The following is a 72,089-nucleotide window of genomic DNA, read 5'->3' as shown; positions in this document are numbered from 1 at the left end:
TGTTGATTCATCAGCAGAGGAGTAATCAACAGATTTCCTTTCCCAGAGTTGAGCTGGTGCCTTGAACCTATGGGGTCCAGAATCAAGTTGAGGACTCCAGCAGTCATTCCTTCCTGACTGTGTGCCAGTAGTGAGGCAGGGTATAATCAAAAGCATTTATGAGCATGACTGTGTCAGGTTGTGCTTGACAAGACTTGTAAGGTACCTTGCCAATTTTGGTACAAGTACCCCGTGATAGTGTAAAAGTGGACGGGTTGGGTCTGCATTTCTGTTCAGTTTCTGTCAATCCCATGTGGTCAAATTACTTTTATAATTTATTTGTAGCAGCTTGATAAAACTGAATTTCACCAGTACTGATACTAACATTTTATTCGAGGCTCAATAATTAATTGAATTGAAATTTCTCAGTTAATGTAATGGAATTTAAACTCTATACTGCATCAAGACTTAATGCTTTTGGATTACTAATCCAAATTAACTGTACTGTTAGATATTGATTTTTTTTTCAATCTTATTACAGACAGGAAAAAATGGCAGACTGAATTCTTTTATTTGCCTCATTTTCTATCTTTAAGCAAAGTGGTTTAATTTAGCATAGGCTGTAGTGCGTTTTCCAAACTCTGATTGTGAAATCAATTAACAATTGACTCATAGCAAAGTTATTTGAGGTTTAAATCACGTGTATTATTTACTTATACATTCAAGAAAAATCAAAAAAAGTTTTACAATTAAGAATAACTTAAAAATAAAAGTGTTGATCTTGATTTGTATAAATGTCAGAGTCCAATGAGGTTCCTTCACTCAGGAGTTAAGTGCGTCCAGATGCCTGAAGGCAGGATTTGCAGTATTCCTTAAAAGTTAGCAATGATTCACAAGACGATATTGGTATACAGGGAATTGGTCTGAATCACAGACAAATACAAAGATTTTCCAGAACCAGATTGCAGAGATTTGACCTTGAGGCAAATTTCACTATCAGTCTGACATTCCTGTTTCTATTGACGATATTGTAAGATGTCTGAACGTTAAAGACAAACTGAGACAAGGGTTCAGAAATGTGGAATTACATCTCTTCAAAGAGGAGTTTTGTTCATGTGATGCATTAATAGATGAAGCAGCTAAGTAAATGAGTCAAAATCCATTGTTCTTTTATCAGACAGTGATTGTTAGCACTTTTGCAATCATAATGAATTGTGATGGGTTTTCCTTTTGTTATCTGACCAGACTTGGAGATGAAAGATCCCTGTGTCTCGCTATGTCCAAAGTATCCTTGCAATTAAAAAACAGGTGAGAAATTCCACCAGGGTATAACTAATGTTGGAAGTGTCTCGACTATGGACAATTTATGGGATCTACAGGACATTTTAAATACAATAGCCTATTTTCTTAAATTAAAAAACATAGTTTTTCAAACAAATTAGCACATACTTTGTGCTGTAAACATGACAACTTTTGAAATTGACATAATTAAGATGGAAAGCACCTTAGGAATGTTTGGTAGCCCATCAGAAGCAAAGGATTATCACTATTCACAGCACAGCAACATTCTATGGAGAGATCAGCATGTGCATAAGAGAGATGTATATCATTCATCCTATATATAACTAATTCCTATTCTGAAGAAGGGTCACTGTACCAGAAATGTTAACTCTGCTTTCTCTCCATAGACGCTGCCAGACTTGCTGAGCTTTTCCAGGAATTTCTGTTTTCATTTCTAATTTCCAATTGTACACTATCCTTTTACATAGAGGTAAGATTGTGTTTTCTTCATATGTGTCATGTCCACTGCAAAACTACAAGGCAAAATTGTCAAAACTGAGTTGAGGCCACAAATTCCAACCCAGTCACTGGTCTTCTGAATTTCCTCTATACTGTTGTGGTTCTGCTCGCCGAGCTGGAAGTTTTTGCTGCAAACGTTTCGTTCCCTGGCTAGGGAACATCATCAGTGCTGTTGGAGCCTCGTGTGAAGCGCTGCTTTGATGTTTCTTCCGGTATTTATATTGGTTTGTTCTTGCCGCTTCCGGGTGTCAGTTTCAGCTGCAGTGATTTGTATGTGGGGTCCAGGTCGATGTGTCTGTTGATGGATGTTCTTGCCGTTTCCAGGTGTCAGTTTCAGCTGTAGTGGTTTGTATATGGTGTCCAGGTCAATGTGTCTGTTGATGGAGTTTGGGGATGAATGCCATGCTTCTAGGAATTCTCTGGCTGTTCTCTGTCTGGCTTGTCCTATGATAGTGGTGTTTTCCCAGTCAAATTCATGTTGCTGGTTGTCTGAGTGTATGGCTACTAGAGATAGCTGGTCGTGTCGTTTTGTGGCTAGCTGATGTTCATGGATGCGGATTGTTAGCTGTCTTCCTGTTTGTCCTATATAGTGTTTTGTGCAGTCCTTGCATGGTATTTTGTAAACTACGTTAGTTTGGCTCATGCTGGGTATTGGGTCCTTTGTTCTAGTGAGTTGTTGTCTGAGCGTGGATGTTGGCTTATGTGCTGTTATGAGTCCTAAGGGTCGCAGTAGTCTGGCTGTCAGTTCTGAGACGCTCCTGACGTATGGTAGAGTGGCTAGTCCTTTTGGTTGTGTCATGTCCTCGTTCCTCGGTCTATCTCTTAGGCATCTGGTGATAAAGTTGCGTGGGTATCCGTATTTGGCGAATACCTTGTATAGATGTTCCTCTTCCTCTTTTCGCAGTTCTGGTGTACTGCAGTGTGTTGTGGCCCTTTTGAATAGTGTCCTGATGCAGATACATTCTATTTTGTTCAAAAAGTGCACAATCTGTAGACAGTCTATGTGGCATTTCATAAATTCTTACTTTGGAAATAAAACCAGTCTGACTCCAGGATGAGATACAAGCAGACTTGAAACATGGTCTCACATCTAAAATGTATTGTTTAACTTAAAATGTCACCCTTATTCTGATAAAATGTGAAGTTATCTTGAGACAGAGATTTACATAGTAATCGATTGAAACCTGAACCCCCATTCTAACTGTTTAAAGACTTTATAGCCATCTAGGTTTGTTCAATACATTCGCATAAGCTGTATGACCCTTTGATCTTTTACTATAAATTCTGTGTCAATGTATTCTCTCTCACTAGCTGCCTGAGGAAGGAGTAGGATCCGAAACTTTGCAGTTTCAAATAATCCTGTTGGGCTAAAACCTGATGTTGTGTGATTTTTAACTTAGAGCACATTGTGGATGAACACGAGGCTTAAATTAATATAAAGAAAACATAAAATATTGGAAATTTAAATCAGAACAGCATCTGCAGAGAAAGAAGCAGAAATGTTTCAGCTAAGAGCTGGGAACAGTTTGAAATGTAATCAGTTTGACGTGAGTATAAGGGTGTGAAAATAGCAAAAGGGGACATGATGGAAAAAAGAAAAGTTTAAGTGATGAAAGTGTTGGTGATGCAAGACCCAAGAGAGTGGCAATGGGAAAAGTAAAGAAACAGTGTGTTTAGGGTTAGTGTGCATGGCAGAATAATGAACTGCTGCTCTTTGAAAACAAACACCTGGCCGAAGTGAAGCTGAACTGAAACCAACAAAGAAAACGGGAACAAAATGTTGCAAAGTTTATGGTCTGAAATTGTTGAACTAAATATTGGGTTTCATGTGTTAATAACTTGATGCTAGTGGAATACAGAATTTTTTCTTCACGATCTTTGAGTTGTCCGTGTGTTCAACTTTAATGTCGCATTGGGTTCGGAAGGATACATAACACCCACTTGATAGATGAATACTTTCCATGAAATTAGTAAAAATCACACAACACCAGGTTATAGTCTAACAGGTTTATTTGGAAGCACTAGCTTTCAGAATACTGCTGCTTCATCAGGTGGTTGGCAACCACCTGATGAAGGAGCAGTGCTCTGAAAGCAAATGCTTCCAAATCAACCTGTTGGACTATAACTTGGTGCTGTGTGATTTTTACTTTGTACATAGAACATAGAACATTACAGTGCAGTACAGGCCCTTCGGCCCTCGATGTTGCGCCGACCTGTCATACCAATCTGAAGCCCATCTAACCTACACTATTCCATGTACGTCCATATGATTGTCCAATGATGACTTAAAGTTGGCAAATCTACTACTGTTGCAGGCAAACCATTCCATACCCTTACTACTCTCTGAGTAAAGAAACTACCTCTGACATCTGTCTGATATCTATCACCCCTCAATTTAAAGCTATGCCCTCTCGTGCTCACCGTCACCGCACTTGGAAAAAGGCTCTCCCTGTCCACCCTATCTAACCCTCTGATTATCTGATATGTCTCTATTAAGTCACCTCTCAACTTTCTCTCTAATGAAAACAGCCTCAAGTCCCTCAGCCTTTCTTCGTAAGACCTTCCCTCCATACAAGGCAACATCCTAGTAAATCTCCTCTGAATCCTTTCCAAAGCTTCCACATCCTTCTTATAATGCGGTGGCCAGAACTGCACACAATACTCCAAGTGGGGCCGCACCAGAGTTTTGTACAGCTGTAGCATAACCTCATGGTTCGGGAACTCGATCCCTCTATTAATAAAGGCTAAAATATTGTATGTCTTCTTAACAACCCTGTCAACCTGGGTGCCAACTTTCAAGGATCTGTGTATCTGGACACCGAGATCTCTCTTCTCATCTGCACTACCAAGAATCTTACCATGAGCCCAGTATTTTGCATTCCGGTTACTCTGACCAAAGTGAATCACCTCACACTTGTCCGCATTAAACTGCATTTGCCACTTCTCAGCCCAGCTCTGCAGCTTATCTATGTCTCTCTGTAACCTACAACATTCTTCGTCACTATCCACAACTCCACCTACCTTAGTGTCGTCTGCAATTTTACTAACCCATCCTTCTACGCCCTCATCCAGGTCATTTATAAAAATGACGAACAGCAGAGGACCCAACACCGACCCTTGCGGTACACCACTGGTAACTGGACTCCAGGATGAATATTTCCCATCAACCACCACCCTCTGAGCTCTTTCAGCAAGCCAATTACTGATCCAAACTGCTATATCTCCCACAATCCCATTCTTCTGCATTTTGTACAATAGCCTACTGTGGGGAACCTTATCGAACGCCTTGCTGAAATCCATATACACCACATCAACCGGTTTACTCTCATCTACCTGTTTGGTCACCTTCTCAAAGAACTCAATAAGGTTTGTGAGGCATGACCTACCCTTCCCAAAACTGTGCTGACTATCCCTAATCAAATTATTATTTTCTAATTGATCTCTTATCTCTTATAAGCTTTTCCAACACTTTACCAACAACTGAAGTAAGGCTCATTGGTCTATAATTACCAGGGTTGTCTCTACTCTCCTTCTTGAACAGGGGAGCCACATTTGCTATCCTCCAGTCTTCTGGCACTATTCCTGTAGACAATGACGATTTAAAGATCAATGCCAAAGGCTTGGCAATCTCCTCCCTGGCTTCCCAGAGGATCCTAGGATAAATCCCATCCGGCCCAGGGGACTTATCTATTTTCACACTCTGCAGGATTTCTAATACCTCTTCCTTGTGAACCTCAATCACACTTAGTCTAGTATCCTGTATCTCAGTATTCTCCTCAACAATATTGTTGCTTTCTAGAGTGAATACTGTCGAAAAATATTCATTAAGTGCTTCCCCTATCTCCTCTGACTCCACACACAACTTCCCACTACTATCCTTGATTGGCCCTAATCTTACTCTCGTCATTCTTTTATTCCTTGAAAACCTATAGAAAGCCTTAGGGTTTACCCTGATCCTATCCGCCAACAACTTCTCAAGTCTCTTCCTGGCTCTTCTGAGCTCTCTCTTTAGGTCTTTCCTGGCTACCTTGTAAACTTCAAGCGCCCTAACTGAGCCTTCACATCTCATCCTAACATAAGCCTTCTTCTTCCTCTTGATTAGAGATTCCACTTCCTTCATAAACCACGGCTCCCGCGCTCTACCACTTCCTCCCTGCCTGACAGGTATATACTTATCTAGGACACACAGGTGCTATTCCTTGAATAAGCTCCACATTTCTAATGTGCCCATTCTCTGCAGTTTCCTTCTCCATCCTATGCTTACTAAATCTTGCTAATCGCATCGTAATTGCCTTTCCCCCAGCTGTAACTCTTGCCCAGTTGTACACCCCAGTCCAATACCGGCACCTCCAAATTATGACTTCCATGAAGTTAGGTTGTGCTCCATTTCAACATCACCAGAGACCAAAGGTAAAGGTAAGCATGAGTATAAGGTAGAATTTTAAAATGACAGGGTCAGCATTGTGGACTGATTATTCCACATTACCCGCTTCCTTTGCATCATCAACTATTTTGCCATTTAATCTCTCCTGTCTTTCACCTATCAAAGACTTACCTGTTTGATAATCCTTCCCGCGTCCCTTACACTTGCTTAAATCTAAAGTGCTTCTAATTTTTTTTTCCCAGTTTTGACAAAGTTTCATAGTAATAGAGTCATACAGCACTGACCAGACATCTTAATCTGATCTAGTCCCATTTGCAAGCATTTGGCCCATATCTGTCTGTCATCATTCAGAAACATTAACACTGATTATCTCTCCTGACCTGCCAATAGCTTCTAGCGTTTCTCATTTTTAATTTTCAGATTTCCAGCTTTGGCATTATTCTATTTTTCTGTCAGTATTTAATCAGTTCTGCACTGTTCACAACTTTTGAATTGTGGGAATTTAAAGTGACAATATGGAAATTTAAGGTAAACAATCACATTTGCTATATGTAAAATCATCTCCCCCTGCTTTTGCAAACACTGTGATGCAATACATCTACCTAATTTAGCTCAGATGCACCTTTGGTGCATGAACCTCAGCACACAAAGTCAATTTTGTCCTAAAAAGCTATAGCTAATGTCAGAAGTCACATGACACGACTTTAACTGCCAAAAAAGCAGCACTCCTAAAGCTTGTTATTTCAAATAAACGTTGTTGAACTATAACCTGGTGTTGTGTGATTTCTGAGCTTACTCACCCCAGTCCAACACCCGCACCTCGACATTAGAGCTATAGTTGACAGGGAAAGCATCACAACATAAAACCTCGGCAACTGAACCGATCTCAGGGTTAAATGCACCTATTCAAATATAAAGTTTACCATACAGTTTGCATGTTTGATAGCGAGTCTCCATTGTTCTTGCAGAGCTCAGCTAGGTGACCAACTGCCAACTTAGAGTGCAAGGGGGTCAGAGTGGAACATGGAAGATGGTGAAGCAGTTAAAAAGAACTTTGTATGAATACCACTAATCTGTGTGGGAAATACAAAGATAACTTGCTTGAAAAAAAACATGGCCATCAGCATCAAGGAAGATTAATGTAAGTGGAATCTGAAAGATTACCAACCTTTTAGAAAGAACAAATAAAGGAGAGAGGGATGCTTACAAGAACAGATAAAAAGTCATTCGTCCCTCTCTGATTTCTCTCTTTCTAAAATCAATCAGTAATCAGTCCTGCCTCCTTTCTATAAAAGCATTTTTGCTCCGCAGTTTCCAGTTCTACTGTCTGTTGCGTATTTCAAGCAATGTCTTTCAAAATCAGATAGTTTTTTCTCTAGTTGTACAGTGGAGCCTGTGACTGGAAACTGCTCTTTCATTTGTTTTGATGGGGGAAGGGTGGGTCAGGTGTTGTGTCAGATTTCCTTTTATGTTCTGAATTGCTGTGGGTGAGGTGTATGTGGCTTTTCAGGTTTTTCGTAATACTTTGTTCTCAAGTTAAATAGGCAAAGATGAATTAGACACCATAGTTTAAAGTAAGCAAAATAAATCAACCAAAAAGCAAATCAAACACAGTAAAAGCTGTAGATCTTAAAGCTGAAAATGTTGGAAAGTCACCAAGTTACCAGCCACTGTCAGCCTTTCATTGAAACAGAAGAACAGCTTTTAAAAATGAACAGAAGGAACACACAGTTGATCTAATTTTAAGACTGAAGCCACACCTAAAAAGCATTATGTTATCCACCAATCAAACTTCGAATTCTTACTGCTTGCTGAACTAGACCCACACTTTTTTATAAATAAACTCAGTGACCAAATTAACAAATCACCCAAGATAAAAACTGCCCAATAAGGGTTCTGTATGACAAAAAAATAGCAAAAGGGGAAAACAAAGGAGTGGACTAAATCAAAGCAGTATTGGAGAGGGAGATATGTACTCCAGCCACCCACCTCCCTCCCCTCCACCCAACAATGCCAATTCATCCCTAAGGGATTCAAGGCCACTGCCTAGCCCACCATAGGCTCCCTGTCTGAGGGTACCCAGACATGGACCTAACTCCGGAAGAGTAGCAGCAAGTTGGGAACCACAAAACTCTCTGCAGTCCACTGTCTAGACCTGTTGAGGCTACTGAGTGTATTTAAAACAGAGGTAGATAGGTATAAAAACAGAAATTGCTGGGAAAACTCAACAGGTCTAGCAGCACCTGTGGAGAAAAAGCAGAGTTAACATTTTGAGTTCAGTGACCTTTAAAGTCTGGTTGAAGATTTGTAGCTCGGGTGTCCGTTGTTGTGGTTCTGTTCGCTGAGCTGGAAGTTTTTGCTGCAAACGTTTCGTTCCCTGGCTAGGGAACATCATCAGTGCTAGACCTGTGCCTCACCACACACTTTACATTCAACAATCAGATATACGAACAAATCAACGGAACACCCATGGGATCACCAATCTCGGGACTCATAGCAGAGGCAGTTATGCAAAGGTTAGAACATACAGCCCTACCACAAATCCAACCCAAACTCTGGATCAGATACGTCGATGACACCTTTGTAATCATCAAAAACACAGAAATAGAAAAAACACACCGAATCATCAATGCCACACTCACAGGAATACGATTCACGAGAGAAGAGGAAAAGGATAGCCAACTCCCATTCCTAGACGTGTTAGTAGAGAGAACACCCAACGGAGAATTCACCACAAGGGTACACAGGAAACCAACACACACAGACCAAGTCCTTAACTATGAAAGTAACCACCCCAACACACACAAACGAAGCTGCATCAGGACACTATTCAAAAGAGCCACAACACACTGCAGTACACCAGAACTGCGAAAAGAGGAAGAGGAACACCTATACAAGGTATTCGCCAAAAATGGATACCCACGCAACTTTATCACCAGATGCCTAAGAGATAGACCACGGAACGAGGACATGCCACAACCAAAAGGACTAGCCACACTACCATACGTCAGGAGCATCTCAGAACTGACAGCCAGACTACTGCGACCCTTAGGACTCATAACAGCACACAAGCCAACTTCCACACTCAGACAACAACTCACTAGAACAAAGGACCCAATAGCCAGCACGAGCCAAACTAACGTAGTTTACAAAATACCATGCAAGGACTGCACAAAACACTATATAGGACAAACAGGAAGACAGCTAACAATCCGCATCCATGAACATCAGCTAGCCACAAAACGACACGACCAGCTATCCCTAGTAGCCATACACTCAGACAACCAGCAACATGAATTTGACTGGGAAAACACTACCATCATAGGACAAGCCAGACAGAGAACAGCCAGGGAATTCCTAGAGGCATGGCATTCATCCACAAACTCCATCAACAGACACATCGACCTGGACCCCACATACAAACTACTACAGCTGAAACTGACACCCGGAAGTGGCAAGAACAAACCACTATAAATACCGGAAGAAACATCAAAGCAGCGCTTCACAGGAGGCTCCAATAGCACTGATGATGTTCCCTAGCCAGGGAACGAAACGTTTGCAGCAAAAACTTCCAGCTCGGCGAACAGAACCACAACAACGGACACCCGAGCTACAAATCTTCAACCAGACTTTAAATGCTAAACACCTTCTTAAGCATGCTGTCTACCTATGATGTAAATTTCAAAGAACTATGTACCTGAACCCTTAGGTCTCTTTGTTCTACAGTATTATCCAGAGCCCTGCTATTAATTGTATAAATCATCTCCTTGTTTGTGTTAGCAAAATACAATACTTCACATTTATCCAAATTAAACTCCATCTGCCACTCCTCAGCCCATTGACATAATTGATCAACATCTCTTTGTAATCCAAGATAACCGTCTTCACTATTCATTATACCGCCAATATCAGTGTCATCTGCAAACTTATTAACCATGCCTCCTATAATTCTCATCCAAATTATTTATATAAATGACAAACAAAAGTAGACGCAGCACCAATTCCTGATGAACATGACTGGTCACAGGCCTCCAATCCAAAAAACAATCCTCCACCACCTCTCCATGTCTCCTACCAGAAAGCTAATTTTGCATCCAATTGGCAAGCTCACCTTGAATCCCATGTGTCTAACTTTACCATTAACCTACCATGTGGAACCTTGTCAAAGGTTTTACTACAGCCCAAGTATATAATACCTACTGCTCGGCCCTTATCAATCGTTTTGGGTACTTTATGAAAAAACTCAGTCAAGTTTGTGAGACACTATTTTCCTTGCATAAAACTGTGCTGATTATGCCTAATAAATCCTTGCCTCTCCAAATGTATGTAAATCCTACCTTTCAGAGCCACTTCCAAATTGAGAATGGGAGTTGGGAGGTCATGTTGTGGCTGTACAGGACATTAGTTGGACCACTTTTGGAATATGGTGTGCAATTCTGGTCTTACTCCTCTCGGAAAGATGTTGAGAATCTTGAAAGGGTTCAGAAAAGATTTAGAAGGATGTTGCCAGAGTTGGAGGGTTTGAGCTATAGACAGAGGCTCAATAGACTGGGGCTGTCTTCCCTGGAACTTTGGAGGCTGAAGGGTGACTTAATAGTGGTTTATAAAATCATGAGGTGCATGGATATGGTAAATAGACAAGGTCTTTTTCCTGGGGTGGCAGAATCTAGAACTAGAGAGCTTAGGTTTAGAGTGAGAGGGGAAAGATATAATAGGGATCTAAAGGACAACTTTTTCATGCAAAGGGTGGTGCAGGTATGGAATGAGCTGTCAGAAGAAGTGGTGGTGATACAATTACAACAATTAAAAGGCATCTGGATGGGTATATGAATAGGAAGGGTTTAGAGGGATATGGGTCAAGTGCTGGCAAATGGGACGAGATTAATTTAGGATATCTGGTTGGCAGGCAGAGTTGGCCCGAAAGGTCTGTTTCCGTGCGGTACATCTCTATAACTTACCCTCTACCAATGTCAGACTCACAGATCTATAGTTCCCAGGCTTCTCCTTTCAGATATTCTTAAATAATGGCACAACATTAGCCACCCACCAGACCTACGGTACTTCATGCATGTTTATAGGTGATATAAACATTTCTGCCAGGGGCCCTCTAATTTCCTCCTTAACTTCCCACAACGTCGTGGGATACATTTGATCAGGCCTGGAGATTTATAAATCGTTATGTTTTCTAAGAGCTCCAGTACTTCCTTTTCTGTGATGTGAACTGTTTTCAAAACATCAATATTTATTTTCCTGAGTTATCTAGTTACCGTTAAAATCAAAACTACATATTCATTGACTATCATAGAATCGCCACAATGTAGAAACAGGCCATTTGGCCCAACAAACCCACAACAACCCTCCGAAGAGTAACCCACCCAGACCCATTTCCGTACTCTAGTTCTCCCTGACTAATCCACCTTACCTACACATCCCTGAACACTGTGGGCAATTTAACATAGCTAATTCACCTAATTTGCACATCTTTGGACTGTGGGAGGAAACCGGTGCACCTGGAGGAAACTCACACAGATACAGGGAGAATGTGAAAACTTCACACAGATTGAGGCTGAAATCGAACCCAGGTACCTGATGCTGTGAAGCAGCAGCGCGTAAAAAATGGGCCACCATGCCGGGCCAACATCTCTCCCATCAGCTGAGATTCAATACAAAGATGACCTCATTGATCTTTAAAGGGTCCTACTCTCTCTGGTTGCTCCCTTGCTCTTAATGTACTGGTAGATTTTTTTTAATTATCTTTAACCTTACCTGCCAAAGCTATTTCATATTCCCTTATTGCCTTCCTGATTTCCTTCTTAAGAATGCCCCTACACTCTTTATACTCTTCAAGATATTCAGTTGATCTCAGTTGTCTATTTCTAATGTGATTCTTTTTTATTCTTGACTAGAACCTTTGTTCTAGACCTTTGTTCCTCCATTGTTCCCTAATCTTACCAGCAGTACCTTTCACTCTAACAGGAAGTTAACTCCTCTGAACTCTCACTGTCACGCTTTTGAAGGTCTCCCACTTCTCAATCAGCCCTTTTAACGTGCGAACAGTCCACTCCAATCAACTTTTGAAAGTTCTTGTTCCATACCCTTAAAATTTGCTTTACTCCAATTCAGAACTTTAATTTTTATGGAACTTATCCTTTTCTAACTATTTTAAAACTAATAGCATTTTAATCACTAGTGCCCAAGTGTTCCCCTTAAGATATAATTGCAATATAATGATAAATAAAATTGCAATCACAGAGACATAGCTGTAACCAAGGGTGGGAACTGAATATCCCAAGGTATTCAATATTTAGAAAGAGAAAAAGGAAAGGGAGCTTAGGTAACACTGTTAGTAAAGGTTGGAATTGCTGCAGAAGTGAGAAAGGATAATGGCTCTGAAAAACGAAATATGGAATCAGTCGATGTGGAGCTAAGAAGCAATGAAAGCTTGAAAATATTACTGGGTGTTGTCTATAGGTCTCCAAACAAATAACGGTAAGTTAGGAGTTGGCAGTAAACAGGAAATTAGCAAAGCATGTAACAAGGGTCTGACAATAAATATTGGTGACCTTAATCTACATAGAAAGTCAGCTACAATATGGTGTATGATGCAGTCTTAGAGTGTATACAAGTTATTATTTTACACCAACGAGGGAACAGCTATCTTAGATTTTGTTTTGTGCAAGAGAAGAGAATGCAATGAATAATCTTGTTGTGCGAGATCCTTTACGGAAGAGTGATCATAACATTCATTGAGATAGAAAGTGAAGTGGTCCAATCCTAATCTGGGGTCCTAAATTTAAATAAAGCAGAAAGATTTGAATGAGCTGCAATAGACTTAAACCTCGTTAAAAAGCATGTCAGTGGATAGACAATGGCTAATATTTAAGGAATATACATGCATTGCAAATTTATATATTCATTGTTGGTGTAAAAATAATAGGAAAAGTGGCCCAACTATATCTAAAAAAAATCAAAAGAGGAGTCATAGAGTTGTTATATAAAAAAACAGCATATCTAAGGATTGGAAGCAGTTTAGAATTCAACAAAGCAGAACCGAGATATTGATTAAGAGGGAAAAGTGAAAGTATGAGAAATATAGAGTATGATAGCTTATAAAATAATACAATACAATATAATGCAACACAGCACAGGAACAGGCCCTTGAGCCTACCAAGCCTGTGCCAATTCCTAATCCTTATTTAGATCCGCTATTTATTGCTCATACATGGTTTCTATCCTTCTGTTCACCTTACATTCATGTGTCTATCAAAATATGCCTTGAACATTGCTAATGTGCCTGCTTCCACTACCTCCACTGGCAGTGCATTACAAGCAGCCATCACCCTCTGTGTGAATACTTTTTCCCACACTTCTCTCGTAGATGTTTCCCTTCTCAACTTGAACTTGTGTCCTCTTGTAGTTGACCTTTCCAACCTGAGAACAAGCCTCTGACTATCCACACTATCTGTGCCTCTCATAATGCTGTAGACCTCTGAGAAGTCACCCCCCCTCAGCCTCTGTCTTTCCAGTGAAAACAATTCGAGTTTATCCAACCTCTCCTTCTGACTAAAACCCTTCAGGTCCAGCAACATCCTGGTAAACCTTCTTTGCACCCTCTCCAAAGTATCCACATCCTTCTGATGGTGCAGCAGCCAGAAATGAACACAATATTGCAAATGTGGCCTAACTAAAGTTTTACAACTGTAACATGGCATTTATATTCGATGCTCTCGCTGATAAAGGCAAGTGTGTTGTACGCCTTCTTGACCACCTTATCCACCTGTGTTGCCACTTTCAGGGATCTTTAGAATTGTACACCCATACCCCTCTGTATTTTAATACTCCTAAGTGTTGTGCCATTTAATGTATAATTCACACCTAAATTCAATTTTCCAAAATGAATCATCCCTCATTTGTCTAGATTAAATGCCATCTGCGATTTTTCTGCCCAAATCTGCAACCTATCTACATCCTGCTGTATCCTTTGACAATCCTCTTCACTATATGCAACTCCAATTGGGTTGGACAAATATGGGTTCTATATGAAAAGGGAGAGTTGAGAATGGGGAAGAACAAATAATATACATCCCAGGGCCTGATAATCTACATCCAAGAGTATTGAAAGAGGTGGCCATGGACATAATGAAAGACTTAGTTGTCATCCTCCAAACTTCTGCAGACTCTAGACCAGACCCAGCAGATTGGAGGATGACAATTTTCATCCCATTATTTTAAAAGAAGGAGGGAGAGAGAAAAGAAGGAATTATAGACCAGCTCGTCTATTATCAACAGATAAAAAGTCAGACTTTATAATAAAGGATGTGATAACAGATCATTTAGAAAATATCAACAGGAATAGTCAAAGTCAACAAGGATTTATGAAAGGGAAATGATATTGAATAAACCTACTGGAGCTTTTGAGGATTTAATGAGTATAACAGATAAGGGAGAGCTAAGGATATTACGTTTTTGGATTTTCAGATAACTTTTGATAATGACTTGCCTAAAAGCAGATTCTGCAATTTAAAGCACATCAGAGTGAAGACAATATACTGGCATGAATCAATTAATAGACAGAAAACAAAGAGTAGGAATGAAAGTTGAAGATGGTGATTAGAGCAGTACCGCAGTGGGGGTGGACAAAGTCAGAAGTTACACGACACCAGATTATAGTCCAACAAGTTTATTTGAAATCACAAGCTTTTGAGCTGCAGCAGCACTCCAAAAGCTTGTGATTCCAAATAAATCTGTTGAACTATAACTTGGTGTCATGTGACTTCTGGTATTAGATTGGACATGGAGGAATCGCAGCTTAATGTCCATGTTGGTAGTCTTGAATGCTCATATGTTGTAGAGCTGCTGGATGACTGATGCTGCTTTGCTGATTCTTGTATGGATCTTGATATCTACATCACACTCTCTGGAAACATTTCTTCCTAGACAAAGTGACCAATGTCCTTGATGTATTGTAGCCCAATGGTGAGGCAAAGCGACCCTTTTGCCACCCAGTCATCACTGTCTTGCATTCACAGAGCTGATGTGTAGACCAACTATTTCCAAGACTAATAGTCATGTTTTGGAGTGCATGTGATGCTTCAGCCAGAAGGGCAAAGTCCTTTCTGAAATCCAGTTCTGTCCACTCGTGGAGCTGCCGTGGAATTCCAAAGTCTGCAGCTTTCTTCACTTCCTTCACAATGAAATCATTAACCACGTGGAAAAGGAATAGGAACAGTATGTAGTCTTGCTATATTTCTGTTGAAGGAATTTGTGGCTTTTCTGCTGATCTTGAAACAGTGACTGAAATCACAGTACAAGAGTTTGAAGAGGTTAATATGCCAACCATAATCGCAAACTAAACTAGTCCTACCTGCTGCACTGGTCCATATCCCTCCAAATTTTTCTTATTTGTGTACTTATCTAAATGTCTTCTAAATGTTGTAAATGTACCCACGTCCATCATTTCCTCTGGAAGCTCATTCCACATACAAACCACTCTGTATAAAAAGAAATGCCCCTCCTATCCTTTTTTTAAAATCTTTCTCCTCTGACCTTAAAAATATGCTCCCTGGTCATGAGATTCCCCCATCGTAGGGAAAAGATAGTTGCTATTCATCTTAGCTATACTCTTCATTTCATAAACTTCTATAAGGCCAAATGGAAACATAATTTTATGAAGATAACAGAGATTTGGCTAAAAAAAATAGAATTGGAGACTAAATATCCCTAGATAAAAGGTATTCATACAAGACAGGGAGGGAGAAGAGGAGTTAGGTAGCATTGTCAATTAGGGAAAATTTTACAGGATTGGAAAGAAAGAATATATTACAGTACTCAAGAACAGAATCTATTTAGTTTGAGCTAAGAAACAAATTGTATGTGTATTGTTGTGGTCCAGACAGAACCCCTCAAAATATTTTAAGAAGTTAGCCCAGACACTAGCTTTTTCTTATTTTAAAGGCAATTGCAAGCGTGTTCCAAATGCAATTCGAGTGATCATACTACCAGTCTTGAAGCAAAACACACTTTATTCATACTCTATAGTTAAAATACAACAAAAGAAATAAATGGAGTAACTTAATTCTATTGGAAAACTTAACAGAATAACTAACTTATTTAACTACTAAACAATGACTGTTCCAATATAGTAACATTCCATAAACACACCATTGGCAAAGATTCAGTAAAATAGATTATTTCACATGCAATTCTCCAGTCCAGGAGAAAAAAAACACATAAAGAGAAAACACTGAGACAGAAATGTAGCAAGGAGAGATGCACTGCAGCTTCCAAATGCAGCTTCAAAACCTCAGCAACTGTTACTGAAAAAAGGGTCACTGGACACGAAAGGTTAACTCCACTTTCTCTCCACAGATGCTGCCAGATCTGTTGAGTTTTCTCAGCAATATCTCAGAGTCATAGATCATAGAGATGTACAGCACGGAAAGAAACCCTTCAGTCCAATTTATCCATGCCAGCCAGATCTCCTGGCCCAATCTAGTCCCACCTGCCAGCACCTGGCCCATATCCCTCCAAAACCTTCCTATTCATATACCATCCACATGCCTTTTAAATGTTGCAATTGTACCAGCCCCCACCACTTCCTCTGGCAGTTCATTCCATACATGTACCACTCTCTGTGTGAAAAAGTTGCCCCTTAGGTGTTTTTTATATCTTTCCCCTCTTACCCTAAACCTATGACCTCTAGTTCTGGACTCCACGACCCCAGGGAAAAGACTATCCATGCCCCTCATAATTTTGGAAACCTCTATGAGGTCACCCTTCAGCCTCCGATGCTTCAAGAAAACAGCCCCAGCCTGTTCAGCCTCGCCCTAAAGCTCAAATCCTCCAACCCTGGCAACATCCTTGTAAATCTTTTCTGAATCCTTTCAAGTTTCACAACATCTTTCCGATAGGAAGGAGACCGGAATTGCACGCAATATTCCAACAGTGCTCTAACCAATGTCCTGTACAGCCGCAACATGACCTCCCAACTCCTGTACTCAATACTCTTGACTAATAAAGGAAAGCATACCAAACGCCTTCTTCACCATCCTATCTATCTGCGACTCCACTTTCAAGGAGCTATGAACCTGCACTCCAAGGTCTCTTTGTTCAGCAACACTCCCTAGAACTTTACCATTAAGTGTATAAGTCCTGCTAAGACTTGCTTTCCCAAAATGCAGCACCTCGCATTTATCTGAATTATACTCTATCTGCCACTTCTCAGCCCATTGGCCCATCTGGTCAAGATCCTGTTGTAATCTAAGGTAACCCTCTTTGCTGTCCACTACACCTCCAATTTTGGTGTCATCTGCAAACTTACTAACTGTACCTCTTATGCTTGCATCCAACTCATTTATGTAAATGACAAAAAGTAGAGGACCCAGCACCGATCCTTGTGGCAGTCCACTGGTCACAGGCCTCCAGTCTGAGAAACAACCCTCCACCACCATCCTCTGTTTTCTACCTTTGAGCCAGTTCTGCATCCAAATGGCTAGTTCTCCTTGTATTCCATGAGATCTAACCTTGCTAATCAGTCTCCCATGGGGAACCTTGTCAAATGCCTTACTGAAGTCCATATAGATCACATCTACAATTCTGCCCTCATCAATCCTCTTTGTTACTTCTTCAAAAAACTCAATCAAGTTTGAGAGACATGATTTCCCACGCACAAAACCATGTTGACTATCCCTAATCTGTCCTTGCCTTTGCAAATGCATGTACATCCTGTCCCTCAGGATTCCCTCCAACAACTTGCCCACCACCGAGGTCTATAGTTCCCTGGCTTGTCCTTACCACCCTTCTTAAACAGTGGCACCACGTTAGTCAACCTCCAGTCTTCCTGTACCTCACCTGTGACCATCGATGATACAAATATCTCAGCAAGAGGCCCAGCAATTACTTCTCTAACTTCCCACAGTGTTCTAGGGTACACCTGATCAGGTCCTGGGGATTTTTCACTTTTATGCGTTTCAAGACATCCAGCACTTCCTCCTCTGTAATATAGACATTTTGCAAGATGTTACCATCTATTTCCCTACAGTCTATATCTTCCATTTTTTTTCCACAGTAAATATTGATGCAAAATACTCATTTAGTATCTCCCCCTTTTTCTGCGGCTCTACACAAAGGCCACCTTGCTGAGCTTTGAGGGGCCCTATTCTCTCATTAGTTACTCTTTTGACCTTAACGTATTTGTAAAAACTCTTCGGTTTCTCCTTAATTCTATTTGCCAAAGCTATCTCAGTCCCCTTTTTGCCCTCCTGATTTCCCTCTTAAGTATACTCCTACTTCCTTTATATTCTTCTAAGGATTCACTTGATCTATCCTGTCTATACCTTACATATGATTCCTTCTTTTTCTTAACCAAACCCTCAATTTCTTTAGTCATCCAGCATTCCCTATACTTACCAGCCTTTTCTTTCACACTAACAGGAATATACTTTCTCTGGATTCTCGTTAACTCATTTCTGAAGGCTTCCCATTTTCCAGCCATCCTTTTACCTGCGAACATCTGCCCCCAATCAGCTTTCAAAAGTGCTGTGCTCTTCCAGCACCACTAATCCAGAATCTGGTGTCCAGCATCTGCAGTCATTGTTTTTACCCTTTCAAAAGTTCTTGCCTAATACCATCAAAATTGGCCTTTCTCCAATTTAGAACTTCAACTTTTAGATCTGGTCTATCCTTTTCCATTATTATTTTAAATCTAATAGAATTATGGTCGCTGGCCCCAAAGTGCTCCCCCACTGACACCTTAGTCACTTGCCCTGCTTTATTTCCCAAGAGTAAGTCAAGTTTTGCACCTTCTCTAATAGGTATATCCACATACTGAATCAGAAAATTGTGTTGTACACACTTAACAAACTCCTCTCCATCTAAGCCCTATGTTTGGAAAGTTAAAATCCCCTACCATAACCACCCTAATTTTCTTACAGATAGCTGAGATCTCCTTACAAGTTTGTTTCTCAATTTCCTTCTGACTATTAGGGGGTCTTTAATACAATCTCAGTAAGGTTATCATCTCTTTCTTATTTCTCAGTTCCACCCAAATAACTTCCCTGGATGTATTTCCGGGAATATCCTCCCTCAACACAGCTGTAATGCTATCCCTTATCAAAAATGCCACTCCCCCTCCTCTCTTGCCTCCCTTTCTATCCTTCCTGTAGCATTTGTCCTGGAACATTAAACTGCCAGTCCTGCCCATCCCTGAACTATGTTTCCGTAATTGCTATGATATCCCAGTCCCATGTTCCTAACCATGCCCTGAGTTCATCTGCCTTCCCTGTTAGGCCCCTTGCATTGAAATAAATGCAGTTTAATTTATTAGTCCTACCTTATCCCTGCCTGCCCTGTTTGACTCGCTTCTGTTCTCAACCGTACCAGTCTCAGATTGATCTCTTTTCTCACCACCTCCCAGGATCCCACCACTCCCCCCCAGCCTTACTAATTTAAATCCTCCCGAGCAGCTCTTGCAAATTTCCCTGCTAGTATATTAGTCCCCTTCCAATTTAGGTGCAATCCGTCCTTTCTTCCCCAAAAGAGATTCCAATGATCCAAAAATGTGAATCCTTCTCCCATACACCAGCTCCTCAGCCATGCATTCATCTGGATCAGTGGTGCTGGAAGAGCACAGCAGTTCAGGCAGCATCCAACGAGGAATTTATTCCTGATGAAGGGCTTTTGCCCGAAACGTCAATTTCGCTGCTCGTTGGATGCTGCCTGAACTGCTGTGCTCTTCCAGCACCACTGATCCAGAATCTGGTTTCCAGCATCTGCAGTCATTGTTTTTACCATGCATTCATCTGCTCTATCCTCCTATTCCTGCCCTCACTAGTTCGTAGCATTGGGAGTAATCCAGACATTACTACACTCGAGGACCTCCTTTTTAAATTTCTGCCTAACTCTCCCTTCAGAATCTCAACCTTTTCCTTTCCTATGTCTTTGGTTCCAATGTGGACAATGACCTCTTGCTGGCCCCTCTCCCCTGTAAGAACATTCTCCACCCTCTCCGAGACATCCTTGATCCTGGCACCAGGGAAGCAACACACCATTCTGCTTTTTCGCTGCTGGCCACAGAAACCTCTGTCTGTACCTCTGATTACAGAATCCCCTAACACAATTGACCTCTTGAAAGTCGACATACGCCTAATTGCATGAGAGCCGATCTCAATTCTAGAAACTTGGCTGTTCGTGCTATGTTCCCCTGAGAATCCATCACCCCCTACATTTTCCAAAACAGCACATCTGTTTGAAATGGGTATATCCACAAAAGACTCCTGCACTAGCTGCCTACCTCTCTTACCTTTCCTGGAGTTGACCCATCTATGTGACTGTATCTGAGACTTTCCTCACTTCCTATAACTGCCAGTTATCACATACTGTTGCTGTTGCAAATTCCTCATTGCTTCTAACTGTCTCTCCAACCAATACATTCGATCTAATAAGATTCGCAGCCAGCAGCATTTATGGCAGATATAATTCGCAGTAACCTTTAAACTCCCACATCTGACAAGAAGTACATATCACTCTATTAAAGGCCATTTTTACTCCTTCATAATCTACAGACCCAGAAAATAACACCGTCTTATTCCTCTACAAACACTGCCCCAGGTTAAATTAATATTTATGGCTTATATTTTAAGTTTAATCAAGAGACATATCTCCAAAAACATATAATAAAGAAAGAACCTACTCTACTCACTACTGCAGATTCTCTGTAGGCCACACTTAAAACAATGATTAACTTATCTGAGTCTGTGCTGTGAACTTCGCCCAATAGTTCCTCTAAGATCAGTTGTGAATTTCACTGTTTGACAATTTTCCCAGATGCACTCCGATGTCCAGCGATACATGAATTCAAACATCAAAGGCAGTAACTGTGCAGGCGTGCGCGCGCACACGCGCGCTTGCTCGCTCTCTCTCTCTCTCTCTCTCTCTCCCTCCTGCAATGACCTCACCATGTGCTTCCTTTGTCTGTTCTTCTCCCTTTTAAAACTACTGCTGTTTTGACATTTTTTTCCAAACTTCCAAAACAATGCAACAGCATATAAAACAGTAATTGCTGCTCCTGGAATTCAAGGAAATCACCTCCAGCACCTAAAATACCTCAAAAAGGAGCAACTGTTACAGCTATAAATTTTTCCTGTCCTCCATCTTGAACTACCCAGAATCCTCATATCTGTTTTTGTTTCTGATTTCCAGCATCCAGTTCTTTGGGTATTTTTAAATGATAATCAAAGCTTGACAGGTTAAACTATAACTGAACAATGGTGCTGTCTTTGAAGAGGAGTTAATTCAGGTTCAGCCAAAATCTATTCCCACGTGGGAGAAATATAGGGTAAACAAATCCAGCATTCTTAGGATTAGGTAATGAGTAAGACAAAGCAAAAAATATATGCATCTGACACGTCAGATGGATCATATAATTCAGAACCAGAATGAACATAGATAGTTCAGACAGGAAGTGAGAAACAAAAAAAAACCAAATAAATAATGTATGAAAAGCTAACATAAAGGAATCCAAAAAGTCTTCAAACTGCATATAAATAGTTGAAAGATGATCAAGAGAAGAGTATGCCTAATTATGTACCTAAAAAGGGATTTATACACGGAAACAACAGTCATAGCTGAAGTGCTACTAAAATAGTGCTTTACCAAGAAAGATATTACTGTCCAAATCACAGTGAAAGAGGAAGTATTTCAGACAGTTGATGGGCTAGAGATGGATGGAGGAGATATTAGATAGGCTGACTGTACTTAGAAGTTAATAAATCACTTGGAGCTGATTGGATTCATCCAAGGAAACTGAGGGAAGTGAAAGTACAAATTGTGGGGGCAATTTTTCAATTCTCCTTCAATGCAGATGTGGTGTCAGATATTGAGGAATTGGAAATGGTACACTTGTTCAAGTAAATGTGTAAGGATAAGCCCTACAACTGCAGGCTAATCAGGTTAACCTCAGCAGAGAGAAAGTTTTTGGAAATGATCATTCATGACAGCAATGGCTTGGCCAAATGCAGGTTAATTAAGAAAAGCCAACACATAATTCTTAAAAATAAATTGCTGAAATTTGTTGATGAGATAATAGACGATTGAGGAGGAGTAATGCAATTGACGTAACATAAAGTGCTTCCAAAAGCCATTTCATAAAGTGCCACATATTAGGTTTCTCAGCAAAGGAGAGGCATTCTTTTTTCCCAGGGATGGCAACAGAAAGCAATTTTAACTGATCAAGCCACATGCACAGACGTAGCAGGGATGTCAGAAGCCATGGACAGAACGGAAGAATGTTGCTTTGGAGTGACAACAGGGTAAGTGATCTGCTCTGCTCTGCTATGGTACCTGGTCTACTTGATGCAAACGTCTCATTCATAGTGGTATGAAGCATTATAAGATTGTAACTGCAAAGACCTGTCACACATCAGTGTGATACGGAATTTGTTGAAATTTGTTGTGAACAATGGAGGAGTGGAACTAGATAAAGAAATAGTGAACACCTCCAAGCTTTGTTGTAACATCATTCTCTTCCCATAGCACAATATCTCACTTTTTTTACTTCCAGGGAGTTTAAGTATGACTCAATGAAATCAAAATTTTGAGGCTCAATTTCTTTAATGAATACTACAAGGCTGAATAATAGCAGGACTAGTACTGAGATTTAACAAACTACTGTATGAAGGTTACCAATATAATACCATATGCTGATAACCTCTGGGAAATTTTCAGCAAATGCAAGTAAAAAAACTGATATTATTTAATATTGTGTATTTTGAAAGCCATTCTAAGTGCTGTTTTCTTTTATTTCTTTATGTTAGAATTCAGGAAAAACTACCTGAATGATGAAAAATTGAAACAAAAATATAGGTTTTGCAAGTACTACAGTAAAATTCATGTTTGAAGAAAGTTTCTGAATTTAAACTCCTAAAATTAAATATGGTTATTTTAGCAAAACATTTTAGTAACTCACTGTTTCAGGGATACTTTCTAAAGAAAAACAGCAAACAAGAGTTTTCTTACAAACATTTTGATCAGGAATACTTTCTGAAATGAGCTTTTTCTTTCAAATGTTTTGATCAATGTAGTAAAAACATCATCCTAAAAGGATGATTGTGAAGCTGGAGCAATGCAACCCCAGATTAATTGCAGAGTTTTATGCATGTAACTGCAGCATCAAAAAACATTTATTTTATTGTCATTGAAGAAATTGTTTACAAATCATATCAATGAAATGCACGTCTCTTTCTCACCTCAATCCTATCTAATACCTAGTATCATTTTTTTTCCAGTCTGATGCAAGGTTACAGTTGAAGTATTGTCTTTTTTTTCCAGATTTAACACCCTACTGATAATTTCCAGCAATGTCTGTTTTCTGCTTAGAGACAAACCAGACTCTTTCTTCCTAGAGTATTATTGTGGAATAAATTCTGAGAAATACTTTCTGAAATTGATACAGTATTAAAATAGTGGACAGTAAATAATCATTCTTTACCACAGTGAATTATATTTTCTTTAATTATTGTGTTAATTTTGACACCTGATGTGTCATTTCTGATAATTAAGATGTCAATGGTTCAGCAGTAGCACACTTAACTCTGGGTCAGATAGAACGGCTTCAAACCATCAGCAATTTGCACATAAAATCTAGGAGATGCTGCAACATTGGTTCTACTAACATTCAAAAGCATTAAGCCAAGGTTTCACTGGCCCTCTCAGGTAATATATCATACTTTGGCACTAGTACAAAGAAGTGTTGGAGACCTTTCCCTAATGTACCAACCAATATATACCCTCAACCAAAGTAATTAAAAGAAATTACTATTAAACATTACACAAATGAATATTTAAGTATTAATATTGAAATTAGTAATATTCATATCAGCAAAGTGCCAGACAATGACTATCTTTCATATGAAACTTTCAATAACTGAATAGCTGAATACCCCACTGTCAACATTCTGGGGATTACCATTGGCCAGAAATGTAACTGGACTAACCATATGGATTAGATTAGATGAGATTCCTTACAATGTGGAAACAGGCCCTTTGGCCCAACAAGTCCACATCAATCCTCCGAAGAGCAACCCACCCAGACCCATTCCCCTATACTTAACACTAAGGGCAATTTAGCATGGCCAATTCACCTGACCTGCACATCTTTGGACTGTGGGAGGAAACCGGAGCACCTGAGGAAACCCACACAGACACGGGGAGAATGTGCAAACGCCACACAGTTGCCCAAGGCAGGAATTGAACCTGGGTCCCTGGCATTGTGAGGCAGCAGTGCAAGCCACTGAGCCACCCAATAGAATGTTCACAAGGTCAGGTCAGAAACTGGAAATTCTACAGCGAGTAAGTACCTCCTGATGTCCCCGAGCTATCATTATCTGCAGACACTAGCTTATGTAAAACTTGTTTGAATAAAAGTTGACTGAAAATTGTTGCGAATGTTTCAGCCTTTTCTTTTGCACTGATGTGCTGAGCCCTTCCATCATGGGGCATGAGGGAAGTATTGTGGAGCCTTCTCCTCCAGTGAATTATTTGATTATACACCATAATTCACAACTGGATGTGGCAAGACTGTCGAGGTTAGATTTGGTCTATTGTTATGGAATGGGGATTGTTGAAGTACAATTCTGCTGTTTGTTAAAGGCCCACAGCTCTTCATGGATGCCCAGTCTTGAGTTGCTAGATCTGTTCAAAATTTGTCTCGATTAGCATGATGATACTGCCACACAACACAGTGTAATGCATTATCAGCGTGAAGACAGGACTTCATCTCCACAAGGACTGTGCAATAGTCACTCATACTGCACTATCATGAACAGATGCATCTATTGCAGGCAGATTGGTGAGACTGAGACCAAGTATGTTTTTCCTTTTTGTTGGTTCCCTCCCACCTGCTGCAGATCCAGTTCAGCAGTAATGACCTCAGGATCCAACCAGTAGTGCTGCTGCCGGACCACTCTGACCCAGTGTACATTCTGCACCCTTGCCACTCTTTGTGCTTCCTTCAAGTGTTCTAAGAGTCAAAAGTCATCAGAAAGGAAGATATATGGTAATCAGCAGGAGGTTTCCTTGTCCATATTTGACCTGATGCCATGGAGTCTGAAATCAATGTTGAGGACCAATATTGTATTCCACTGTGGCAGTGGGACAGGACACTGTTTGTAGGGTACAACTGAGTATGACTATGTCAGCCTGTTGCTTGACTAGTCTGTGAAACAATTCTCCCAATTTAAGCACTACTCCCATTTTTTTGTAAGGAGGACTTTGCAGGGTGAACACAACTATTGCAATTGACATTTCTGTGTGCCTAGATTGATGCCAGGTGGTCCATCTGGTTGCATTTATTTTGTGAGACTTCATATTAATTGATATTGCTGAGTAAAGAATCAGTCACATTGCTAGTGGTCTAGAGTCACATGTAGACCAAACCAGGTAAGGATGGCAGATTTCCTTTCCTGAAGAACACTAGTTCAAAACAAGATGTTTTTTTCTCGACAACAGCAGTGGTTTCATGATCATTGTTAGACTTTTAATTTCAGATGTATGTTAAATTCAAATTCTACCATCCACCATGGCAGAACTTAAACATGGGCGCCTGAAACCTTACCTAAGTTTCTGGATTAAAAGTCCTGTGATTATACCACTAGGCCATCACTTCCCCTTAGTAGATAAACAGTTTTAGTCCTCACATGTTGATCAATCAGGGTGACAATTTATGATTTTTGTTACGGATAGCAGAATGGAGTTGTCATAGTAGACAATCAGAAGAAAAAATTAGCTATTTTAACCCATATATGGTGTGGCAATAAGATACATTATAAGTGTGCTTATGATTTTATTTGCAAGAACCACAAACCAGAAGTGATACAAAAGAGCCCTAACTGTAAACAGTCAAGAAATACTTGTTGGACAAAATTAATTGAGTTGTTAGAAGCTTTAAAGTGACTGCAAAAAAAATCTTATATTTAAAATACCTTGATCTGGAGTCACTGTAGCTTCAACAATACCATTGTTTTATTATCCAAAATCCCTTTCTTCACATTACTGTTGACAGATAAAAGCTTGTCTAGATGCTCAACAGACCTACATTCAAATAAAATTGTGACTATAGTTCAGTTTCTTCTTTAAGAACCTATGCAGTCTAATTACAGAATTGCAGAATTGTGACAGCGCAGAAGGTCACTCAGCCCATCATGTCTGCTCCAGCTCATCTAATGCCAATTACCTGCCTTTTCTCCATCCCTGTGCCATTACTATCAAAACTATCATCCAATGCCCTCTTGAATCTCAATTGAATCTATCTCAACCACATTTCCAGGCCATATATATTCCAAAGAGGAGAAAATGAGGACTGCAGATGCTGGAAATAAGAGTTGAAAATGTGTTGCTCGAAAAGCGCAGCAGGTCAGGCAGCATCCAAGGATCAGGGGAATCGACGTTTCGGGCATGAGCCCTTTTTCAGGAATGAGGAAAGTTTGTCCAGCAGCCTAAGATAAAAGGTAAAAACGAGGGACTTGGGGGAGGGGCGTTGAAAATGAGATAAGTGGAAGGAGGTTAAGGTGAGGGTGATAGGCCAGAGTGGGGGTGGGGGCGGAGAGGTCAGGAAGAAGATTGCAGGTTAGGAAGGCGGTGCTGAGTTCAAGGGATTTGACTGAGACAAGGTGGGGAGAGGGGAAATGAGGAAACTGGAGAAATCTGAGTTCATCCCTTGTGGTTGGAGGGTTCCTAGGCGGAAGACGAGGCGCTCTTCCTCCAGCCGTCGTGTTCCCATGGTCTGGCGATGGAGGAGGCCAAGGACCTGCACATCCTTGGTGGAGTGGGAGGGGGAGTTAAAGTGTTGAACCACGGGGTGGTTGGGTTGGTTGGTCTGGGTGTCCCAGAGGTGTTCTCTGAAACGTTCCGCAAGTAGGCGGCCTGTCTCCCCAAGATGGAGGAGGCCACATCGGGTGCACGGATGCAGTAAATGATGTGTGTGGAGGTGCAGGTGAATTTGTGGCGGATATGGAAGGATCCCTTGGGGCCTTGGAGGGAAGCAAGGAGGGAGGTGTGGGCGCAAGTTTTGCATTTCTTGCGGTTGCAGGGGAAGGTGCTGGGAGTGGAGGTTGAGTTGGTGGGGGCTGTGGACCTGACAAGGGAATCACGGAGGGAGTGGTCTTTTCGGAACGCTGATAGGGGAGGGGAGGGAAATATATCCTTGGTGGTGGGGTCCGTTTGGAGGTGGCGGAAATGACGACGGATGATACGATGTATATGGAGGTTGGTGGGGTGACAGGTGAGGACCAGTGGGGTTCTGTCCTGGTGGCAATTGTAGGGGCGGCGCTCAAGGGCAGAGGAGTGGGAAGTGGAGGAGATGCAGTGGAGGGTATCGTCGATCACGTCTGGGGGGAAATTGCGGTCTTTGTAGAAGGAGGCCATCTGGGTTGTTCAGTCTTGGAACTGGTCCTCCTGGGAATAGATGCGGTGGAGACGAAGGAATTGGGAATATGGGATGGTGTTTTAACAGGGGGCAGGGTGGGAGGAGGTGTAGTCTAGGTAGCTGTGGGAGTCGGTCGGTTTATAGTAAATGTCCGTGTTGATTCGGTCACCCAAGATAGAAATGGAAAGGTCTAGGAAGAGGAGGGAGGAGTCTGAGACGGTCCAGGTAAATTAGAGGTCAGGATGGAAGATGTTGGTAAAGTGGATGAACTGTTCAACCTCCACGAGGCAGCGCCGATACAGTCATCGATGTAGCGGAGGAAAAGGTGGGGGGTGGTGCCAGTGTAGTTGCGGAAGATGGACTGTTCCACATATCCTACGAAGAGGCAGGCATAGCTGGGGCCCATGCGGGTGCCCATGGCTACTCCTTTGGTTTGGAGGAAGTGGGAGGATTGGAAAGAGAAGTTGTTCAGGGTGAGGACCAGTTCAGTCAGTCGAAGGAGGGTGTCAGTGGAAAGGTACTGGTTGGTACGACGGGAAAGGAGGAAACAGAGGGCTTTGAGTCCTTCGTGATGGGGGATGGAGGTGTACAGGGACTGGATGTCCATGGTGAAGATAAGGCGTTAGGGACCGGGGAAGCGAAAATCATGGAGGAGGTGGAGGGCGTGGGTGGTGTCCCGAATGTAGATGGGGAGTTCTTGGACTAAGGGGGACAGGACTGTGTCGAGGTATGTAGAGATGAGTTTGGTGGGGCAGGAGCAGGCTGAGACAATGGGTCGGCCAGGGCAGTCAGGTTTGTGGATTTTGAGCAGGAGGTAGAAACGGGCAGTGCGGGGTTGTGGGACTATGAAGTTGGAAGCGGTGGATGAGAGATCCCCTGAGGTGATGAGGTTATGGATAGTCTGGGAAATGATGGTTTGGTGGTAGGAGGTGGGGTCATGGTCAAGGGGGCAGTAGGAGGAGGTGTCCGCAAGTTGGCGTTTAGCCTTGCGGTGTAAAGGTCGGTGTGCCAAACTACTACCGCGCCTCCCTTGTCTGCCGGTTTGATACTGAGGTTGGGGTTGGAACGGAGGGAGTGGAGGGCTGCACATTCCAAGGATGAGAGGTTGGAATGGGTGAGAGGGGTGGAGAGGTGGAGGCAGTTAATGTTGTGGCGGCAGTTGGCTATGAAGAGATTGAGGGTAGGTAAGAGGCCAGCACAGGGTGTCCAGGTGGATGGGGTGTGTTGGAGGCGGGAGAAGGGGTCGTCAGAGGGTGGGCGAGAATCCTAGTTGAAGAAGTAGGCGAAGGCGGCGGAAGAATTGTTCGATGTCTCGCCGCGTGTTGAACTCGTTAATCCGAGAACGTAGGGGAATGAAGATGAGGCCTCTGCTGAGGACTGATCTTTCATCCTCAGAGAGGGGTAGTTCTGGAGGGATGGTGAAAACTCGGCAGGGCTGGGAGCTAGGACCTGGTGTGGGGTTAGAGCTGGGAGTCAGGGCGGGATTGGACGTGGCGGCAGGGACGGAGACTGGCGTGGGGTGGGGTTAGGCGTGCGAACGGAGATCAGTGCAGGGCTCGGGTTAGGCATGCGAACGGAGATTGGCATGGGGGCGGAGTTAGGCATGGTGACGGAAATCGGCGTGGGGACGGACACGCATGCGGTGTGGTGGTTGTGCAGATTAGTGATGTCACTGGGGGCGGAAGTGGCTGTGGCGACGGCAATCCAGGGGGCGGAAGTGGCTGTGGCGACGACAGAAACAGTATTATTCCCCATAGCCGTGGACCCCGCGGAGGCCGCGTATCTGTCGGCGATGGTCTTCCTGGAGATCGTGGAGGTGATTGTCTGGGCAGCGATCGCGGAGGTTGCGAGGTCGGTGGGGGCGGAAATGATGTCATGGTTCACGGCGGCGGCTGCTGCCGCGGGCGCTGTAGCAGCCACGTGGTTAATGGTGCCTGAGTGATTTTGGAGGCCGATGGAAAATTCTGGAACAGTTGAGGAACCCAGAGTGTGGGGGTAAGTACATGAAAGTTTTTGGTACTTACTGTCTTTAATTTCCAATATGGCTAGGAAGAACTGTTTGTTTAGTGTATGGATTCTTCTGTGGATGAAGAACAGTAGAGGTCCTTTGCAGGTCTGTGAGAGTGTTGTCCTGAGCTGGGGTTGATCTAATTGCAGGGAATGTAGGTAGCGACGCATGGCTGCAAGCGTGGAGCGAAGAATCCGGAGGGAGGACTGTTGCTGGAGGCTTCGGATTTGTTATAGGTACTGATTGTCCTAGTTGGGTCCAAATTTTGTTGTTCTGAATGTAGTCCGGAGTCCGTGCGGTGTCAGTCAGTTCCGTAGGCAGGTGCTGAGGAAGGAGATGTGGCTGTGGTAGCGAGTCTGTTTGAGAACGTGGCTGAAGAGCTTCTGGGCAGAGGAGATGACCTGGGGTGTGCAGTGAGAGAGGGACTCACTGAAATCCTTGTAGAGGGAGGAAGAGAGCTTCTTCAAGGAAGGCACCCTTGCAAGAGGATTCGCAGTAGGTTAAAATCTTCGAGGAGGAAGTGAGGACTGCAGATGCTGGAGATCAGAGCTGAAAATGTGTTGCTGGAAAAGCACAGCAAGTCAGGCAGCATCCAAGGAGCATATATTCCAAACCCAAACAACCAGGGTCGGTGATGACCTCATGGTATTATGACTGGATTATTAATCTAATGAGCAGGAGATAGTGAGGACTGCAGATGCTGGTGAAGTTAAGAGTCAATAAAGTGTGGCGTTAAATTAAAAAAATACAGCAGGTCAGGCAGCATCTGAGGAGCAAGACATTTCAGGCTTAAACCTTAATTAGAACTCTCTTGCTCCTCAGAAGCTGCTGTACTTTTTCCAGTGCCACATTTTATCAACTATTAACCTAGAGACCCAGGTAATGTACTGGAGACCTGGGTTTGAACTTCCCATGGCAGACAATGAAGTTTGAATTCCATAAAATCTGGAAAGAAGAGTTTAATGATAACAATGAAACTGCTGTTGGTTCACTAACGTCATTTAGGGGAAGAAACTTCCATCCTTACTCAGTCTGGTCTACATGACTTGGAATGTCCTACAGGTAATAAATACTGGCCTAGCCAGTGATGCCCTCATCCTGTGAATGAATAAAAAAAGTTCAACATACAAAATCATTTTTCTCACTTCACCCTTGCTTCATTTACACATCACTTTAAATTTATGTGTTCTCATTTTTGTTTCTTTTGCAAGGGGAAACAGCTTCACCCAAACTACTCTGTCCATACTGATCATGATTTTGAAAACCCCAGTCAGATTTCTATTCAGCCTTCTTTTCTCCAGGGAGTACAGTCCCAATTTCTTCAATCTATCCTCATAGCCCAGGTTTCTGATACCTGGAACCATTCTAGAAAATTGCTCCTGCATTCTCTCTAATACATTTTCTACAATGTGGTGCCCACAACTGTACACAATCCTCTAGCTGAGGTCAAACAAGTGTTTTGTTCAAGTTCAACATCATTTCCTTGTTCTTTTATTCTATGCACTAATAATAGAGCTGAGAACGGTGTGGTTTAATTACTGCTCTCACCACATGTACTGCTATATTTGATAATCAGTGCACATATATAATCAGGACCCTCTGCTACTGCACCCCTTTAGAATTACACCTACTATTTTATCTTGTTTTTCAGTGTTCTTTCAAACAAAGTGCACCAGCTCACTTTCATGCATTGAACATCATCTGCCACCTATTTAACTACTCCACCAGCTTGTCAATGTACCTTTGGAGTTTCACACTGTCCTCCTCACAGATTAAAATTCTTCCACACTTAGTATCATCTGCAAACTTGGAAACTATCCACTGAACACTTAAATCCAGATCATTAACATATATCAGGAAAAGCAAGGATCTAATACCTGTCCCTGAAAAACTCCCACTATAAATTTTTCCTCCACCTCAAAAAATATCTATTGACTATTACTCAGTTTTCTATCACTCAGCCAATTTGTATCCACACTGTTTTATTGTGCTAATCAACCTGATCATTATTATTCCATACCTCAGGAGCAAGTTGGACTGTCCCTACATTAACATCATTGTGCAGTTAAAACTAACATCCACATTCTCAGAGCTTGTCCTAAATCCACAGGCTTATGATGGTTTCAGTATCAATTCTTCTACAAACTGGAATGGCTACAAGTTTTCCTTTGAACATTACAAGCTTTTCCGCACAAACAGTCCAGTTTTACCCAGTACATTCTTTAGTGACAATCAATTTTATTTCTGGCACAAATCAGACAAAAGAAAATTGTTCCCAGGTTGCAGTACACAAAGAAGCCAGGTTCTGTGTCAACCAGTGCATCAGACACAGCTGTGTGCTGGGCATGCATTCTGCAGGCTGTTTAATAGCAGGCTTCACCACATGCCAAAATCAGCTATTTGGAATGCCAGGAATCAAAAAATGGATCATTCTAACTGCTTTCCAGTGACCATAAAAGGTTGTTATGAGCATCCTTGAAGAGGAAAACAATGAGCACACAAAGAATAACTTTATCTCATGTGGTGATATTTTATCATTCCAAAGCTCGATCACTTAACAGCTCTAATGTTTGAATCCTCTCAGCTTAGTGAGTCTCTTCTGCCACCCAGTGGGTGTAGGTGATTCTTCAAGCAATGGAGCAAAACACCTTTTAACTTTTATTATTAACCTATTTTTCCTAATCAACCTGTTCAGAGATGTTATTATACACCCCTAGAGTAGGTGGGACTTGAACCCAAGTCTCTTGGTTCAGTGATAGGGATACTACCACTAAACTACAAGACAGTCCCATTAAAACATTTTTCAATGCTGTGTATTTGACAAGTGTGCATTAGAGAATTAGGCTTCACAGCTATGCAATTTTCATTATGTTTCTTGAATGTGTTGTCTGTTACCGGAGAAATTTCTTGAGCATCTTAGCTCTTAGAACCCTCAAAAATGTAGCCCATACGTGAACCCCAAACAATAAGTGATAAGAAAATGCCCCTATATAAAGAAGTGGGTGAATAATCCTGAAAGTGTAATGGACATGAATCAGTGACTTTGGAATTCAAATAAGGCGTATAATTCATTTGCCTGTGAACAACTCAATTAAGCAACAATTTATGAAGGTCTGGAATCGATCGTGAAATGGTTGAACTAGCAAATTATAATTTTTTATTTCATTCTTTTAATTTATCCCTTCATTGTGTCTGTCTGTTGGTATGTTAGTCAGGGTTTTGGTTAAAGAATATTGGGCTGACATCATTGATATTAAGTAGATAATTGTGTTGTTTCTTCAAGTTCTGACACAGTTACATTATTATTAATTGCTCATTTTTCTTTACGTTATAAATTTGGTGTCTGATATGTGTTATTCCAAGCGACTGGTAAGGAACAACTGGGCAATTTTGAGGCTAATTGAACGTATTAATTTCATTGTGTTGCAAATCCAGTGTTAGCAAGTCTGATTTGGACAGGCTTGCCAACCCCGTGTCATAACAAGGGAATTAAAGATGCACTTCTCCAGAATCTCGCAGCATCCCTTGCTCGTTATATGTTTTCAAAAGTCAAACATTAACAGCTTTGGGAACAGAAATTTTGTGTGATGCCTTCTCTCCAGCCAAACACAAAATCAAATAATAAATGAAAAGATAAATTCTCCAAATATAGGATTACACAAAGAGTTTGTGCTATAGTCTCAAAATCATATTGTTGAACTAAATAAATGAGATAGCTTTGGCAAATAGAATTAAGGAGAATCCAAAGGGTTTTTACAAATATATTAAGGACAAAAGGGTAACTAGGGACGAATCGGGCCCCTCAAAGATCAGCAAGGCAGCCTTTGTGTGGAGCCACAGAAAATGGGTGAGATGCTAAAAGAATATTTTGCATCAGTATTTACTGTGGAAAAGGATATGGAAATATGGAAGATATAGATATAGGGAAATAGATGGTGACATCTTGCAAAATGTCCAGATTACAGAGGAGGAAGTGCTGGATGTCTTGAAACGGTTAAAGGTGGATAAATCCCCAGGACCTGATCAGGTGTACCCAAGAACTCTGTGTGAAGCTACAGAAGTGATTGCTGGGCCTCTTGCTGAGATATTTGTATCATTGATAGTCACAGGTGAGGTGCAGGAAGACTGGAGGTTGGCAAACGAAGTACTACTATTTAAGAAGGGCGGTAAAGACAAGCCAGGGAATTATAGACGAGTGAGCCTGACCTCAGTGGTAGGCAAGTTGTTGGAGGAATCCTGTACATGTATTTGGAAAGGCAAGGACTGATTAGGGATAGTCATCATGGCTTTGTGCGTGGGAAATCATTTCTCACAAACTTGATTGAGTTTTTTGAAGAATGAACAAAGACAATTGATGAGTGCACAGCAGTAGATCTGATCTATATAGACTTCAGTAAGGCGTTCGACAGGGTTCCCAATGCAAGACTGATTAGCAAGATTAGATCTCACAGAATACAGGGAGAACTAGCCATTTGGATGCAGAACTGCATCAAAGGTAGAAGACAGAGGGTGTGGTGGAGGGTTGTTTTTCAGACTGGAGGCCTGTGACCAGTAGAGTGCCACAAGAATCGGTGCTGGGTCCTCTACTTTTACATAAATGATTTGGATGCAGATGACACCAAAATTGGAGGTGTAGTGGACAGCGAAGAGGGTTACCTCAGATTACAACGGAATCTGGACCAGATGGACCAATGGGCTGAGAAGTGGCAGATGGAGTTTAATTCAGATAAATGCAAGGTGCTGCATTTTGAGAAAGCAAAGCTTAGCAGGACTTATACACTTAATGGTAAGGTCCTAACGAGTGTTGTTGAACAAAGAGACCTTGGAGTGCAGGTTCATAGCTCCTTGAAAGTGGAGTCACATGTAGATAGGATAGTGAAGAAAGCGTTTGATATGCTTTCCTTAATTGGTCAGAGTATTGAGTACAGGAGTTGGGAGGTCATGTTGCGGCTGTACAGGACATTGGTTAGGCCACTGTTGGAATATTGCGTGCAATTCTGGTCTCCTTCCTACTGGAAAGATTTGTAAAACTTGAAAGGGTTCAGAAAAGATTTACAAGGATGTTGCTAGGGTTGGAGGATTTGAGCTACAGGGAGAGGCTGAACAGGCTGGGGCTGTTTTCCCTGGAGCGTCGGAGGCTAAGGGTGGCCTTATAGAGGCTTACAAAATTATGAGGGGCATGGATAGGATAAATAGACAAAGTCTTTTCCTTGGGGTCGGGAGTCCAGAACTGGAGGGCATAGGTTTAGGGTGAGAGGGGAAAGATATAAAAGAGACCTAAGGGGCAACGTTTTCACGCAGAGAGTGGTACGTGTATGGAATGAGCTGCCAGAGGATGTGGTGGAGGCTGGTACAACTGCAACATTTAAAAGGCATTTGGATGGGTATATGAATAGGAAGGGTTTGGAAGGATATGGGCCAGGTGCTGGCAGGTGGGACTAGATTGTGTTGGGATATCTGGTCGGCATGGACAGGTTGGATCAATGGGTCTGTTTCCATGCTGTACATCACTATGGCTCTATGACTCTAATAAATAAAGGTGATCTGTTGATCATTGCGAATTCAGCATCTGCTTATAATAGCAATGAGTAATATACAATCAAAAAGAACATTTGTATACATCCTTGAAATTAGGAACATTGATCAGGTAATTGCTAGGAAGGATTTCCGGTAAAATGTATCCTGTGGAAAATGTGGCTGTATCTATATGTGGGCTTTCACCTGACCAGACAAACCAATTATCGGGTATGTCTGTGAGTACTGTAAACATTTTTGTGAGTGATCTTAATTGGGATGAAGACACCTTATTCTAGATTAGAGTGGTGCTAGAAAAGCACAGCAGTTCAGGCAGCATCCGAGGAGCAAGAAAATCAACGTTTCGGGCAAAAGCCCTATCTGCAGTCCTTGTTTTTACCTAGTTGATTTTAACCCTTCTGCTAATCTTCTTGCAAGGATGCCTGCCTTAAAGAAGTTTTCCACCTCCTTTTGCCCGAAACGTCGATTTTCCTGCTCCTCGGATGCTGCCTGAACTGTTGTGCTTTTCCAGCACCACTCTAATCTAGAACCTGGTTTCCAGCATCTGCAGTCCTTGTTTTTACCTGTGAAGACACCTTAGTATGTCCATTCCAACGTGGTATTTTGAATCCTCTTGATTTGGAGAAATACATTTTACATTGTAAACGTATGGCGTACTATAGTCATGTGACCTCTATTACATCTTACTTTCACTTTAAAAGTCATTGCCTTACATGAAACACATTATATGACAGATGACTTCAGAAGTCAAAGAGACTGTGCAAAAACATTAAGGACAGAAGAGTAAATATAAAGAGAATAGGGTCTCTAATGAGGCCACCTATGTGTGGAACCACAGGAGATGGGTGAGATACTAAATGAATATTTTGCATCAGTACTCACTGTGGAGAAGGACATGAAAACTAGGGAACTTGGAGAAAAAAAGGGATGTCTTGAAAAGTAAAAAAAACTACAGAAGAGGAAGTGCTGGAGTCTTAAAATGCATAAAAGTAGATACAACTGATCAGGTATGTATCCCAGAACTTTGCGGGAAGGTAGGGAAGAAATTGCTGGGAAACTTGCTGAGATATCTGGATCATTGACTGCCATGGGTGAGGCACCAGAAGACTGGAGAACGGCTAATGTAATGTCATCATTTAAGAAAGCTGGTAAGGAAAAGCCAGGGAACAATAGACCATTAAGCCTAAAGTCAGTGATGGGTCAGTTATTGGATGGAATTCTGAAGGACAGAATTTATGTGCATTTGGACAGGCAAGGACTGATTAGGGATAGTCAACATGGCTTTGTGCATGAGAAATTGTGTCTAATAAACTTGATCGAGTTTTTTAAACAGGTGGCAAAGAAAACTGATTAAGGCAGAGCAGTAGACATTGTCTATATGGACTTCAGCAAGGTGTTCAACAAAGTTCTACATGGGAGAATGGTTAGCAATGTTAGATCACACAGAATCCAGAGAGAGCTAGCCAATTGGATACAGTGGGTGGTGGTAGAGAGTTGGTTTTCAGACTAGAGGCCAGTGACCAGCGGTGCGCCACAGGGATCGGTACAGGGTCCACTTCTTTTCATCATTTATATAAATCATTTGGATGTGAATATAGGAGGTATGGTTGGTAAGTTTGCAGATGACACCAAAATTAGTGGTGTAATGGACAGTGAAGAAGATTATCTCAGAGTACAACAGAACGTTTAACAGGTAGGTCAATGTGCTAAGAAGTGGCAGATGGAGTTTAATTTAAATAAATGTGAGATTTTGCATTTTGATAAGGTAAACCAGGACAGGATGTATAAAGAGTCGCTTGAAAAGCACTGCACGTTAGACAGCATCCAAGGAGCAGGAGAATCGGCATTTCAGGCATAAGCCCTTCATCAGGAAGGGGATGAAAGGCTTATGCCCAAAACGTTGATTCTCCTGCTCCTCAGATGCTGCCTGACTGGCTGTGCTTTTCCAGCACCACATTCTCGACTCTGATCTCCAGCATCTGCAGTCCTCACTTTCTCCCATGACGTAAACAGCTAATGGTAGAGCTTTGGGGAGTGCTGCTGAACAAAGAGACCTCGTGGAGCAGGTGCATAGTTGACTTTTCTTGCAAGTGGGGTCACAGGTAGACCGGGCGGAGAATAGGCATTTGGCTTGCTTGCCTTCGTTGGTCAGTGCACTGCGTATAGGATGTCATATTGCAGCTATACAGGACATTGGTGAGGCCACTTTTAGAATACTGCATTCAATTCTGGTCTTGCTGCTACAGGAAAGATGTTGTTAAACTTGAAAGGATTCAAAAAAGATTTACAAGGTGTTGCCGGGATTGGAGAGTTTGAGCTATAGACTCATTGAGTCACACAGCAAAGAAACGGACAAGGAGAGGCTAGATTGGCTGGGGCATTTTCCTCTAGAACATCGGAAGCTGAGAGGTGACCTTATAGAGGTTTACAAAATTATGAAGGCCATGGATAGGTGAATAACCAAGGTCACTGTCCCAGGGTAGGGGAGTTCAAAACTGGAGGGCATATGTTTAAGGTGAAAGGGGAAAAATTTAAAGAAAACCTGAGAGACAATCTTTTTATGCAAGGATTGTTGCGTGTATGGAACAAGCTGCCAGAGGAGGTGGTAGAGGCGGATGCATTTAAAAGGCATCTGGATAGGTACATGAATAGGCAGGGTTTAGAGGAATATGAGCCGAATGCTGGCAAAAGGGACTGAATTAGTTCAGGATATAGAACATAGAACAGTACAGCACAGAACAGGCCCTTCAGCCCACGATGTTGTGCCCACCACTGATCCTCATGTATGTTCCCTCAAATATCTGTGACCATATGCATGTCCAGTAGTCTCTTAAATGTCTCCAATGACCTCACTTCCACAACTACTGCTGGCAATGCATTCCATGCTCTCACAACTCTCTGTACAAAGAACCCGCCTCTGACATCCCCTCTATACTTTCCTCCAACCAGCTTAAAACTCTGACCCCTCGCGTTAGTCATTTCTGCCCTGGGAAATAGTCTCTGGCTATCGACTCTATCTATGCCTCTCATTTTCTTGTATACCTCAATTAGGTCCCCTCTCCTCCTCCTTCTGTTTCTATTTGGGTATAACTCTATGATTCTAAAAGGCCAGCAAAAATTGAATGCATTTTCAGAGCAATAAGACAACTACCATCTGTAAAAAAACAACTAGGATGAATTAAAACAGCAGTTTGCAACTTTAAATTGCTCAGAATGACTGAATTTTCCAGAGCTTGGTTTATTAGAAATGCAAAGCAATATGAATCAGAATTGGAGTTACTCAGTAGCAAACCCATGAAGTAGCTACAGACTTGAATAAGGAACTTAAACAAAGCACTCTGTTGTCAGTGTTGAGGAAAAAATGCTGCAAACTGTACTGGACCTAGATCTCACCAGGGAGCAGAAAAGTCAAACTGGAGAAATTTTGATGACAATGAAAACACATTTTGAACCCTCTATTAATGTACAAATGGCAAGTATTCAACATCAGAACTCAGAGAACAAGAGGAATGTTGATCGGTTGTGACGGCACTGATATCCAGCTGACATCTGTGACTTTGGTAAGTGGGAGATGATCTCATCAGAGTTAAGTCTGTTTTAGGCACAAGAAATCCTGTGCGAGAGCATATATGCTAAAATAGGGGTAAATTATTCTGCACAAAATTATCAACATATGCAGAAGCTTTGAGATTGTCAACCATCTGATTGTCAACTGAGACTGTCAGTCACAGAATGATAATGGGTAAGCAAATGGAATTTTGCATTACATTGACAGACAACCCTGGCCTAACAATAACATTTTAATTTAGGGAAAAAAATGCAGAAGGGCCAACCTTTCAAATGCAAGAAGGTAAATCACATTGTACTTAGGTGCTTAGCTAGAAAGAAGCAAACAGAAGATTCTGCAGTGACATCAGCTGATAGCTCTACAATCATTGTACACCATACAACACATTGACATTGTCAGGTCTAAAGGTAATAAACTTTTTTTGTCTATTAGAATGATGAGTGCAAGAGTGTGTTTAGTGAATGTGAAATGCCAGATAGATGCTGTCACTAAGTGCAACATCATGAGCTTCACAGACTTGTGTGAAGTGACTCAATTTGATGATTCAAAGTTAGGCTCAGGTAAGCTGAGGGTATATAAGAGAATACTCATCCCAAGGCAGCAAATGAAGCTGAGATGTCAATGGCAAGAAAGAAAGAAGATCTGCAGTTCCAGATATTGGATATTCAACAAAATCCTCTTGCCTCATCATAAGAAAATCTAAAGCCTGAGCTGATAACCCTACATATGCAGAACAGTTCTGCTGCATATTGCAGGCCTCTAAGCCACTGGGAGCTAAACAGACTTAGAAGGTTACAAAATGTTTTTATTGGTCTTAGATGACTTCCTGGTGAATGTCATCTTAAAGTATATGAGTGTGAGACTAACACAGCAATTGTCAAAGGGTGTTCCAGCCAAAAGATAAAATAAGAACTGACAACTCCTACAAACCAGATTAACAGCATGGTAGCATTGAAAAGTAAGACTGCAAAGTCTGACAGTATTCATATTTTCAAAGTATCTCAATAAGACTTAAAAGAGATCGCACTAAACCATGCCAATCATTGAAGAAATTTTGCCACAAGTTGCCATAATCTTTATTACCCTCAGTGAAATGGATTGTTACCAGCAGGTGAAGCTGATAAAAGTAGTTTTCTAACTACATTCTTGGTGCTCTCCTGTGGCTCAGTGGTAGTGTCCCTACGCTTGAACCAAGAGAGCTAGGTTAAAGTCCACCTGCTCCAGAGATGTGTAATAATGTCTCTGAACAGGTTGATTAGAAAAAATAGTCTAACTACATTCTGACAAGGTTCTTGTGCTGCTCTGGCTGTGGCCCTACCTCTGAACCAGAAAGCCTGGGTTCAAGTCCCACCAGCTCCAGAGATATGCAACAATATCACTGAATAGATTGATTAGAAAAAACAATTCCAACCATATTCCCCTACCTGTGAACCAGGAGGCCTGGGTTCAATTCCCACATCAAGAGGTGTATAATAGCATCACTGGACTGGCTGATGAAACATGCCTAAGTTCATTCTGTAGGCCATCTTGTGGCACAGTGGTAGTGTCCCTACAACTGGACCATAAGGCCGAGGGTCAAGTTGCACCTGCAATAACATTTCCGAGCAAGTTGATTAGAAAAAAATAGTCTAACTACATTCTGACAAGGTTCTTGCGCTGCTCTGGCTGTGTCCCTACCTCTGAACCAGAAAGCCTGGATTCAAGTCCCACCTGCTCAGAGCCGTGCAATAACACCTCTGAATAGATTGATTAGAAAAAAATCGGTTAAAATACATTCTGGGGCTCTCTTGAAGTGCAGAAGTAGTGTCCCTACACCTGGACTGAGGGGCCTGGGTTCAAATCCCACCTGCCCCAGATGTGTGTAGTAGCATGTCTGAACATGTTGATAAGAAACACGAAGGCTGAAAACTGACAAAGTAAGAAAGCCGGAAGATGTTCATGTGTGAGTGAGAGAGAGAAAACATTCTTCTGTAAATTACATTCGCTGACTGAAGGGTTCAAGGGAGAGAGGGACAGACAGACAGACAGGTAGGACTGAAGCTGGTGGAAAGATTAACTCTTTGTGGTCTGATTTGAGTGAACACTGGCTTGTCATGGATTAAATATTTGTATGTTGTTCCCTGGAGCTCAAGATCTGGGAAGGTTATGAATTTAATTTGCATTCTGGCAATCTAAGATGATTTTAAAAGAATACGTTATTTTGTAGGACACCGATACTGGACATGCTAGCTGAGCAATATTACCTCATGACCTTTCCCACATAGTTTAGGCTAGTCCCTCGTTACGATGTATTGTTAAAACGGAAGGTTATCTAACCAAAGCAATCAGCCATTTGGGCCTGGCTGGATCAAGATTTCCCACTTAGATGTGCACCTAGCTTAATTAGTCATGCATACACAGACTTGTCAATTAATTTCTCTTACACTGCAAACTTTTGCCATTTTATTGCTGCTGAATTTGCTACATATACATTGAGAGAGATTTCACTTCATAAAATTGTTTAAAAACTGCCAAAGCTGAGCACTGGAGAGCCACTTACAGTGCAAAATTCAATGTTTTCAAATGACAACTTAGACCTCTGTGAGCAACTGTCATGTCAAGCATATCTGATGAATTTGAACCATAAGATCATAAGACATAGGAGCAGAAGTTAGGCCATTCAGCCTATCGAGTCTGCTCCGCCATTCGATCATGGCTGATAAGTTTCTCATCCCCATTCTCCTGCCTTCTCCCCGTAACCCTTGATCCCCTTGACAATCAAGAACCTATCTATCTCAGTTTTAAATGCACTTCGTGACCTGGCCTCCACTGCGTCTGTGGCAGAGAATTCCACAGATTTACCACTCTCTGGTTGAAAAAGTTTCTCTTTATCCCCATTCTGAAAGGTCTTCCTTTTACTTTAAGGCTGTGCCCTCGGATACCTAGTGTTACGAAACAGTTGTTGGAACTCCTCTGTTAACTAAACCTAACACCCAGAAAAGCTTGCCTTGCCTCGTAATCTGTTATAATGTGAGTAACAGAGAACTCCAAAATTCCAATATTTAAAGAAAAAATATCAATTTTTTTTAACACTAATAGTGAACATTAAACAAAAAACTATTCACAAATCCAACACCCCCCCCTTCTCTTACAATCTGACCCCAATTGTATAAAAATATGCTGTTCCAATAAGACACTTAAAATTACGTTAACTTAATCTCAAAACTAGACTGCCTTTGTCTTCTCCACGGTCTTCAGTTTTCCTGCTGATGTCCCTGCATCATCTTCTTCCTTTTCACTACAAATAGGCTTTACATGAAAAATATCTTTGATAGAGAGGGGTTATTTTTCTGATTTCTCGAAGTGCACCATGTTAGATGGGCATTTAGATCTCCAGCAGTTTATATCGCTTTGGCAATTGCTCTCTGACCAATTTTCAAAATGCCTGCATTCTTATACTCCCCCAACATTGGCTCAATGTTGGCAAAACAATAAATTCAAATTCGATTAGGTTTTAGTATCCTGGATATAATCTAAACTGACTGGTTAAATTTGAATTGTTATCAAAACAGCAACCAAAACTCATGTATCCATTTCACAGCCAAATGTTATATGTTTTCAATTTTCCGTACACTCTGGGACTGCCAACCAGTCATATACAAGGGCTTGTAATCTCTCGGTTCAGAAAAGCATTCTCTCCCTCTTAAAGGTACAGTACACAACTCCAATTTCATAACACTAGTCTCTCCTACCAATGGAAACATCTTCCCAACATCCACTCTGTCCAGGCCATTCAGTATTCTATAAGTTTCAATTAGATCCTTCTAAACTCCATCAAGTCAGACCCGGAGTCCTCAAACGTTCCTCATATGTTATGCTTTTCATTCCGTTCTAGTGAACCTCCTCTGAAAACACTCCAGGGTCAGTCCATTCTTCCTGGGATATGGGGCCCAAACCTGCACTTAATACTCAAAGTGTGATCTGACCAGAGCCCGATAGAGCTTCAGAAGTACATCCCTGTTTTTATATTCAAGTGCTCTCAAAATAAATGGCATCATTGCATTTGTCTTCCTAATTACTGATTCAACCTGCAAGTTTACTATAAGAGAATCCTGGACTAGAACTCATAAGTCTCTTTGCTCTTCAGACTTCTGAATTTTCTCTCCATTTAGAAAACAATCCATGCCTCTATTCTTCCTACCAAAGTGCATGATCTCACACTTTCCCATGTTGTACTCCATTTACCACTTCTTTGCCCACTCTCCTAACCTGTCCAAATCCTTCTGCAGCCTCCCTGCCTCCACAACGCAACCTATTCCTCTACCTATCTTTGCATTGTCTGCAAACTTAGTCAGAATGCCTTCAGTTCCTTCATCGAGATCATTAATGTACAAAGTGAAAAGTTGTGGTCCCAACACTGAGCCTTATGGAACACCACTTGTCACCAGTTGCTATCCTGAGAAAGACCCTTGTATCCCTACTCTCTGCTTCCTGCCAGACAGTCAAGTTTCTATGCTAGCACCTTGCCTCTCACACCATGGACCCTTACCTTACTCAGTAGCCTCTTGTGAGGTACCTTGACAAAGGCCTTCTTGAAATCAAGGTAGATAACATCCCGTGGATCTCCTTGGTCTCACTTGCTCGTTACTTCCTCAAAAGCTTCGAGGAGATTTGTCTGGTATGGTCTCCCTCGATGAAACCATGCTGACTTTGCCCTATTTCACCAGACACTTCCAAGTATTCACAATCTCATCCTTCACAATGGAACAGGATCGTACCCAGGACTGAGGTTAGGCTAATTGGTCTGTATTTTCCATCTTTTGCCTCATTCCCTTTTTAAACAGGGGTATCACATTAACAACTTTCCAGTCCTTTGGAGTGACTAGCTACATCATTGCAACTGTACAAAGTTAAAAATCACACAATACCAGGTTATAGTCCAATGATTTATTTGGAAGTACAAGCTTTCGGAGCACTGCACCTTCGTCAAGTAGCTACCTGATGAAGGTGCAGTGCTCCAAAAGCTTGTAATTCCAAATAAATTTGTTGGATTATAACCTGATATTGTGTGATTTTTAACTTTGTCCACCCCAGTCCAACACCAGCACCTCCACATTGTTGCAACTGTGGACATATATGTATAACCAGTGAAGTTGCTCCTTTACTGGAGGCAACTGATGAGAAAGATAGATGTCACCAACCGCACAGAATACAGAAACTTCATCTGTCCCAGAGGTTCACTGTTCTCCAACAAGGGCAATGGATAAGCACTCCAAGAATGACCAGATTCCACACAAACAGCCAATGGGCACACATAAGATCAGAATATCTATATTGTGTGTGCAATGCCTGTGCAGATACTAATGAAAGTGGGATAAACTAGGACTAACAAACATTTTTCTTTGGGAATGATAATTAGCTGTTCCCCATATGTAGAATAACTTACAACTACAAATGATTGCAATTTTTAACGAAAAGGTCGTTGTTTGAAGAAATTCACTTGTGCACTGTACACTTGTGCCATTTCATAGTCATGTGACCTCTGTTGTACAAAAACCGAAATAACTGCAAATGCTGTAATCAGAAATAAGAACAGAAGTTGCTAGGAAAAACTCAGCAGGTCTGGCAGCAACTGTGCAGAGAAATCAAAGTTAACGTTTCTATGACCATTTGCATGTTCTGAGGAAAGGTTACCGGACCCGAAACGTTAACTTTGGATTTCTCATCACAGATGCTGCCAGACCTGCTGAGCTTTTCCAACAAGTTCTATTTTTCGTTTTTGACCTCTGCTACAGGTTGCTTTCACTTTCGAAGTAGGAGCCATTAAAATATATTACGTGAAACACCTTTCAGGTTTTTGGGCACACCTTAATGAGAAACTTATTAAATATGTAAAAACGTGTCACGTGACCTTTCCAAATACACTCACGTTACCATTTCCTTCAATACATTTGTAGGCGACATCTTATAAATCCATGTTGAGTAACTTTTTCACTTGGTCTACACAGGTAATCATAAAGTTTGCTTCAAACATTCTGTTTGATTTTGGCAGCCAGCCACGGTTCTAATTCCCGAATGTTTTCCTTTAGTGCATCTGTTTTCCAGATTTGTCTGAATCTTGATTCCAAGAGTCTCTCTCTCCGCTTGTGACTCATAGTCTACGCTACCCAGTGGCACTTTCTTCAGGGGAAAAAAAAATGCGCTTCCAAAACGGTGCTGAGAGAGTGGGTTTTTTAAAAAATTGACATTTTAAGAACATTTTCCAGGTAGTTGTATGTTGAGAGCGATTGCACGGCAAATTGTATCATTAGGCGCAATTTTAATATCTGTAGAACTGACAGCGGTATAATGTCTAGATGCCGCCATCCGCACGTTATCTTGAAGCTGACGTTGCTCGGAAAGCAAACTGGTAATGTTTGCATTGTTAATGATTTGGTGAGGGGTCGGGTTTTCACAATGATAGAATATTGTAGCACTAAAGACGCTCATGTTGGACTTTGCCGGAACTACATAACGCCAGTTAGACTCGCGCCTCGTCGTCAGAATTCAACAGGCAGCGCGCGACCAACGGTCGTGCAAGAAAAACACGCATTACGGTGAGGGGGTGGGGGGAGCCCTGTAACGGAGCTGCGCGTGCGTGGCCTTAACAGGGTGAGTGCGCGAAGTAGGGGGCCCCGTAACGTTGCGGCCCATAAAAAGCAGGCGGGGGAGGGCCAGAATAGAGTGGGAATTGGGAGAAAGGGGTCCCATTACAGAACGGGGCTGGGTGGCTTCAATAACAGGGGAGGTGTCGGGGGCATTACAGAGTGGGAGGAAGGTGGGCCATAATGTGGGGGGGTAATAGTGGGCCCATAACAGAGAGCGTGTGAGTACCATTACAGAGTGAGGTTGGGGTACGGGCAGAGAATGTCCATAACATCACAAGAGAGAGGGATAGCCCACGACAGGAAGTGTGGGGCAAGAGGATGGCCCATAACAGAGCATAGGGGAGGAGAGACCATAACAGAACAGTGGGGATAATAACCGGAGGGGGAAGAAATGAACAGGCCCATTATAGAGTAGGAGAGGGAGCAGGCCCATTGCAGAGTGGGGATAGATGTGGTGGAATGAGACCAATGACAGAGCAAGGGATAGGGGAAAAGGCTTATTACAGAGATGGGGTGGACTGAGTGTGGAAGCAAAAGAGAACTTCTGTAAAGCAGTGGATGAGTGGGGAAACAATCTGTTACAGGTCAGGAGAATATTGTATTTCTCCCAGTATATATCCAAATGGTATTTGTTCTTGAGTGAATCTTTAACCAATTCAGAATACTATTCAAGCTTCAAAACTTTTTTTGTGTGATGGTCTAGCATGACCAACTGTGAAAGTGTAGTAATCTTAGAGTAGGATTGCTGAATCAAAATTTGTCAAGCTATTCTGCTCAATTTCTGAAGCAATATATTTGAAATGTTTCAAAGCCTGATTAAAGATGCTATGATTGGCAGATATTTTAATCATCCTGTTAAGCAGTTCTATTACATATCCCTGAAGCATCTCTTAAATCATCAGGTGCATGATGAAAATGTCTAAAAGTTTTCAATTTTAGTACTGATCAAACATTGTCGATTCTGTTTTTAGTTGAATGCAGTCTACTTGCAATGAAGCAGATTCTACTTAGAGTGATAGAGATGTACAGCATGAAAACAGACCCTTCGGTCCAACCTGTCCATGTCGACCAGATATCCCAACATAATCTAGTCCCACCTGCCAGCACCTGGCCCATATCCCTCCAAACCCTTCCAAACCCATACCCAACCAAATGCCTCTTAAATGTTGCAATTGTACCAGCCTCCATACATTCTCTGGCAGCTCATTCCACACACGTACCACCCTCTGTGTGGAAAAAGTTGCCCCTTAGGTTTCTTTTATATCTTTCCCCTCTCACCCTAAACCTATGTCCTCTAGTTCTGGACTCCCTGACCCCAGGGAAAAGACTTTGTCTATTTATCCTATCCATGCCCCTCATAATTTTGTACCCCTCTATAAGGTCACCCCTCAGCCTCCGACACTCCAGGGAAAACAGCCGCAGCCTGTTCAGCCTCTCCCTGTAGCTCAAATCCTCCAACCCTGGCAACATCCTTGTAAATATTTTCTGAACCCTTTCAAGTTTCACAACATTTTCCCGAAAGGAAGGAGACCAGAATTGCACGCAATATTCCAACAGTGGCCTAACCAATGTCCTGTATAGCCGCAACATGACCTCCCAACTCCTGTACTCAATACTCTGACCAATAAAGGAAAGCATACCAAACACCTTCTTTACTATCCTATCTACCTGCGACTATGAACCTGTCTTCACTGTCCACTACACCTCCAATCTTGGTGTCATCTGCAAACTTACTAACTGTATCTCTTAGGCTTGCATCCAAATCATTTACGTAAATGACAAAAAGTAGAGGGTCCAGCACCGATCCTTGTGGCACTCCACTGGTCACAGCCCTCCAGTCTGAAAAACAACCCTCCACCACCACCCTCAGTCTTTGAGCTAGTTCTGTATCCAAATGGCTAGTTCTCCTTGTATTCCATGAGATCTAAACTTGCTAATCAGTCTCCCATGGGGAACCTTGAAGCATTATTCAGGCCACGGAAGCGTTTTTTTTTATTTCAAAAGCTTCCTTTGTGCATTTTTTACCTTTCGGGCAGATTCAAAAATACTTCTGAAATTTATCAACCTGTAAAATGCAACTTGTGTCAATTTTTTTTATATTCGTTATGGTCACTGATAAAGCTAGTGTTTGATTCTCATCCCTAAGTGAACCTTGAACTGAGTGGATTGTTAGACCATTTCAGACGGCAATTAAAAGTCCATACAGGACTGTGGAACTAAAGAGATATGTAGGCCAGTCTGGTTAAGGATGCTAAATTTCTGAAAAAATCGTGTGAGTCAGCTAGGTCTTTAATCTGGTAGCTGATAGTTGTTGCCATTAAGGAGCCAAATGGTCTATTCCTGCTTTTTAACTGATGCCAGCTTCATGTGTCAGATTTATTAACTGAATATTTGATTTGATTAATTGTCGCTTGTACCAAATTACAGTGAAAAGTATTGTTTTGCATGCTATCCCTACAAATCATACCTCACATAAGTACATCAGGGTGATAGAGTGCAGAATATAATGTTACAGCTGCGGAGCAAGATCAACTCTTAACATATGAGAGGCCTGTCCATAAGTAAGATAGCAGGGAAGAAGTTGTACATGAATCTGTTGGCATGTGTTTTCCAACTTTTGTATCTTTTGCCTCTTGGAGGAGGGTGGATTTGAACCCTTGCTGTCCAACCATTTACGTGGACCTCTGGATTACTAATCCAGTAACATCGCAACAATAGCACCAATGTTGTACATTTCCTCAAGGACATGGTAAAGTAACTTAACACATTTTCAGAATTTGTAGACCCCTGTACTCAGTGTGGGAATGTCTACTATAATGTGTGTAGTTCTTCAAAGTTTCAAGTAACTAGCCTTGTTTTTTTTATTCACTCATGGGGCGTGGGCATCACTTGCTGATGTGCATTTATTGCCTGGCCTCAGTTGCCCTTGAGAAGGTGGTGGTGAGCTGCTTTCTTGGATCTCTGCAAACCATGTTTTGTACGTCTCTTTTGGAGACAATTTTAAGATTCTGCCCTAGCAACAGGGAAGGAATGACAATATACTCCCAAGTCAAGACAGTGAGGGGAGCTTGCAAGTGGCTGTGTTCCCATATATCTGCTATCCTTGTTCTTCGAGATGGAAGTGGTCATGGGTTTGGAGAGTGCTGTTGAAAGATCTTCGGTGAATCTTTGCAGTGCATCTTGTAGATATACATACTGCTGCTACTGAATGTTGGTCGTGGAGGGAGCAGATACTCGTGGATGTGGTTCCAATCAAGCAGACTATTTTTTTCCTGGATGGCGACAAGCCTTCTGTGTGTTGTTGTGCTGCACATTTCCAGGCAAGTGGGGAGTAGTCCATCATACTTATAACTCATGCCTTGTAGATAATGGACAGGCTTTGGGGAGATGAGTTACTCATCACAGTATGCCTAGCTTCTCATTTGGTTTTGCAGCCACTATGTTTATGTGGTGAGTTCAGTTGAATTTCTGGTCAATGATAACCCCAAGAATGTTGATACGGAAGGATTCAGTGATGGTAACCCCATTAAATGTCAAGGGATGATTGTTAGTATTATGTATTAGTTATGTGGTGTTACCCATTTGAGAGTGGGTCAGCTGACCCAGCCAGAGCTAGGACAGGCTGTCTCTGAGCGACTGTAGAACTGAGAGGGTGTACAATAAAGTATTTCCTGTTCCAGTTTACCTTCCATCTGCTTGGCTTTCTATTTAAGGTTCTCGTGAACCACATTTGTAACAACTGGCAATAAAAATGGGATCCAACCCACAGGTTGCATGCAAACAGTTTTTGTTGGGAGGAAGGATGTTAAGTATTTTGAAAACTCTGCAGGGTTTTGGAGTTAACATCAAGGGAAAAGGTCATGAGGGGACTTGGACTGAAGTTGACATCAGGGAAAAGGGTACTCCCAGACAACATGATCAAGAGGAGACTCAGACAGCAGCTTAGGGCTGAAGAGGGAAGTACTGAACCAATAGCTTACTGAAGTCATCCATAAAGCGGTCGCAAGAGGACTTGGGCTACAGGCAATGCCAGAGAAGAACGTTGACACAGATGGTGATGGAGCAACCGATGTAGAGCAGTTCACCAAGGAGACTTGGGCTGCAACTGGCTACTGCTAGACTTGAATGGGGCAAAAAGTTTTGCTATTGGGAAAACAAACTGGTAGCCAATTTGGAGCGATAGACCATTTGGTAAAGAGACAAACTTGGGTGCTGAACACTAAACATTTTAATGCATTTTCAATGGTGAATAAGGTGGCTGAAGACATAATTTTACTCGTTTCCTTGAGTACTGTTGGGAGTAAGAAATTTGCGAGTCTGAGGAGTCTGGTGCAACCAGAAAAACCAGCAGAGAAGTCACACCAAGAACTAGGTGAAGTGTTAGTGAGCTACTTTGCACTAAAGTCACTGATCACAGAATGTTTCTGTTTTTTTATTTAAAAAAAAGTATAGCACAAAGGAGAATTCATAGCCTAATTTGTGGCCACCTTGAGGAGGTTAGCAGAAGACTGCAAATTTGGAGGATTCCTCTAAGATGCTTCGTTGAACCATTTGATTTTTGGCTCCCAAGAAGCCATCCAATGGAGCCTACTGTCAAGGACAGATCTGGATTTCAAATTGCTACCCTAATGGAGTTGGCCGCCAGCAAAGCAATACAGTTCAATCTGGATGTCCAATGCGTAGAGTGGCAAAACCTCAACAGAGTGCGGTACTAACTGTAGAATGCTGCAGATGTGGCAAGAGTGGCAACAAGCAGTCAACGTGTTGGACCTGAGAAGCCCAGTGCCCCAAGTGTCAGCAAGTAGGCGGTCTCGCCCAAAATCACAACTCAAGCAAGAGAAGGGGTGTCTAAAGGAGACAATTCCGAGAACATAGTATAAGATACATGTCACCAGCCAGGGAGTAGCCTCCAAATCAGTTGGATCTGCGGGAGAAGCCGAAAGGCCAGGGTCAACAGAATTTTGGTTTAACATCCTGTTAGTTTGGGGTGAAGTTAATCATTTCTGGGTTCTTGCCAAATTAGAGGGTAAAACCGTAAAGATGGGAGTGGTTACGGGTGCAGCAGCAACTCTGATTTCTGAATCAGTGTATGGGGAAAAGTTATAGGCATTGCCGTCAAAGTCTGCCAAGATTACGGACATATACAGCCCTTCAGTGGCTCCACTTGTTTTATGTACTGGTAACAGAACAGATAAGGGACCAGTCTACCAAACTGCCTCCATAATGTTACAAAGTTGAAAGAACGTGTGGCCAGTTTAAGAAAGTCATGGAGAGCTTAGGCATACAGCACTTTAAATCAAATGCACACCATCCTGAATCCCAGGGAACCTTGGAAAAGTGGCATCAGACCATGAAGACCATGTTAAGACCATACATCAGGATTATCCGAATGATTGGGATAAAGGGATCCCATTCATCTTGTTTGCCATTAGACATGCCCCAAACAAATGTACTCACTTTACTCCCTTTGAGTTAATATTTGGTAATGAAGTGAGAGCGCCTTTGAAATTAATTAAAGATAAATTGATAGGACCGAAGTTGGAGATCTCACACTTGGTTTATGTATCTGAGGGTGAGGGAGAGATTAAACTGGGTAGGTGAATTAGCTAAACAGCACCTGACGAGTTCACCGCACAGAATGGAGCAGGTGGCAGACAAAAACTTTAAAATTCGGATGTTTTCCTGTGGGGCTGAGTTATTAGTATTGTTACCAATGGTAGGAGATCCCTTCAAAGCCAGGTTCAGTGATTCCTATCAAATTGAGAAAAAGTTGAGTCAGGTAAACTTTCTGGTAAAGATGTCGGATAGAAAAAAAACTGTATCAGGTATGTCATGTGAATATGTTGAAATGTTACTATAAAAGAGACAGAACTGGAGAAACAGGTGTTAGTTACTGCCTCTCAGAGTGAAGAATCAAATCCAGATGGGTGTGGATTTTGATTGCCTCAAAATTCATTTAAACAGCAAAGAAGTCCTTGAGAAATGAGATAGGATAGTGACCTATCTGTCTTGGGACCAAAGAACCAAATTGAAAGGTTTGTTGCAGCAGTATGAGGACATTTGCAGGAATAGAATGGGGAGGACCAGTACTATTGTGCTTGAGGTGGAATTAGGGAATACTGTTCTGATAAAACATCACCCCTACAAGCTTAATCCTCTCAAATCTGCACAGGTCCAGAAGGAAGTGAATGCTATGCTCAACAAAGACGTCGAACTGAGTCAGAGTGAGTGTAGTTCACCAATCATGTTAGTTCCCAAACCTGACAGGGCTTAATGATTTTCTTTGGAAGGTCAATGCCATAACTAAATCAGACTCCTATCCGACATCAAGGTTGGAAGACTGGATAAAGTTGGACAAGCCACATACATCGCAAAGTTGGCTTTATTGCATGGTTATGTCAGAGAATTGGCCTTACTGCATGGTTATTAGAGAAAGCAAAATACGTTTCTGCATTTGTAATCCCAAATAGGCTGTATCAATTCAAAGTGATGATGTGCTATGGAATGAAGAGTGCATCAGCCACATTCGAAAGACTCATGAACAGAGTAGTGGCTGGATTAGCAATTTGTGCAGTTAATCTGGATGATGTAGTGAACTTTAGCGAGTCATGAAAAGATCTCAACAGCACAGTTGACAGAGCTCTTTTGACGATTATGAGAAGGAAAACCGGTAATAAAGAAAACAGACTTCGCGAAGGCATAAGTGATGTTCTTGGGGCATAACATTAAATGTGGAAGACAAAGGCCATCAAGGAATTTCGACAACCATCCTCGAAGAAAGTGGTGCTTCAATTTTTGGGACTGAGCAGATTCTACCAGAAATTTGTTCCAAACGCTGACAGATTTACGAAAGAAAAACACCCAGTTTCGTGGATAGAACAATGCCGGGAGGCACTTGAACATTTAAAAGATGTGTTAATCACCGCACCAATTTTTGCAATCAATGCTAGCGGTTATAGGAATTGGAGCTGTACTGATACAGGAAGGTGATGATGGAATTGAACAGCCAATTGGCTACTTTTCAAAAGAAAATACTCTACCATCAACAAAGAATTATTGAGTTTGGTACTAGCCTTCCAACATTTTATGTGACAAATAATGTGTTGGAGAGGGTTGTACACGAATCGTAATCCTCTTACATTTTTGGAAAGATTTTAAGATAAAAATATTTTGTTGGAGTCTTTTATGTTACAGATGTTTAATTTAATTTATAAATTGTACATGTTGTGGGTTGTAAAAATGTGATGGCAGATGGGTTTAAAGGAAAAAGTGGAGATAAGTTTTGACTGATTCCAACATTACACATGTGTGCAGAATTAATATGAAAGGTATAACTTGGATTAGTGACATACATATTTCATGGTATTAATAATTAGAGAAAAAAAAGCCATCTTTTCATTATGATGGTTCATTTTTTCCTTAAGTGGGAAGGTGTTACAAAGTCGAAAGCATCTACAGTCATTTTAAGATAGAATATGCTTTTCTGAATTTTAAAGTACAGCCGCAGCTGCCAGCCAAAGGCAGGCTGTTCCAAATCTAACAATTGGCTTTTAAATGGATGCCTGAGTTTTGTTGTTGTCTTGACAACAATTCGAATTTAGCCAATTAATTTAAATTATGCCCAGAATACCAGAAAGCCAATGGAATTTGAATTTTATTGTTTTTACACCTGGAAACCTAGAAAATTATGAAGTTTAATGCATCATGCAGGGTATTTTGAAAATTAGAGGAAGAGCAACTGCAGTAAAGCTGGAGAGCTAACTGCCCATTGAACATCTTGCTCTCAAAGAAATTAGAAAGCCCTCTTTTTCAAAGGTAGTTTTCATGTAAAGCCTACTCGCAGTTTAAAATAAACAAATGATAACCCAGGGAGATCAACAGCTGGAAGATTGAAGACAGCAGAGAAGATAGAGACTGTGTGGTCTTGAGATTAAGTTAATGTAATGACATTGGAACAACATATTTTTATAGAGTTGGTGTCAGATAATAAGTAGTTAAGAAAAGGGAGGCTTGGATTTGTGAATAACTGTTGTTCAATGTTCTCTATCAGAGTTAAGAAAATAAATTATTTTTCTTTTGAACAGTGGAATTTAGAAATTTTCTGTCACTCATATTTTAACAGATCACAAGGTTTTAGATTAGATTACTTACAGTGTGGAAACAGGCCCTTCAGCCCAACAAGTCCACACCGACCCGCCGAAGCGCAACCCACCCATACCCCTACATTTACCCCTTACCTAACACTACGGACAATTTAGCATGGCCAATTCACCTGACCCGCACATCTTTGGACTGTGGGAGGAAACCGGAGCACCCGGAGGAAACTCACGCAGACACGGGGAGAACGTGCAAACTCCACACAGTCAGTCGCCTGAGTCGGGAATTGAACCCGGGTCTCAGGCGCTGTGAGGCAGCAGTGCTAACCATTGTGCCACTGTGCCACCCACCAGGTAAGGCAAGCTTTTCTGGGTGTTTGGTTTTAACTAACACAGGGGTTCAACCTCCATGTTGTAACAATATGTAGTGAATGCCGACTAACCTGTGTTATTTGGATGCACCTAGTTACAAAAGTTAAAGTTAAATTGGGGCGTGGTTAATAGACTGGTGGACTCATAAAAACTCTTACAAACTTGTTTTTAAGAATGTATAACGGAAACCCAGGGGGATATGAAAGGACTCGAAATTAAATATCAGTTGAAGTGGGAGGCTCCTTTCAAGGAGTATAAAGCATGTTCAGTACTGTTCATTGGCCTAAAGTGGAGGCAGAATTGGAATTGCTGGTGAACCTGGGAGCATCAGAAACTGTAATCACTCCAATTGTTTCTGTTTTAAAAACAACGCAGTGAGGATTTATGGTGACATTAAGGTCACAGTCAACCTAGCCCAGCCCTGTGTGTGGATTAATACCCACTTCCACATATTGAGGATCTGTTCAGTAGACTGGCTGAGGGGAGAAGAATTATCAAAAATGGATCTGTCGCAGGCCTACTTGTAGGTGGGGGTTAAAGAATCCTAGCTGCCACTGATGTAAGTGACACACCTGGGACTGTTCTGCTACAAGCAACTGCGTTTTTGTGTCACATCAGCTATTACAGAGACGATGGACCAAATTTTGAGTGATTGCCAGGTGTCTAGTATTATCTGGATAATATTCTAGTTACTGAATCCTCTGAAGAGGGGCATTTGAAAAGCCTAGAAAAAAAAACTTTAAAAAGGGTTGTAAAAACACAGTCTGCAAGTAAAAAGGGAGAAGTCCAAGTATTTTAAAGACTCCATAGAGTACCTGGGCCATGTAATTAACGGTGAGAGACTACAAAAGGCTCCCAAGAAGGTGGAGGTAATTGCGAAGGCCCCTCGACTAGAGAACGTGTCTCAGCTGCGATAGTTTTTGAGAGTTGTGTATTACTATGGCAAGTTCTTGTCTGATCTGGCAACAGTGCAAAATCACCTGCATGACTCGCTGGGAAAAGGCTGACTGTGGAAATGGGCCCAGGAACGTGAGGAGGCCTACCGGGAGGTGAAGCAAGCCCTAAACAAGGTTGGAAGTGTTGACTTATTTCAACCCAAAGTTGCATCACCTCACTTTATGGGGTTGGCGCTGTACTGTCATACATCTTGCTGAATGGAGATGAACAGCCTATTACATTTGCGTTTGCATCGTGGTCACTAACAATGACAGTAGAAATGCGTGCCCAAGTGGAAAGGGAGGATTGGGCATTGTATTCTGTGTTAAGAAGTTCAACTATTTCCTTTTGCGGCAGGCATTTTGTGCTGCCAACAGACCACATCTGGGAAAAATGGGTCCCAATGGTGGTGGTGGCTCAAACAGAACTGTTGCCATATACGGTACAGGCTAAGGATGAATTGGTCTGGAGAGACAAGGACCAGCCAGCTGCTGGACCTCACCAGTAGGAGGATGTTACTCTGAATACTGTACCAGTCCAGATGGGACCACTGGCGTCAACTAAGTAATATATCTCTTAGCCAGGATTGGCTATACCCAAGTAGGAGACAACAGCAGCGTCACAAGGCAACAACAACCAATCAGCAAGGGGTATGCCTGCAGAACAGCAGAAGCTTATGGAAGTCTGGGAGACTACATTAGAAAAGGTTCCTGAGGTGAGGGATCAGGTGATCCAGCACAGGAGCCAGGAGAGGTAGTCAAATATCAACTATGTAGGTGAGATGACACACAGGAAAGTATTCCTGTTTACCCTCTCTCTACCTTCTGTTCTATTTGTTTCTAGTGAACCACAATCATAATTATATTAGATTATTTCTTATTGGAGATGGTCATTGCATGGCATTTGTGTGGTGCAAATATTACTTGCCACTTGTCAGCCCAAGCCTGGATATTGTCCAGATCTTGTTACATTTGAACATGAACTGCTTCAGTATCTGAGGAGTCATGAATGGTGCTAAGCATTGAGCAATCATTGGTGAACATCCCTGTTTCTGATCTTATGATAGAGGGGAAGTCATTGATGAAGTAAGTGAAGACGTTTGACACTACCCTGAAGAACTCTTGCAGAGATGTCCTGGAGCTTAGATGATGTCTCCAACAACTGCAACCATTTTCTCGTATGCCAAATAAGATTCCAACCAGCAGAAAGCTCACGCTGTGATACATAATGATAGCAGTTTTTCCAGGGCTGCTTGATGTCACAAATGTGGTCTTGATGTAAAGGGCTGTTATTCTCACTTCCCCCTCTAGAATTCAGCTCTTTTGTCCATATTTGAACCAAGGCTGTAAAGAGGTCAGCAGCTAAGTGGCCCTGGTAAAACCCAAACTGGGCATCACTGAGCAGGTTATTACTGAGCAGGTGCTGCTTAGCACTGTTGATGACTCCTTCCATCACTTCACTGATGATTGACAATAGACTAATGGGGTGGTATTTGGCCAGTTTGGATTTGCCCTGCTTTTTGTGAACAGGACATACCTGGACAATTTTCCACATTGTCAGGTAGATTGAAGTGTTGTAACTGTGTTGGAAGAGCTTGACTGGGAGAGCAACAAGTTCTGGAGCGCAATCTTTAATACTATTGTTGAACTTTTGTGCGGGCTCATATCTTTTGCAGTATCCAGTGCCTCCAAACATTTCTTGATATTATGTGGAGTGAATCAAATTGAATCTTTTTCATTCAAAGCCATCTATGCAATAAAGATGATTGTCTCCTATTCAATATTTTAAAATAAACACAATTCCTGACCACTATCTAATTCCTTCTGCTGTCAAATTCTTTACTGGCAGCCACTAAGACGTTCACGTGGTCTTCTGGTTCTACTCCTATCAAGGCTGTTTTTTAAATTTCATCTTGTATAATCTATTTGAGGAGCAGCCTCTATTTGCACTTTGATTTTGTTTGGCACTACAAATGCAAGATCTCTCTTTCACAATTGGAGACCCTGACTGAATTGTTATCTTGAACATTGGCAGTAACTTCCCCACAAATCCCATAATAGTCATGCTTCTCAATTCACAGGATCCATCTGGAACATATTTCACCTGTGAATCCCTCTGAACTTAATGCACTCCTTTGTTTCATGTCTAACGCCAACCTTGTCGCCAAACCTGCTGACAATGCTAGTGCTGTTGTCATCTGGTATGTTGACCTCCACCTTGCAGAAGCTGAACATCAAGTCTCAGCTACTTCCTTCTATCTCCTGGATCAAGACACCACCTCCCAACATTGAGCTGTTGTTTCCAGCACTGTCCCTGGCCTCATGGCCTTTGGAAGACTTCCTTTCACAGCTTCCCACTTCATAGATACTCAAACAACTGACTTCTATCTTCTTCACAAAATCCACAACAGTACTGCCCTGACAGACTAATCATTTCAGGCTGTACCTCACACACAACTTATTTCTTCATAGAGGGGTCTATTTCCCCCTCCCATTGTCCAGTCTCTTTCCACTTGCATTCATGATTGTTCTGTCACTTTACTTCAGTTCCATAATTTCCAATTTCCTGGCTCCAGCCACCTCCTCTTCATCATGGACATTACAGCCGCTGGACACATCCTTTCCCTTCAAGATGGTCTGAAAGCTGTTATCCCTTGCAAGGAGGCGAGAACAGTTCCCAAACACTACCACCACCCTTCTTTATCTGGCTTATGTTATTCTCACCTTGAACAGTTTCTTCTTTACCTTGTCTCACTTTTTCCAAGTCAAAGTACAGCTATGAGTACCTAAATGAGTTCCAGTTATGCCTGTCTCTTTGTGAAGTTGGTGGAACATTCCTTGTTCCAGTCCCTTTCCACATTTTTCTCCAATCTGTTCATGACATCATTGATTCTTCTCCCTTTTGTTGTTCAGAATAGTAAATTTAATCAATATTCCTTCCAGTTTCCATCTTACTCTCACCTTCACCTGGTCCATATCTGACTCTTGCATTCCCTTACTTGACCTCTTTGATTCCATTTCTGGGGAAAGACTGATAATTGATATCTGTTGCAAACCCATCAACTCCCATTGTTATGTTAATTATAATTCATTGTACATTGCTTTCTTAAAGACTCAATTCCATTCTTCAAGTTTCTTCATGTGATGATCTTGTGATGATCCCACCTTTCATGGGGCTGCTTCCAATCTGTCCTCTTTTCTCATCAACTGAGGATTCCGACACCTTCATGACTGTCAAAACCTTCAGCTGTAACTGTTACATTTTCCACAGGTCTCCTCACCCTTAATCTCCCTTCCAGAAAATCAAGTGTTCCTTTTATGCTCACTTATTGTTTGCATGGGTTTGTTCTCAAAGCTAACCTATTTTCTGCGAATAGCACCTGCCACTGAAACCTGTTCTTCATCTTTTATCTTTCCTCCTCCATTAGCATTAGCATTCCCTTTGCTTTTTGCTATCAACACCCTTGCCATCTGTTCCACCAGCCTCTGTGTTCACAGGATCATCCTTTGTCAATTCTCCACCTCCAACTGGCTGCTACATCAAACATATTTTCCCCTCTTCTCCATTATCAGCATTACACAGATAGTGTTCCTTTCATGACACCTTGGTCCATTTGTCCATCACTCCTCAACAGGCTAGTCATGCAGATTAGGTCACGTGCAATCCAGGGAGAGCAAACTAATTGGATTCAAAATTGGGTCAGTAGTAGGAAACAGAGGATAATGGTAGAGGATTGTTTTTTCGGACTGGAGTCATGTGACTAGTGTGTGTCACAAGGATAGGTGCTGAGAACTTTGTTATTTGTTATTTACGTAAATGATGTGAATGTACATGACACGATTAGTAAGTTTGCAGATGTTCAAAAGGGCCACAACACACTGCAGTACACCAGAATTGCAAAAAGAGGAAGAAGCACACCTATACAATGTATTCGCCAAAAACGGATACCCCCGCAATTTCATCAACCGGGGAAGACAACAGAATGAGGACGTGCCGCAACCCAAAGGACTAGCCACACTACCATACATCAAAACATTCTGAACTGACAGCCAGACTACTATGACCACAAACCAACAGCCACTCTCCGACAACAACTCACCAGGTCAAAGGACCCGATACCTAGCATGAGCAAAACCAATGTAGTGTACAAAATCCCATGCAAGGACTGCGCAAAGCACTACATAGGACAAACAGGAAGACAGTTAACGATCTGCATCCATGAACACCAACTAGCCACAAAACGACATGACCAGCTAGCCTTAGTAGCCACACACTCGGATGACAAGCAACATGAGTTCGACTGGGACAATGCTACTATTATAGGACAAGCCAAACAGAACAGCCAGGGAATTCCTAGAGCCATGACACTCATCCACAGATTCAATGAATGAGCACATCGACCTGAACCCAATATACCGACTACTGCAGCGGACAGCTGGAACTGACAACCGGAAGCGGCAGTTACAAATCACTATAAATACCGGAGTAAGCATCACAGAAGCACTGAGGATGTCACCAAGACAGGGGACGAAATGTCTGTAACACAAATTCCCAGCTCGGCGAACAGAACCACAACAAGTTTGCAGATGATACAAAATAAAGAGGTACTGTTGTTTGTGAGGAAGGTTATCAAAAATTACAGAGGGATCTTGATCACATGGGGAACTGGGCTGAGGATTGACAAATACAATTTAGTACCGAGAAGTGTAAGGTGTTGCACTTTGGAGAGTCAAACCAAGGTAGGACTTATACATTAAATGGTAAGGTCCTGAAGAGTGTTGTGGAACAGGAACCTAGGAGTACAAGTACATAGTTCTTTGAAAGCAGTGTCACAGATAGTGTGGTGAAGGCGGCATATAGCATGCGGGCCTTCATCAATTGAGGCATTGGGTATAAGAGTTGGGGCATTATGTTACAGTTCTGCACGCCATTTGGAGGGAGGCCGCATTTGGAGTATTGGAGTATTGTACAGTTTTGGTCATTCTATTATAAGAAAGACATAATTAAACTGGAAAAGAAGTGAGTTTGCGGGAGAGGTTGGACAGAATAGGACTTTATTTTTTGGAACGTAGGATAATGAGGGGTGACCTTATTGAGGTCTATAAAATCATGAGGGGCATAGATTCGATGAATGCATATGGTCTTTTTCTCAGGGATGTGGAATAGAAAACTAAAGTGCATAGGTTATGGTGAGAGGGGAAAGATTTATGAAGGACCAGAGGGGCAACTTCACACGTGGAGTAGTGCTTATATGGAATGGGCTACCAGAAAAAAGTGTTTAAGGCAGGTACAATAACAAAATTTAAAAATACATTTGAATAGGTACATGGATGGGAAGGGTTTAGAGGGATATGGACCAAATGTGGGCAATTGGAACTAGTGAGTGAGCGCCATGGTTGGCATGGACCAGTTTGAGCTGAAGGGTCTGTTTCCATGATGTACCACTCTATGACACTAACATTTCTGTAATAAGTCTGCTGCAGTATTCTAATGGAGGCCCATGTATGTTGGAGGAACAGCACCTCATTTCTCCCTTAGGCACTTTACAACCTTCAGCACTCAACACTGAGTTGAGAAACTTCAGAACATGAACACTTTACTCTATTTTAATTATATCTTTTACCACCACTTCCTCTTCCCAAACCCACACATGTATGCGTGTGTACACACACAATTGATTTGTTTGCCTGAGTTTGTTCTCAGAGCTGACCCATTTTCTACTAACACTTGCCATTGAAACCTGTTCTTCATCTTTATCTTTCCTCCTCCATTAGCATTAACACTCCCTTTGTTTTTTGTTGTCAGCACCCTTGCCACTTGTTCCACCTGCATCCTCTCGCCCTTTGTCAACAGGATAAAACATATTTCCAACTCCTTTCAGTTCTGCAGGAAGGTCGTATTCTATGTGAATTGTCAATTCTTTCCCCCTGTGCAAATATTGCCAGACCTGCTGTTTTTAAGATTCCATCACTTGCTGTTTTTAAGATTCATGCCATCCTGACTGAGAGCTACATTGTTCTTTTATTTTTTGACTCAAAATCCTGAAACTCCCTCCCTATCACTTTCCACTGTGCTCCTGCACTTCTGTACTCAAGTACCGTGACATTTTAGGATATTCTAAGTCTAACAGTACTGTGGGCAGACCCAAGGTTGTATGGATTTCAGCAGTTCAAGAAAATGGTTCACTATTACCGGTACAATGCCAATGCGCTCACACTCCCAATAATGATTTTTTTTAAATTCCAAGGAGCAGTTGTTAACTTAACTTCCGTCCCAAGATTGTAGGAAATGGCTGAAGAATGAAGGTAGAGGGACAAGTCAAATTATTTGTGTCTAATGTAGTTAAAGAATCAGGGAACATTGAGAATGGAAACAGAGGGATACAACTGTAGCTGAATGGTTTTTTTTCAATCATGCTACATTGACTTTCAGGTATACTGCTAACTAGATAAGAGAACTTTTAATGAGATCCACCTCAGAGAGTTTACAAATAATTCACAGATTTATCGTCTGTTTAAAACTTATGGATAGCCTATGTAATTTTTCACATTTAAAAAAATTGTGTGCAAATGAAGTGCCATCTGAGGTGAGCTGAGCTGCTTCTCCAAAATAAGTATCCTTGTTTTAATATATCCATTGTGCTTTCCAACCACTTTTCTTTTCAGTGTTGCTTGTTCTCGTTATGAAATTGTAGACAATATGTTATCAGTCATTCTGCTTGACCATCCAGATTATTTCAAATTGCATTTAGTTGACTTTACACATTGTTCAAATCAGTTTCTTCTGTATTGCACTATTTCTCAATACCTGCAACTCTGAAATGTCAAAGATTTTGTTTTGTAAGTAATTTTGTTATTAACAGACTTTATTTTGATATAGTATGTTGAAATACACAGCATTTACTTATGGTCAGCAGTGCAAAATTCTATGTTCTCCATATGTTATTTCTATTTATCTATTTGTTTAATTCATTTTCTGAACTATTCTGAAGACATTAGTGTTTTTAAGTCAACATGTGGACGTTTAATAGATTTTGATTGTTTTTTAAGAAGCAATAAATGCTGTTCTTAAGTCTGATTATTTGAAATTTATGAATTGCTGAGATTTGACAACAACGTTTGGTCTGTTACTCAGCAATTTTCAGTGCAAACTTATCCGCATTTGGCGCCATGTAACTCTGTTCATAGTGTATGTGTAACCTAGTTTAAATTGCTGCATGGTTCATGGAAGCCGATTCAAATAACAGTTTCTGAACAGCTCTCTGTTTTATCTTCAGAATGGCAGCCAATCAAAGAACATTTACAGATGTACAGAGAACTGTTCTCTCTGCTCATAAGGAGTCCACGACTGAAGATAAGATGTCCTTTTATGACAGTTGGTCTGAACTCTATGAACAGGTGACGTAACAGTGACAAGTGTGACTTACCAAGAAAGGGAATCTTAAAAGTATGGACAAGGGCAAGAGTTGGCCATGCAGTTCCTTGAGCCCCCTTTTCAAGTCAGTAAGATCGAGGGTAATCTTTTACCTCCATTTCCAATTTCCATACTATCCATTATCCATTGATTCTCTTATACTCAAAGGGAATCCAAGATTGAGAATTCCAAAGATTCACAACCTTTTGAGTAAAGAAATTACTCCTCATCTCATTCCTAAATGATCAACTTTACCTTTTGGGACTTTTATCCTAAGCTTTCAATTCTCCGGTCAGGAAAAGCACCTTCCTAGTATCTGCCCTAAAAAGCCCATTAAAATTTGTATATGTTTAATAAGATTGTCTCTTATTGTTCTATGTTCCAGATTATATAGATATAATTTACTCAGCCTTTCATAGTACTATCCTGTGTCCCAAAAGTCAGTTGTAAAAGTTTTTTGCACTCCTACTAAGGCAAGAGTATTCTTTCTTTGGTAATGAGACTAAAACCAAACATGGTACTCCAGGTGCGGTCTCATCCTGTGTTGAGAAAGAACAGTTATGTGTACTTTTGTGTTGTATAAAAAGCAGAGCAGATTAGACAAAGTAAATCTGAGAAACTACCTTGCTTCACTGTTATAAAGGACAATTGTTTGGATTCGTAGAATAGAATCAGCAGGAATCATTTGTTAGGAAGGATAGACTCTGCTAATTTTAAAAATGCCATAGTGATGATTTGATGAAATCTGAAAGGCCAAGGATGACTGCTTCAGTCTGAATCTGTTCAGTGTTGTAATTACAACTTTTTTTTTCCATTTCTTTCTGCTGCAGGATATGATAATTCTGGATTATCGTGCTCCTGTCATGGTCGCAGAAAGTCTAGCAGCAGTAATTCATGAAGATCGCGATAAGGCATTGGTCTTGGATGTTGCCTGCGGAACTGGGCTTGTTGCTAAACAGGTTGTTAATTGTAAGCAGTACTATAGCTCTCAACATATTTAGAGTTTTATAAAATGTTCCTTCTGGTTGCTTCTGATTTTCAGTTCAAAGCAAATCTGTCATAACTAATTGCTTATATGGCTTATTTTGTCTAGTTGCAAAGATTTGGTTTTCGTAACTTTCATGGCATGGATGGTAGTCAAGAAATGTTGGAATTAGCACGGTCCAAATCAATATACCAAACACTTCAGAAATGTGTGCTGGATTCTGAGTTGCTACCAGCATCTTCAGGTAACTGAAAATCTAAAGCCACATATACTTATCTGCAACAGGCAATATTTTGTTCTTCGACCATGTCCCTCAGAACAAACCTAGTATATAATTTTCTAATTCCATCATTGCCTAGATTTTGCAGTACTAAAGGAACATGATCTTATGGTGAAGCTGACTCAAAGGATGAAGTGAACTGTTCCTGTTCCAATTTCTATTGTTCTTGCTACAAAGAATGAAGTATAGTAGAATGATTTGATTGTTTTCAGTAATCATACATTTCAAAAAAATCTTCAATTTGATTTCTGGTCAATTCAAGGAAAAAGTTGGAGGGTTTCACTTGACTTTAGCATTAACCTATGTAATTGAAAAATCAATGGTCTAATCATTTTATGCCCATTTTAATATCAAGTGGAGCTAAATTTTGCTCTATATGTTGCCTCTGTGATCGAATAGCCCATATAAGCTTCCTATCTAAGCTGAAACATAAAGGTTATTCAAAACCAAAATTTGAATCTATCTCCCTTTGAACTGACTACATCCATGCTCAAATTCAACTCTGACTTTGTAATCAAGACTGACAGTAAGGGTGGTTCTGTTGGTGTCTGGTGTACTGACCTTTCGTTGTGGAGAGTGAGCGCCAGTTCTCAGACACCTCCTCTTATCTCCATGGACCTGATTTCCACCATCGATCATCAGGCTATTATGTCCAGGTCCATTACTAATTTCATCTTAACTAGGGATCTCCTCTCCTTATCCTCCAAGCACACAGATCCTTATCCTCCAAGCACACAGATCCTTATTCCCAGACAGCCCACATCTACCTTCTACCTTCTTCACAAAATCCACAAACAAGACTGCCTGAACAGACCCATTGTTTCTGCCAGTTTCTGTTGCATGGAACTTTCTTCCTCTTGACTCCATTTTTTCTTCACTTGTCCAGTCCCTTCTCACTTACATCCTGGAGTGGGTCTTCAATCCAGTGCTTTTGGCTCAGAAATATGGACTCTTCCCATTACACTACAAAACCTCGTCCATTCGTAAACAGATGTGGAAAAACTAATGTATATAAATAGTACTACATCACATAGCTTTCCCCTCCTTTTTCTGTATCAGCTATCTATCACTCCTGCTTTAATTTGTATTGCAAAACTAGACAAGGAAGAAAATTTTTTGCTTAATAGTACAAGGTCAGATTTTGCAGGTGTTAATCTGAATTTATGTTAAATTGATGTTTTAAATTCTTTTTCAGACAGTTATGATGTTGTTGTGATTGTTGGGGCATTAAGTGGAGGGCAGGTGCCATTTGCTATCCTTCCTGAACTCCATCGTGTTACCAAACCAGGTAAGAAAGTTTCAGGTCTTTTATGAAACCTGAATGGTTCTGTAGAAGATAAATGTAAATGGGTTGCAATGGATTGTACCTGTAGAAATCCTGGAACAGCAATGAAGCAAACTTCTGAGGCTGCCCGACTCTTTGCATCCAAGGGGAATGAATAACTTGATATACTTTAGCATCAGTCACTTCTCACAAATTTCTGCAGTGGTCTCCAGTGGCTCCCTACAATAATCAGCTTGCATAGAAAATTGAAGGCCACTGCTACATTCAAGGCAACTGGAGAAGCCAGCGGCTGGCAGATGCAGAATGCAATGGCCCTGGGACATATTGAGGAGATTTTGACCTTGCCTGTCTGTCAGTTGTAGATAGCTGCATTGAAGCATGTAACTGCAGTTTTGGGCCACCTATCACCTCTCTATTTTACATGATTTTCCTCAATGTAATGACTCTGCAATCTGGACTACAGCCACTAACTGTTGCTGCAGCAACTATTGTCTCTGGTTCCTCATTAACTGCAAGGTGATCAGAGGAATAAAAGGTTGATCTGTGCCATCGTATTATCAGTTTCAGGAGATCTACAAAGACTATTTAAATTCCTAAAGCTATAATTGGATGCCAATAGTCCTGTTTTTCTTTGGCTTTTGACTTGAGTCTTCACCACTGTGCCTGAGGTAAATCTTTTCAGCTAGCTGTCTTTCCCACCTAGTCTCCTCCCCAACCAGCATGGAACGTAGAAAGCAGTATCCTATGTGGCTTCAGCACAACAACTTGTGATCAAACACACAGTTGCACGGAGGTGGAGTACATTGTCTGGGATAGTTAAAGCAAACTGATGCACCTTCCTATTCAAAATGATCGACTTTGTTTTAGAGAGGTTGGAGCAGAACCCTTCAAATCTTGTTTTGGGCAGCCAGCTTAATTGCAGTGATTTGTGAGCTGCTGATGCATGTCAATAAGTTTCTGAACAGCTGCTGGCAATCCCGCTTTTGTGATTGAAGGACATAATTACTAAAGCTCAGCTTAACAGGAAGATTTTGACTGTCTCCCAATTGAGTTCACATTGCAAGCATTGCTTCTCTCCTGCAGGTGTGAAAAGTCTTGCCCTTAAAATTTGTTTTCTGTTCTTCAGGGGGCTTTGTGTGCATGACTACCCGAAGCAATACCTCAAATCAACTCTACAAAAAACAGCTCCAGGCTGTCATAGAGCAAATGGAACAAAATGGATTGTGGGAAAGAATTACAGTGCAAGAAATAGAACATTGGGAAAAAGCAATAGCTGAATGTGAAGCTGAACAAGGTTCTACATACATCTCTGGGACTATCTATTTGTACCGAAAATCAAGGAATTAGGATTAAATTTCTACCTGAGAATAATTAAACCAAATCTTCATTGAGGCTCTGTCGCTTCAGCATGGAATTTAATTCATTCTGACCAGTCAGATGTTTGTATAAAATACAGGATTGTTGGTAACAACAATTGTTTTATAATAAAATTTAAATTTCATTGCAGCTATAGGCTGATTGACAGCCATCATTCTAGTATAAACAGTGTTTTACAATTGGAATGAGCAAATTAAATTATCTGTGAGAAATTATGTACTCCAAAATCACTGATAGCACCTTAGTTGGAGCAGTGTCAATAAAATCAGAAAATACTAGAAATATTCAGGTATTTCAGCATCTTAAGAGATATTCTAATTGCTATCTCTGTGGCAGACATGTAGAGTTTAAAAACTGGTAATAATAGTAGGTTTCCTTTATCTGCCTTGAAATATATCATGAAGTGTCAATTTATCTTTTTAAAGAAGTATCCCTTTGCCTCACAATGCCCAACTCAGTTGGAACAGGTCAGTACTGATCTAAAAGTCACAAGCATCAATAACTACCAAGAAAGCCAACTGAAATTTTGGGTGACCAACGCAAAGTTATTTATTAAGATAGCTTTCAACCTCTCAAAAGCTGCTGGCACTCCTGTGACCACACTTATTTTACCTGTTGCAAATAAATCAGTATGGCAGCTAAAGTGCTGAAATTTGGCCCATATTTGTGGTGGAAACAACACATTCATAAAAACCACATGATTTCCTTTTCATGTTGGACAGGAAGATCCATCAATGCCTGAATGTTTGTAGTTCTTCACAACAACTATCTCTAAACCATTATAGTGCCTTGGGTGGAGAATACCCATGCTTACTAAGGCTAATTCTTTGCAATTTATGGCATTATGTCACATGATATAATCTTCTATAAACCTTCCAGCTGATCCATCTGGAAAATGTAATTTCAAGCAAGTTACTCTCATGCAAACATTTCTGTCCTGAGCCTGCTGCAATAAGCTAACAAAAGCTCAAGCAGCAACATCTCATTATCTGCTGAGATACTTACAGTCTCTAGGACTCAATATTGAAATCCACTACTTCAAACAGAGCCTCCATTTTTCATTATATCCTTCCCCCACCTACCCCTGTAGCCTTGTTTGTGTCTTGTTTACATTGCTGTCAGGGGAGACATTTTCTACCTTTCTCATCTTCATTTACACACATTTTACATTTCTGTTTTTGTTGTACCACAGTTGGAATATTGTCTTCAATTTTGATCTCCTTGCAAAGGGCAGATGTTGTTAAACTTGAAAGGGTTCGGAAAAGATTTACAAGGCTGTCGTTAGGGTTAGAGGTTTTTGACCTATAGGGAGAGACTGAATAGGCTGGGGCTATTTTCCTTGGTGTGTCGGAGGCTGAGGGGTGACGTTATAGAGAATTATAAAATCATTAAGGCATGGATAGGGTGAATAGTCAAAGTCTTTTTCCCAGGGTAGGGGAATGCAAAATTAGAGGACAACAGTGTAAGGTGAGAGGGGGAAGATTTAAAAGGGACCTAAGGGCAACCTTTTCATGCAGAGGGTGGAGCATGCATGAAATGAACTACCAGACAAAGTGGTGGAGGCTGGTACAATTGCAACATTTAAAAGGCATCTGGATGTGTATATGAAGAGGAAGGATTTAGAGGGATACGGGCCAAATGTTAGCAAATGGGACTAGATTAATTTAAGATATCTGCGTCGGACTGAAGAGTCTGTTTCTATGATGTACATCTGTGACTCTCATTGATTCTAATTTGCAATGTCTTTGGCTTTTGCATACTATCTGCTCCCATACTCCTGCTTCACCTCTGCCAACCATATATAAAACACCATTTTCCAAATAATTTCAGTTCTGAGGAAGACTCCTAATGGGTTCAAAATGTTAACTGTTTTGCTTTCCACAGATGCTGCCAGATATGCTGAGTTTCTCCAGTATTTTCTGCATTTGTTTAAAATTTCTGGCAATCACAGCACTTCTGTTTAAGTGGCAAATGACATTTGAGCCACACGGATGCTAGGCAATTACAGTTTTCAAGAATGAGAATCTAACGATCACTCCTTGACATTCAATGAAATTACCATTGCACAATTGTCGATATCCCGAGGTTTACAACTAACTAGAAACTGAACTTAACTAGCCATATAAACATTGTGGCTTCAAGCTGGTCACACGCTGGGAATCCTGCAGTGAGTAACTCACTTCCTGACTCCCCAGAGTCTGCTTACCATCTAAAAGGCACAAGTCAGAGGTGTATTGGAATACTTCCCACTGGCCTGGATGAGTGCAGCACTCAACAAGCAGGAGAAAGCAACCTGTCTTATTGGTGTCCCATTCACCAAATCAAGGAATCACTCCCTTTATCACCAACTAACAGTAGCAAGATAAGGCAGCAGATACATGGGAACAACACTGCCTGCAGGTTCCCCTCCAAGCTCATTCTGTCTTGCAAATGTATCACTATGCCTTCCCTGTCACTGGGTCAAATCCTGAAACTCCGTCTCTAACAGCATTGAAAGTGTACCATAGAAAGCATCACCCTCTCAAAGGCAACTAAAGATGGCAATGGTTACTGGTTCAGCCACAACTCTGAAAATATTCATGGATGAAGATTTGACAGTTCGCAGGACAGAACTGGGAACAAGCTGTGTCTGATGCAAAGATTTAATGTAATGAGTCATTTATCTGGTTTTGAAACAAATGATGATTTTGAGGAATAGTTTTGATTTTCTGTATGTTTTAAGATAATTCAAATTATATTTTATGTTTAGGTAGCTTGATTTGATTCTTTTTTTATTTTGTGTAATAAAGTGTTTTATTGTTAAACATATGCACATAAGGCTGTAGTATTCTTTAAGTGAATGACCACCATATTAAAGTTTAAACATCCAGCAGGCCAAATTTCATTCTAGGATGAAAGCAGCAAATGCTGGAGATCATAGCAGGTCAGGCATCCAGGGAGCGAGAGCAAGCTAATGTTTTGAGTCTAGGTGACCCTTCATGAGAGCTTTATTGTTACATTCTCTGTCACCACTTGTATTCCCACCTGTGAGAAACGAAGCTCACTGCCAAATAATTTTAGTCCGAGTCAAATTCCAAAGCAGTCTTTATTCATACAAGCCCGTGTGACCGCAAAGTAGGCACATTTCTGAATAATATTATGCACATTTATACAGTTTTCTATGAGCCTACCTGTACCTCCCCTTTTACCTCATATGTAACAGTTGTATTGCTCTGTTCAGCTGCTAATCTAAGCAGCTTACCACATCTGTCTGTGGCCTGTTGTTAGCATGCAACCCCCCTTGATAGCTGAGTCTTATTACTTTTGCTGACGCAACACTGGGTCTTATCACTTCTGCACAGAGTCTTTATGAATTCTGAGTACCTGACTTCTGCAGAGGCAAGGTGCAGTTACTTGTAGCTGTTTGTGCAAGCATATCTAGCTTAACATACACCACCCTCATGATTCAGCTTTGTGATATTTGTAGAAACAACATTTTCAAGCGCCTCTCACATCCCTTTTTTTTTAATAATTGTTGTTTTCTGAATTTCCCTCATATGTTGCCCCCAAATTTGCAAGCAGCATCCCCGAGACTTTGTCCATCTTGGCCTCAAGGTCACTCATCCCCTCATTGTTCAAGAGGTAGAGTTCCTCTGCCTGATTACTTTTTAGGGGCATCTGTTTTGCCAAGGCTGTCTCAATCAACCATTGGGTTAGTCCCTGTGTACAAGGTATGATACAACAGCCAATTGCTACCAGTACCCCTGCTACCACTATCAGGGAGGTGGGGATGGAGACTACCACTCCCTTCCATTTCCCAAACCATGATTCCAGCCATCCCGTGAGTGATGTCTACTCCTGAATTCTCAGCCAGTTCTTCCGCCAAGGTGATCAATCCTCGCAAGGCACGAGTGATTGACCTGTCAGGTGCTGTATTATTTGGAATAAAAGTATTCCCTATATCCCTCCTAACATCATGCGTACACCCCCTTTTTCAGCTAAGATCATATCTAAGGACATTCTGTTTTCCCAGGCCATTCTACTGGTTGCACCAAGCTGTTCTGCTTTGCCTTTGACTGCATCCCTAGTGTAATTGATGAATCTTTGCTGATTATAGACAATATAGTTTATCCAGTCCACATTCTTGTTGACCGTTACCCACCAGAATAGAGTCGATTCAAAACCTGCTGCAATCTGGTTGTGAGCCTTGTACTCATCCGGCACCCCTCTAGGAACTCTTATAGAGTCTAGATAAATCCTATCATCAAAAGTGGTGTCTAATAATGATCTTTTACTCCTCCCCCTTTTTGTTGCTATCTTCTCCTTTTCAAATGCCAAGGTGAATGGGATTGCCAATTATACAATTGCACATATCCCTCTCCAATCTGGAGGTAGGGTGGGTCTCAATATTTTGCCTCCACAGTACCACCACAGATCCGCTCGGAGAACCTTCAGTGCTAAGTAGTTCTCTCCCTTGTCCGCTTCAATGACATTCTCAATTTCTATACATAATTTCAGCTTTCCCAAGTCTCTGGACTGATTTGTACCTTGTCTATGTACACACGACGTGTGATTTCTGACTGTGGCTGAAAACGTAGGGGGGTGCTTTTAAGTCTTCCTTCTCCAAGGGAGGAAACATTAGAGATAGGGAGATACAGTTCCTGTCATTCCATGCAGTCTTATCCTGGTACAGGGCTATCATACATTTCATGCCCTTCCTGTCTCACTTCCACCCGAGCGGAAGGGGAAGGCCTGGGCCACTGGCCTACCGGAGGCACATGCATAACAATTGCTCTTATTCAGACTTTTTACAGTATACTTTACCCATTCAACCCAGGCATTTGCATCCCCATGTCCAGTTTCTATTTCGATGGTCTGTTTCAAGTCCTTCACCTCTATAATTTTTACCACCTTAGGGTCATCGAGAGGGGTGAAAGATTGTTTGTTATTATCCAGTTGTTCTGCCCATTTTCCCTTTCCTGCACTAATTTGGAAACAACAGCCTGAGAAATCCTTCCCGTTCGTTTTAATTTCTATCCCAAATGTTTCATTTAATTGTACCTGATAGGTACCTCCTCACATCCCCCCCCCCCCCCCCCAGAATCGCCTTGTGCCATGTGGTTTTCTTTACTGTTTTACACTTTTTATTGGGACAATCAAGAACTGGTCGGAAAGGGGCCCAGTGTACTGTGACAAGACCAGTATACTAAGTACCATCCCCAAGGCCATCCCAGTAGGACTTAAGATGTATCTCTGAGTAGCTATACTGCCTCTGGTTTTCTACATTTCCACAATCAACTAGATACTATAATCGGTATCCGTTACTTGCGGATTATCAGACTCGGGGACTGTTAATAACAAGTATGAAGACGGTGTTTGAGAAAATCCCAATACTAAGAGAGCTAATATCATAACCCTAAGCATCCTCAGCATTCTACAATAGTATTGAGATTTTACATGCAATCTACAAAAAAAAATCCAGTGCTCACGTTGCCACAGTATAATCAATCACTTAAAGTCTTTTTAGCCTGGGTTTCAGTGGTACTTGTGTTGATTCAGCTGTCCAGTCTTCTTTCTCAACCGGGAATTCCGTGGTCCCTTAATCTTGGTGTAGTGAGTCCAGCCTTTCTCCGCTGTTCTTATCGCCGTTTTGGTAGTCAAAAGAGCCTGGTACGGTCCCTCCCAATCCGGTTGCAATTTAGTTTCTGTCCATGACTTAATTAGGACCTAATCTCCCGGCCAGATGGGATGTTTGGTGAATTCAAGGGGCAGTGTCTGTGCCAATAAATCCTGTTTCTTGAGGAAAGACAAAGAGGAGGACAAGCCCAGTATATACTTCTTTAAGAACAAATCTTTAGTTTCTGGGATTGGCAGTTCCTCTTTTGTTCCCAAACAATATCTCATAAGGGAACAGCCCCAAATCTTTCCTTGAGACCGTCTGCACTTGCAAGAGGGCTATAGGTAACACTTAGTCCAAGGGAGTCTGGTTTCTATTATTAATTTAGATAACTGCCTTTTGAGTGCCTGGTTCATTCTCTCAACCTTTCC

At 41.4% G+C, this 72,089-nt stretch overlaps 1 protein-coding gene across 8 annotated transcripts; it reads left to right on the top strand.

Moving 5' to 3' along the window:
• Positions 1–22,333: 22,333 nt before the first annotated feature.
• Positions 22,334–66,131, top strand: mettl27 (methyltransferase like 27). Of its 8 annotated transcripts, XM_060848185.1 has the most exons (7): positions 44,643–44,679; positions 53,441–53,768; positions 61,999–62,119; positions 62,966–63,094; positions 63,229–63,364; positions 64,596–64,688; positions 65,812–66,131. In XM_060848185.1, exons 3-7 carry the CDS (start codon positions 62,000–62,002, stop codon positions 66,030–66,032), a joined length of 699 nt encoding a protein of 232 aa, XP_060704168.1. In that variant the 5' UTR covers positions 44,643–44,679; positions 53,441–53,768; position 61,999; the 3' UTR covers positions 66,033–66,131. The 8 variants fall into 8 exon arrangements, with proteins under 8 accessions (XP_060704173.1, XP_060704166.1, XP_060704167.1 ...); XM_060848183.1 differs by lacking the exons at positions 44,643–44,679; positions 53,441–53,768 and adding an exon at positions 22,349–22,470; XM_060848184.1 differs by lacking the exon at positions 53,441–53,768 and having other exon boundaries at positions 44,607–44,679.
• Positions 66,132–72,089: the final 5,958 nt, after the last annotated feature.

The sequence above is a fragment of the Hemiscyllium ocellatum genome, chromosome 31 (genome assembly GCF_020745735.1).
Source record: "Hemiscyllium ocellatum isolate sHemOce1 chromosome 31, sHemOce1.pat.X.cur, whole genome shotgun sequence".
In the NCBI taxonomy this organism is placed as follows: Eukaryota; Metazoa; Chordata; class Chondrichthyes; order Orectolobiformes; family Hemiscylliidae; genus Hemiscyllium; species Hemiscyllium ocellatum.
This window is presented reverse-complemented; position numbering and strand designations above follow the sequence as displayed.

Bases quoted from the DNA above. Each gene is read 5' to 3' on its own strand.
- mettl27 (XM_060848183.1), top strand. From the start codon at position 22,418: ATGTCAGAAGCCATGGACAGAACGGAAGAATGTTGCTTTGGAGTGACA. The intron at 63,095-63,228 runs GTTGTTAATTGT...TATTTTGTCTAG, and splicing joins CTGGGCTTGTTGCTAAACAG to TTGCAAAGATTTGGTTTTCG. The intron at 64,689-65,811 runs GTAAGAAAGTTT...TCTGTTCTTCAG, and splicing joins CCATCGTGTTACCAAACCAG to GGGGCTTTGTGTGCATGACT.